The following is a 72,089-nucleotide window of genomic DNA, read 5'->3' as shown; positions in this document are numbered from 1 at the left end:
ATGAGCTGAGTATTCCTAAAGACAGTCTATCATTTAAGATCTCTTCAGTTCAGGAAAGGAACAGCTCTAGCCAGTGATTCTGCATGCTTGAAAGTGAAAAAAGCTCTCCATTGTACACTGCACAGCAATCAAATTAATATACGCTTAACGTCGATATGGCACGCCTAAGACTGAGACACAGAAAGTCAAAAGGTGTCTCACTTTTTGATTCCTTACCCATGGTTACGTGGGCTCCCTCATTTGCATATGCTTGCTTTAGACAGGCCAAGAAAAACTGTGACAAGTACCTTTACACAAATTCACCTCTAGATGACATCAGAGAAGCGCTACTTTCCACAGGAAACTTCAAGCTGATGGGTGGCGCACATACTTGAGAATAAAGTAAAATAGAAACTATATTTTCTAGGGGGCATGATGATGAGAAGCAGATGTGAGGTCAGTGTGGGGCAAGACTCACCACCTTGATTCAGTGGCCAACTTTACTCCAGATGATGTAGTTACAGCACTGAAGCAGAATATTTTGAAAGGATGTGTTCACTTTTTTGTGGTCCAGATTTTACTGTGGATGTCCTTGTAGTAGTAACGTGATGGCTCGGCTTTTAGTATTTTGACGTATTTAGATTAATAGCCACTCTAAAATAATAATTTATTCATTGTTTTCCGCCCATGATGGTAAAAAAAAACCAAAGGAAGCAAGAACCAAATGGGTTCACCATTCTTTCAATAATTTAATAGTTCAATATGACTGGATATTGGTAAATGTATTATCACTTTACAAACAGAGTCCATTACCCAGTGCAGACCAGTACACCTTAGGTCAGTAGTTTTAAAACAAATGGAAATTTAAACAAAATCTGAACTAAGATGTGATTGTGCAAGTCAACTCAATTGCTGACAAACTGAAGTTTAGGAGAGGAATCAAATTCACGCTGGTGCTAAAGCTGTATTCACAGCTGATGGACGATAAGCGAGTCCCGCAGGAAACCAATACATGTTTCAACAACGGTGATTAAACTATTGAGACAACAAGTCTCAATATAATAAACTGTCTTATCATTTTATGATATCTAAACATGGAAAGCTGAGATAAAGTAATAAAAAATACAAACAATTAATTGTACAAATCACCATTTACACAGTGCTAGAAGCCTTTAGAAAGAAAAAGGCAGCTCTCCATATGTAATATAGTTATATATAATAATAAAAATAATACATCATATATTATAATTATGTATATTATAATTATGATAAGTTAATAATATAACAATAATAATAGTAATATAATATAGTTAATAAAAATAATGTTTAATAAAATTATTTTATTGCGTACTATTCCATCTTCTCAACATATGAAAATATTCTAATACTTCTAAAGTGTCTCCATTCAGGAGACACTAATTATTTGGTAGCCATATATATATCCCTTCTTTCTTCTCTTCTAAAGAGCTCAGCATGTTAGCAGGGTATAGGTGTACCACTGTGTTCTACAGATATAAAAGTGACATTTAAGGACACAGCTCTTAGCCACTTATGTAATTACACTTAAAAAAAAAAAAAAAAAAAAAAAGGTATTCTGTTTAGAATATTGGGAGTTATGGAGAAGAAGAGGCCACACTGTGAGTAAGTGGAAAATAAAATACTTTCTAAAAGAAAAAAGTTTACTGGGGCATCTGATTTTGGGACGCAAATCCTCGGCTCTTTGCTCACTTGAAATGCAACACACAATGAGGTCTGATGTATGCTGAGGAGTTGAGGGAATGTCTCAATATAAATTGACTATTATTGGCTCTGTAAGATGTTTGACAAATAAACCTTAAAATTTTAAGTAAAGGTTTGTTTCCATAAAAAGATTTATTGTCATATGACAATAAAGCATTCCCTAAAGAAAATCTGAATGCTGAATAATTGTACATTATTAGAGTTGGGCTTCTGGGAAGGGTCTGTGGATCGAACTGAACTATGAATGATGTGACTGATGTATTTAGTTAGTAAAGTGGTAAAGTGAACAGAGTACGTGGAACATCATCTTTGTTCTGCAATCAAAATGCCCCAAATCATGTAATTCCCAGTATTTTCTTCTTTTTTTTTTTCTTTCAAATACATTGGCACATTTCCTTACTTCAAAACACTGAGTTGGTCTGTGTTATGTTCTGTCCTTGAGCCATCTCACATCTCAATCAACATACTTCTTATGACAGATTTGCACAGTATCATAATAAGCACATACTGGAATGCCCAAATTAAATATATAAAAATAAAAGACCACTGCTTAAGTTGAAAAGTTTTTTTTTCTATGCGGTCGATAGAGAAACACCAAGGAGAAGAACGCTTTTTACAACCTGGTAACTTATAACCTGTCCTGTAGCTTTCCCGGTATGTTAAAAGTTTTGGAATTAAAGGTACGATGTGCATTAGAAAATGGGTTGGATGTGGTGCTACCCACAGTGGCGTCGGCAGGGGGGGGGCCAGAGGGGGCCATGGCCCCCCCTACATCATGCTGTGCCCCCCGGTGTGCCCCCCCAATTGAAACGCCGTCTTTTTTTTTTTTTTTTTTAATAGACCCGGAGGAGAGAGTGAGAGGCGCCGAGCGGTTGCTGAGGAATAAGTTCTCAGCAACCGTTCGGCGCCTCTCACTCTTCTCCGCGACCGCGAGGCCTCTTCCTGGTTCGCAGTGCCGGCATTTCAAGCCGAGCGCCGGTATATGTCGTCATATCCGGCGCCCAGCAGTGAAGCCGGCAGAACCAGGGATACAGAGACCTCGCGATCTCACCGCTGGACAAGCCCAAGGTAAGTGAACTTCAAAGGGGGGGTTAGAAAGTTAGGAGGGGGTTAGAGAGTCAGAAGAGGTAGATAGGAAGTGAGAAGGGGTAGATAAGGATAGATTGGGAGGGAGAGGGGGTAGATAGGATAGATTGGGAGGGAGAGGGGGTAGATAGGATAGATTGGGAGGGAGAGGTCTTTATGGGACAAAAACGGCGTACGTTCAGCTGTTTGGGGACAAAGTTGACATAATGTGTAACTTAGGTGCTGGTCAGGTTCTATGTGGGCAGTGTGGACACCAGGGTTGGCTTTGGGGTGTGTGACCAGTGATCTATGCCTGTAATTTAGGGGGTTTTATCTATACCTTTAATGCAGAGTTTATATGTAATTTCCAATTGATTTATATCTGCAAAGCTGGGTTTTGTGTCATTCTGTTCATCTGTATCGGCTATATTTCCATACATTATTAATGTTTACCTGCAAATATAGGATTTGCATGTCTTATTCAGTTGATCAATACCTGGAGTGCTGTTGCCATGTGTTGATTATTTGATCTAAACCTTCAGTGCTGAGTGTACATGTGATTTCCAGTTGATATATACCTGCAATGCTGGGTTTGTGTGTTCTGTTGGTTTATACCTGCAATGCTATGTTTCCATACATTATTTATGTATACCTGCAAATACAAGTTTTTTTTTAATCTCATTCAGTTGCATGTGCTGTTTCCATGTGTTGTTTATTTGATCTATACCTGAACTACAGGGTGTAAGTAAAAGAGCGCTATGGTTTAGTGAATGAGGGGACAAAGGGACTCTGGGGATGATTACAGGGGAGAGGACCTCTCAATGTCACGGTGCAGTCAGAAGGAGGGAACACTGCACTGACTCTCACTGTCTTCCCCTGATCTGCAGTCAGTGTGGCAAATATATTGGCAGCAGGGTCTAATATTAATATATATTGGCTGCAGGGGCTAATATTAATATATATCGGAAGCTGGGACTAATGTTTATATATATCGGCAGCAGGGGCTAATATTAATATATATTGGCTGCAGGGCCTATTATCAATAAATATTGGCTGCAGGGGCTAATATTTATATATATTGGCTGCAGGGACTAATACTATATATCGGCAGTAGGGGCTAATATTAATATATGTTGGCAGCAGGGTATAATTTCTATGTATATCGGCAGCAGGGTATAATATAAGTATGTATCCGCAGCAGGGGCTAATATTAATATATATCCGCAGCAGGGGTTAATATTAATATATATCGGAAGCAGGGTGTAATATTTCTATATATCTGCAGCAGGGTCTAATATTTATATATATTGTCAGCAGGGGCTAATATTAAAGAATGAAAAATAACTGTCACTTTAGCTGTTATTTTGAAATCATATTTTAATCACAGTCTTTACGTCAAAGAGATAAGTGCATATTATGTAGTTAAAAATGCACGTCTAACGTGTGTGTGTGTGTATATATATATATATATATATATAGATATATAGTGTATATGTACCGTTTTATAATTGGCCCCCCTACTTTGGTCCCTGGCCCCCCATGTGCCCCCCCTAAATATGAAACCTGGAGACGCCACTGGCTACCCACTGATTCTTTGAATTACTGTTCTAATATTACAACCGTTCAAAATGGTAACAAGTTAATAATTATTTTCAAGCAATGAAAATTAATTTATTTCTTCCTCCTCTGGTTAATCTCTGTTGCTTGTACAAACCTATTCTTTATTGTTATAGTGCTACCATAGAGATCATATTATGTCACAATGTTAATTATAGAAGAATGTAGTCTTCTGCTATTAAAATGTAATAAATGGTGTGTTATATGGTTTTCTGTTAATTAAAAAAAATAGTAATTATCCATTGTAATAATTTTTTTGAAGGTTACCTCCTACAGATAATGAAAATGAATAATTTTGAGTGGAATGGCCATACAGCTGGAAATTTCCATTCACTGCGCTACACTTGGAAGGCTGGGTAAAATATATTTATTTTGTTCTGTGTTTTTAGTAGCATTGCCTTTTGTGAGTATGGAATATACAAAAGTTACTGGTATAATAATAACCAAAATGGGATTGAAAATCAAACTTTAAGGCAAAAGTCACAAATATGTTATCTGCTACACTTAATATTGGCTGCGAACAATGTACAGAATGTAAATCAGCCTCTGCTAAGCTTACTGTCACACACTCCAACTCCCATCAGTCTGTAACTGCTGCTACTGACAAGTTGAAATGGCGTCAGCTCGTTTACCTCATTTACCTCATCAACGAGCGCCAAAACGTCTTGTAATGGATGAGTCATGACAAATTATCGGAACTTCTGTTGTTTGTATTTGTCAGTTTTGTGGGAGATGGCCATTGTTTTCATTTACTTGTATGAAACAGGCAATTTTCGTTAAGTATAAAGTTTGCATGAAAACAAATGCACAAGTTTAATAGTGATGGCAGTTATGCTGTACCACTGTCAATGTCTGGCTCAGTATATAGTGACAGCAGTTTTGTCATATTAAATATATTTACTTTTATGTTTTTCTGATTGATTTTCTGTATTTATATGTTTATGATTAGAATTACTTGGAAGAGGCATCACCACAAGGGGCCCATGACTTTTTGTTGCTTGGGGCCCTGGCGGTCTCAGTTTACCCCTGCTTGTTTGTGTGCTTTGGCTCATTGTCCTGCTGCATAACCCAACTGCATTTAAGGTTTAGGTCAAGGATTTTCTAGTAGAGAGCAGAATTCATGGTTTCATCAATTATGGCAAGTTGCCCTGGTCATGAGGCAGCAAATTAGCCCCAGACCAACACACTACTAGCACCACCATGTTTTACTGTTGTATGATGTTCTTATTATGGAATGCTGTACTAACTTTACTTCAGATGTAACTGGACCAATGTCTTCTGAAAAGTTCCACAATAATACACAGAATATTATCCCAAAAGTCTAGGGGGTCATCAAGTTGGGTTTTTTTTTGCATAATAAAAGTTTCATAAAACTTAAAACAGAGCATAAATGTGGAAAACACATGAACAAATAGACTACCTCAAAAATGCTGTTCAATCATTTACATAAAAAAATGCACACACACAGTGTCAAATGGAAAATTCTGTCATGGCAAAGATAAAATACATTAAATGCAGCTATTATGCATTAATGTACTCAAGTGTATTGTGTTCACAAGCAAATGGATTGGGGTTATCTACGCAAACAAATTAGAACTGTGTAGTCAAGGTAAAGTACAAGAGATTAGAATGGTGATGAACCCGTGGCTGATGAGTCCTTATGGGAGGCATTTATTTGAAAATTATCTCTAATGACAATGAAAGATAGCACATAATTATCGTGTCAGAACCTAATTAGGGTTTGGCAGGTTTATCAGCCCAGACACCAAGCTTACATAAACCTTGTCTCCCATGTGTGAGGAGACGTAATATGATGGCAACCTCTCATGCAAAAATGAAGAGCAGACTATATATATATAATATACACACATATATTCCCCCTTAAAGCTACACAATTAAATGCTGTATAGAGTAATTGGAGTAATTGGAACCTGCTATGACTTTGTGTGCAAACTATTCGATATTATTGATTAAACTCGGTAGTTGATGTCGTTATCAGTTGTGTTAGAACCATAAAAGCATGATTTCATTTTCATTGTAGGGTATGATAGACAGACAGACAGACAAATCTACCGTCTCTCCTCAACAGATGCAGGAAGCCTTTTTTTCTCGCCGCTTTCCCATGCCTGGCATGTTATGATGGGGAAAGGGATGCCATGTAAACAGCACACCCACTAACGTCAGCTGTAACGCCTGCGACGTTAGTGAGACCTCCGACCAATGTCAACGGGAATGCACACCAACATCAGTGGGACTTCTTGTTGCAGGTAGCAGGAGCCATAAAGTTCCCATGTATGATCTCCCAGTGCGTCAGACTCATTTTGGTCACTGTTTAGTTGCCTGTTAGAACTATTTTATTTTGTATAAGATGAGTACAGATTATATTGGAGTTGAATATCAGTGACTTGCTACATAGAACCTTGGGTAGGGAGTCTTATTACATATAAGGCTAGGGAGCTATTTATATGAAATACATTTATTTCATCTTTATTTAGATCTACCTTTCCCTATGTAGTTGGTATTTTCAGTGTATATTTATCTGGGGAGATAATCTTGGATTTTATTTATTTATATGGTCATTTAAGTATTTTTGATTAAAAGTTTTATAGAGATCACACATATTCAGCCTTTAAACATTTATCTTTTTGGGTTATATCCTGAAAAAAATATATAATTTTGATAAAACATTTTGTTTTCTTATTACATCTATAGTAAACGTTTAATAAAGTTCAGATTTGTTTCATCATTTATAACTTAGAAAAAAGGATAAACATTAAAATGGCTATTATAAACTGTCAAGCAATAGCTGGTAGCAAGTGAGAAAAGTGCATGTACAATATTTTATTCTTTATTTCCCTCGATCAGCCCAATTACAATAATTCACATACACACCTATAGCCTCCCTATCTAATCACAACCACATAAGGCCACTGATAATGAGTCATCTGCCACGTAATCATATTACTAGTTTAATCATCATCTGGAAATACGGAAAAGATAAGAAAACATTAAAACTTATGTGAGCTGCATCTGTATATACTGTATTGATCATTCACCATTGTTACATATAATACAGCTACACAAAACCATAATTACTATTTGAAACAACACATATGATTTTAGATTAGAATGCTTTAATTAACCAACAACAAAAGATAAAGAAACTTTTACTGCAGCTCTAAATTTTTACATGGCAATTTCTGTAATCCTATCAATCTTTTTTCACCCATATACAACCGGAGAGCCTTTAAAAAAATGAGGGAGAATGAGAGACTAAAGCTTGTTTGAGTTTAAAACCAACTCATTCATTATCATCTACAGAGTGAGGTATCAACTGGAGCAATGGCGAAACTACAGGGGTCTCAGCAGACTGGGCCCCTGCCTCTACCGATTCAAAATTTAGAAAGGGCCCTTCTGACCTGGATCATTCCTTGCAGCAATGTGATTCACTAGGGGACCCCTAGTCCGTGAGTGTGCCCATACATTTAGAAGGCATATTGATCCTGAAGCTGGGGGGTGCAAATTTAGTGGAGGGGGAAGGAATAATCTAGGCCAGGGGCGTCCAACATGCAGCCAGGATCACAAGAGCCCTGCTGCTTACTTGTGGGAGGGTCTATTGTACTGCACAGATGAAGCGGGAGGCCACGCCCCCTGCTGAAGTCTGAGCAGCATCGAGAGCTCTAGTGCAGGTAAGGGGGTGGGGGAGGGTGTTTGAATGAGTATGCGTGATTGAGGGAATGAATCTGAATGAATGAATTTGTGTGTGTGATAGCATGGATGTGTAAGTGCTGGAAACTAGGCATGATGGGACTGTGATTGCTGTTAGCAATCACACTCCTATCATGCCACGTCAGTCAGTACATGCTGAAACCTGGCTAGCTGCCCCCTTGTGTATTGATGCTGCCAGCAGTATGGGGTCTGCACTTACAGCCACCCTGTACCAGCATGTACTGGCTGACTTGGGATGATAGGAGTGTGATTGCTAACAGCTAACAGCAATCTGCTAACAGCAATCACAGTCCCATCATGTCACGGACTGGGTCCAAACAGATGACCAAAACACCCAGCGCGCCCGAAGATTGTATGCAGGAGTCACAGTGCAGTAGTGGAGATGGACAGGGCCTGGTTGCAGGGCGACCACACTCACCCAGGTGTTGAGCACCCAGGGTTGTGCAGCCAAACACCAGCACCCTGATATGGCAGCGGATGAAGTCCAGAATGAAGTAAAGCGATATCCTGCAGGCACCCTGGAGCAGGCATGAAGCATATCACTAGAATCACGTGCAGGATGCTGCAGGCAGGGAGTATGGAAGCTAAGCAAAGGATATAGCAGAAACATAACAAGCAAGGGACAGGGAGACCAGGCACGAAACATAACCAGACAAGACATACATATTACAGGGCACTACAGTGAACCAGACAAGGAATAAACATTACTAGACAAGATATACATGATACAGGGCACAACAAAGGACAGGGAAGAAGGCAAGGAACACAGGGGAAGGAGTGAGGAGCCGGAATCCTCGGACGCTTCTCCTTTAAGCAAGGATAGGCCATATTAACTAGGACAAAGGGAGAGGAGAGAGGAACCAGAATCCTCAGATGATACAAGGAAGAAGGGCAAAAGTACATAAGAGACAGACAAACATGAATACAGAAACTAGCCTAAGACTGTTTGATAACAATTGGAGATTCCGTCACATCATATGGCCATAGTACGCTTAGCCCACCACTACGCCAAAGTACTCCAATGACGGTGGGTCCTAACGCTAATCCCTGCTGACAGTGGTACGAAACAAACCAAACATGTAAACCAAACATGTAAACCAAACACATAGCACTGAGACATACCTTTGACTGCAGACTGAGACAAACAGAACACACAGGTGGGGCGCACCTTATAAAGGAAACTGAGCTGAAGCAAAGAGCTGAAGCAGACGCAAGGAATGGAAGATCAGAACAGAGCAAAAGGAAATCCAGGAATGGATCGAAGCAAAACAGGGAAACTGAAATAAGACAGATATGCAGCTCCGCAGCCTGGGCAGAACGTGACACATCATGCCTAGGTTCCAGCATTTACTGGTTGTCTGGGTATAAAAAGAGTGTGTTTGCTGTTAGCAATCACACGCCTATCATGCCAAGTCAGCCAGTACATGCTGAAACCTGGCTAGCTGCCCCCCTTGTGTATTGATGCTGCCAGCAGTATGGGGTCTGCACTTACAGCCACCCTGTACCAGCATGTATTGGCTGACTTGGGATGATAGGAGTGTGATTGCTAACAGCAATCTGCTAACAGCAGTCCCAGTCCCATCATGCCTAGGTTCCAGCATTTACTGGTTGCCTGGGTATAAAAAGTGTGTTTGCTGTTAGCAATCCCACTCCTATCATGCCAAGTTATATTGTTGATTTTTTTTGTCCAATTGTGGTGTGTTAACGCACTAAAATTGGACAAAAAATACAATAACTATTAATTTATATATGATTGTTGACAGCAATCACACTCCTATTATGCCCAGCCAACCAGTACATGCTGGAATCTGAGCATGCCTGAGATTGCTGTTAACATTCATAATATATAATTTGTTTGTACAATTTTGGTGTGTAACTTACTTTTATTAAAAGTGTGGGATTTTTTTATTATTTTTAAAGGTGAGGGGGGGGGTCATTTGCGGTGAACCCTGAATTTTCGGTTTTGGTCCAGAATTTTCATTTTAGTGCATCCCTAAAATAAATAGAACTATTTAATTTTTACTTATCCAGAATCCTGAATTTGTAGTCACAAAACTTTCTAGGCCCAGAAATCAGTGAGAGGAAAAGTAAAGGTTTTGTGTCATTTACTTTATTTTAATCTGCATATCTTATTAAAGGCCATATTTTCTCACAGTGAAAAATGAGTGCGGCCCTCGCACGTATACAATTCTGATGAAGTGGCCCACTGCAGAAAAAACTTGTTTACCCCTGATCTAGGAACTGCCCCCCCCCCGGTTTTTTTTTTCTTTTTACTAAAGCCATATGCACAGGAATCCAGTAAACAGCAGCTCCAGGTTTATCCCACATCTCATTGATCTTCATTATCATCATCAATGACTGCTAAACGACTAACAATAAGCTCCTTAAGCTGCTTACTTATTTAAGAACTAACAAACAAGTACCCAGAGTGCTTATCAGAACATCACATCTGTCTCTTGAGGGTAGCATAAACCTAACCCATCTCAAGTAAATAAGCAATGAAAAGCAAAAAATGCTATATCACAACTACTAAGCTGTTTTTTTTAGAAGCTTGTCAATCGCTTTGTTTCGATTTTCCTGTGAACCTCTCCAAAATGTTTTCTGCTATATCCATGATCCATAACGCTGGAGTTCTATGCTGCCAACCATGTTAACCTGCAAATCAATGGAACTAGAAGGAGCAATTACCTATGCAGAGTGTAAATTATAAGATGGTAAGGCTGAGGGAACTTTCTCTCACCATATCCTGCCTTCTACATTACAAAACTGAGCAGTTCTTCGAATGTTTCTTTTTTTACAGACTTTGCTGGATCCATAGGGTCAATGGGAAGAAAGAACGTCTTTGGTCAAGTGTGAAATACTAACAGTAATAAGAAAAACTTTTGAAAATTAAGAGATATGATAAATAAGTAAAAACAAATAATACAAGGGACAAAACACTATTTTTTTTTAAATAACTGTTACCTTCTTTGTAAATGTTGAGATGACATGAGTTAATAAAAAAGAAAAGCAAGCATCTCAGTTGCTTCTCTCTCTTTATGTAATCCCAGACAGACTCGATAATGTTGAGATCAAGGATCACTTCCAGGATTCCTTATTCTTCATTATGGTGGAGATAGTTGTTAATGGCCTTGGCTGTATGTTGGGGGTTATTGTCATGGCAGCAGGTGTTCTGGTCTATATAGTATACATACATAATATACATACATATAAATAAAAAGAAAAGAATGAGAGACCCTTTTTAAACAAGGGAACAAACCTCTCCTCTTCACCAACCCCTTGTTGGAAAGGGATAATAAAATAAACACAGTTAAAATATTAAGATCCCTTCAACCCCCAATCCAGTACATGGGAGTTGGGCATATAAATTGTATATACAGTGTGCTTCACTAATGTTGGCACCCTTGGTAAATATGAGCAAATAAGGCTGTGAATAATTGTACACAAAAATACTATGCTCACATTGATATCAAAAATTGCAAACACAAGACAGGTTTATCCAAAAAAATAAAATTGATAAATATATCTGTGCCACAATTATTGGCACCCCCTTGGATTAGCAAACACAATGTGCCACTGGAAGGCAGAAGTGATAAAGGCCTCTGAACGCTTGTGAAGATATTCCATTAAAAATCATCCAATTCCAGCTACAATAGCTGTTTATTAACAACCTCCGCGCTGTATTTCATTTGATGTTATTTTAATGGACAGAATGTGTTTTTTGTTTAAAAAACACAAAAGACATTTTTAAGTGACTGCAAACTTTTTAATGTTAGTGTATATATAGAATCACATTCTATACAAATATGTATATTATATAACATGATTCTAGAGCAAAAGGTAATCTTATCACCATACCAGTCAATGGCCTAATCAGCAAGAATGGTCCATTAGTTGCCATGGTGACCAGAGCATTTTTGTTTTAAACATTGTACTAGAATCACTTTTTACAAATAACCCTTAATGTTCTTTGGTTGCCAACGGATAAGCCGGTTTTGTTCTTCGTGTAAACACTTTGCATATTTAAAAAAGGTAAGGCTGAGGGTTTAGGAAGTAGTCAAGAATATGATTGGAAAGAAAGACCATTACGAATAACAGTAGTTTGGGAGCTGCTTCTTGTGAGATTATAAATAGAAGTTGGAACTATTCAATAATATGGAAACAGCATTGACACAGAACAGAAATGCATTAGCCATCAGATTAAACTATAGATATATAAACAAAGGTTGATTCGAAAAGGTTACAAGACATACTGTGTAAATTATAAATCAAACACATCCTTTAGGAACATCTTCATTACAAATACCAGATAAACACCTTGGAAGAAAACTATCGCTCAAACAGAGTTTGGGTGCCATACCGGTCCACTTTATGGCTAAAGTTATAGTGCTACTCGGAGCCTACCCTTGTGGGACGTGGCCAGGACTGCCAGCTGATGTCAATGAGTAGTCCTGCTGATGTTGGTAGGCGTTCCCGCTGATGTCAGTAGGTGTTCCCGCTGATGTCAGTGGGCGTTCCAGCCAACGTTACGGGAAACACCCCCATTTAAAGGGGAAATGGAAGGGGAGTGGGGTGTGTCAAGACCCCACTTCCACAAGCTGGAGGATTTGAGTGTCGACTCGGAGTGTTCCCAGGTATGCACACAGGCCAATCAAGCAAGTCATGAGAGATTCAGGAAAATTACTGGCTTAGGTTATCCAAAACACCTGCCTATTATAGTCATCAGGGCTGCCCCGACAATGGAGCCGAGTGAGGCAACTGCTCCAGGCGGCACTTTTGAAGGGGCGGCACTTTGCCGCCCCAAGCCCTTTTTTTTTTTAAAGTGGAAGAGAGAGAGAGGGGCGCTGAGTGGTTTTCACTTACCGAGTTGTCAGTACCTGCTCGGCGCCCCTCTCTCCTCTGCAAGCCCTCTAGCTCGGTCTCGGTGCCGGCTTGTAATGCTGAGCGCCGGAAGATGATGCCATTTCCGGCGCTCAGCATTACAAGCCGGCACCGAGACCAAGCAGGGAGACTCGCCGCAGGACTGCTGAAAGGTAAGTATAGAGGGGGGTAGGGTAGATAATGGGGGGGGGGCATTTTAAAGTTCGCCCCAGGCGGCATTTTGTCTTGGGCCGGCCCTGATAGTCATAAATGGTTTTCTCATTGCAATGCTTTAATCGTTTATTTTCTGTAGCTATGTGCACCTCTCTTTAGCCATACACTTAATATTAGCCCCATTTTAGAATGACAAAATTAGGCACATTTATACTTATACGGTACATACTTTGCTTGCTTTCTCCATGGGAGCATTACTTGCATTAAATTAATAATCCTTTGACAGTACATTTCTACAAGTTTAAAAGCACTTATCTGCCAATTACTTCAAGTTGAATGTTAAACTTTGAAAACCAAATCTAAACAGTTTACTCTGTATAATACGTCAGCGGTTAAACCTGTGTTGATGTGACACAAAATAGACTAACATATCAAAGTTTGAAGGAGTATGCTTAAGGGTGTTGGAATTCTGCAAACTAAATGAAGTATCTTCAGTTCATTTAACATACTGTATTCTACTGTATGTTAGGATATGTTCCGAGCGTCTGGATAAAGACCGTCTTCAGAAGGGTGCTGTGTCTTTCTAATGAGATTAACTAAAATATAATCAGATTGTCAAAAGACATTAGAAGCCGTGGTTTTAAAAGTTAGACTGTGCTTGAATCACATTTAAAATAATTCACTAGTAGGAATTGTAGAAAAGTTGTTCAACTCGCCGACTTCATTAAACTTTATGAATGGCCACTCCTGTGTGCCTTATTAATTTGCCCCTTTTGCTCTCCAGTAAAAATAAAGAAATTATTCTGTATGATAGGCAGTAAACATTAAAACACATTCTACGTAAAGCTACAGTTGTTAAATTTCAACTTTTAAATTAATAAGGATGAACAGTCAGTTCTGTCCAATTAAAAAGTTACTAGTATTTTTGTAGACAGTTACACATTTTAATAAGACTCATTTTGAAGTTTATTTGAGTGGGAACAAATGTATTGATTTTAATTACAATTTACCATCAAAGTTCATTTATACTAAGATAAGGGAAATTAGGTATGGATTAATGGATTCATCACGCAACTTGGCTACCTAAAGTGATGGTTTTGAAAGTACCTTGACGTCATGATTTTTTTTTTCATTTTTAAGGGTAATGTTTAAAAGGTAGTTCGATACTAATCCTAGGATAGCAGACTTTTAACTACAAGCGAGTATAAAATATAAACAGTACATTTTCTTCCTCTGTTGAATTTTTATATAGCAATAGAATTCTGCGGATTTCTGCCAAGCTGCTTATTTTGTGTTAACTTAGCTTGATAGTGAGGTACATCACTAAATCTAATACATTTAAGCAAGCCAAGCTTATAGTTTTTATGGTTTGGTACTGTGCCTCCAAAATGGGTCAATGTTTATTTTAACCCCCTCCATCCCACTGCATAGTGAATGGAGGAAGAGGGTATGCATAGATAGGCTCTATGCCTTTGTAGAAGGGTTTCTTGTATTTTAAACCCCCAATGTACTGGGCACAGAAAATTAGAAATGAGGGGAAGGCATGGATGAGCCCCCTGGGGTTTTTAAACTTTATCCTTGCTTCTGTAGCTCTGTTTTTTCCATTTATTTATTTGTATGTTATGTTACCAATAGGTGAGTCTAGAGTCTGAATGCAGAAGAAGCACACATCAGTCCCACCTTATCTTGCAGAGATAAACCTCTCAAGTAGCAGACAGTAGCACAGGGGCAATTCCAAGGCCAGTTACCAGTATGGGATAATGCATTAGCAAAGTCCAAAGACGGTTCAAACATCGTTCAAAGATCAGGGTCAGCAGCAAAGGTTAACAAACTTATAAAGGTTCAATAACCAGCCAAAAAGCAAAAGAAGATATGGCGGGCAGAAAAGAGTAAGGGACCACTACTAGGAAGTGCCAAGTTGCATGTACAAGAACAACTGAGCAACAATTGGTCTCATTTGGTGGACTATATAGGATGTCATGACCCACATGACTGTGGTATTGTCAATTTTATGGGTCCTGATTCCCATAAACCACAACCTTCCACCTAAATAAAACAAATGGGCACAAGCTATTGGGTAATAATTGGCCGCATATTTAAAATGTATGGGAAGCAAATTCACTAACAAAGTGTTAACACAATACAGTTATTGTCAGAATTACCACCAAATACAATAAAGTACATACACCCCCTCATTTTTTTTCCATTTACCCACTGACAATGACACCCCCTCCCCATACATGTAACACTACAATAACCCCATCAACAGAAACAAACGGGAAAGAGCATACCGAGATTAACCTTTCCCACACCAGGTTCTGTTTTGTTTTTGAGATCAAAAGGGGCAAATTAATAAGGCACATACTGTTTAATGAAGTCAGTGAGTTGAACCTACAACTTTTCTGCAATTCCTACTAATTGATTCAAGCACAGAAGGATTCAAGCACAGTATAACCTTTAAAACCACGGCTTTAATAATGTCTATTGATAATCTGATTATATTTTATTTAATCTCATTAGAAAGACATAGTACAGTTCTGAAGACTGTCTTCATCTAGACGCTAGGAACATATCCTAATCCTAACATACAGTAGAATACAGTATATTAAATTAACTGAAAATACTTCATTTATTTTGTAGAATTTTAACACACTTAAGCATACTTCTTCAAACTTTGATGTCTATTTTGCATCACATCATCACAGGGTTGACAGCTGACGTATAATAAAGAGCAAACTGTTTAGATTTGGTTTTCAAAGTTTAACATTCAACTTGAAGTAATTGGCAGATAAGTGCTTTAAAACTTGGAGAAACTGAAAATTGATTTAATGCAAGTAATCTTTGCACAGAGAAAGCAAGCATAGTGTATGTACAGTATATTTCTAAATGTGCCCAATTTTAACACTCTAAAATGGGGCTAATATTTAGTGTATGGCTGAAGAGAGGTGCACATAGCTACAGAAAAGACATGGTTAATGCAATACAAAGAAAATACTGCTTTCAAGTGCCAACCACCACTGACAGTATGCAGGTACCGACAATGACAGTGTTTCTCTGCTCAACATTAATAAACATTTCAATATATCAGGTCAATATACAGCACTTGTTCTAGCTGGTAAATAAAGCGATTTTATGATATTATGTGACTCTTTAACAAAGGGAAGAAAAGAGAAGAAAGCTCATCATAACCTTTTGTAGAACGTAGAACCGCGTACAATCTTGAAATAATGAGAGTACAGCTTCTTGACCCTAATTAAGCATGTGCTGGGCTCTTCTAGATGTAGCGAGACATAACTGAGAAATGTCAGTTAGAAAAACCTCTTTGCCAGAAGGTTCAACATAGGCAAAAGTTCCTCACCGGGGAATTCTCTCTGACATGTCTACACGCTGCCCGGACAGCACACCGGGAGTCAGAAGCACCGGTAAGTTGTTTTTTTTGGGGGGGGGGTGTTAAATGGGGGGCATAAGGCGTTTCTGTAGGAGAGTGCTCTATGAAATGCCTTTTAACCCCCTTAATGCCACTCTGCCAATATATGCCACTCTGCCTCCTGTAATGCCTTATATCTCCCTATATGCCACTCTGCCCCATAATATGCCTTTTAACCCCCTAAATGCCAAAGTGGCATATAGGGGTATAAGGCATTTCTGGAGGCACAGTGGCATTTAGAGGGTTAAAAGGCATATCATGGGGCACAGTGGCATAAAGGGGGTTTAGGGCACTTATAGGGCAGAGTGACAAGCCTAGGGGCAGATGTGCATAACTGCGGGGCAGGTTGGAAAATAAAAGGAATTAAAAACAAAATATTTTTCTCAATCATAGCTTTTATTAAAAAAAAATAGTTTACATGAGTTAACATTTACTGGTTGTCTTATATTCAGGCTTTTTTTTCCTAAATTCATATTCAGATTTTGGGGGGTCGTCTTATAATCGAGCAAATACGGTAATTTTATATATTTTACGGTGAGCTGAGTACAGGAACATCAGCCAGTGGGAGATGTATGCATGTATGAACTTTCATTGCACAGGAGAGAGATGATTTGCCCTTTGTGTCTGGACACAGCCCTCAACTTAATATCTATCAGCGCAATGGGCAAATATATAAAGGTAGCTGCCGCACTTAAGATTTGTTTGGGGGATTTTATATCTTTCCACTGAACTTAAAAAAATTATGATGATAATCATATTAAAAAGTATGTCTCTTGACTTTGACGTTCCATATTACTTCTCATTTATTTTCCTGCCTTGAAGTGATACTCAGGATAGCTGCTCGTTCCCCCATTTGATTTTGCTCCCTAAAACAATGAAGTGGAAACTGACAATTTCTTTTTTTGATATTTCACAAAACAAACCTCAATTTTATTACTCATATTTTACTTCCACACGTAATCCACAATCACTTATTGAACAATCTTTACAATTTTCTCTGTTTATTTCCCTTCCAATTATTCGAATACATTAATAAAATTAGTTAGCGCGGTGATCATGGAATGTTTACAAAAGGGAATATTTACAAAAGTTCTGTGTTACATTAGTCTGAGCTCTGGTTACTGCACTATTTCACTTTGTTTTTATGGTGCATGGTGTTAAATTTGTAGAACTAACACTTAACTCAGTAAATATAAAATATTCCGTGTGATTTACCTTCCGGTAAACGTGTTTATACAAAGCAGGATCTCCTTTACCTGACATAGAATGAGTCAGTACCTTCCTATCAAAATTAGTAGCGGAACAATGATATCGGAGGCTCTCAGCCATAAAAATAAAGTTAATTAGTGCTATTTTTGAACACTAAAAGCTTGGAAGTGTAAGTAAACTATTAACCAAGCTTTTGAGTGGGAACACAGTTTACAGTAAGTTAAATATCTGTAGAAAATAGTATTTCCCTATAGAAACTAAGGTTTAATCACCCCGATAGCCCTAACACGTTATGCTTACAAATGGTATTAGAGAGGTATGACTGTATGTGGGTGGTTTACATAGCAGCTTTTAAATGTCAGGGTTAATTATTTCAAAATAAAGTAGAGATTAAATATTTATTTTAAGCATTTTACAAATTTATTATAATGTATTATTTATATTTTAAGTTTATTATTTTTTAATGCATTGGTTTTTGAGGGTTGGCTGTTCTAGAACATGTATTATGCAGGTCAGTAATATATTTACCTCAGGAATTACCTTAGGCCTGACCCAGGGCAATGCTCCCAACCTCCGACTACGTGCCAACACTATGTAAATTGAAACAGAAGAACCTTTAATCATTTTTATACATAAACTTCATTGAATACATTGTAGTGTGATTCTGTGATTCGTACTGAAACATTTAATCTCACTATGCATTATGCAGGGCAGGTAAGGACTCTTTTTGTAGCTCTTCATAGTATATGGTGAAGACAATGAAACAAAAAGTTTCAAATAACTGCAATTCAGCAACAAGTACATATACAATGTATATATATTTATTAAGAATAAAATATAAACAGAGAAAAAAAAACTCATGAAAAAACACATCTCCCAGTATTTTTTTCCACAGGATAGATTCCATACAGGCGTGGACTGGCCATGTGGAGCACCAGGCAAATGCCAGACAGGTTGCTAGCCAACAGCGCGACGCACTCGCCCTGGCTGCAGATTGAGTTCTGCTTCATGGGGCCAGTGGCTGGATATGTCCGCTACACAAGCATAACATTGTGTGTGTGGCTAGCCGTTGGCCACACATGTCATCGGGCGGTGCGGCATTAAAGTGTCAGGGAATCCCCATCATTGCCAATCCAGCCCTGGTTCCACATCTAAAAATGTATGTCTAGCAACATCCCCTAGTAGAGCAATGCCCCACATACATATGATTTTTAAGGTTTATGAGTGTCAAAGCACTCATGGACTGCTGCAAAAAATGATATGAGGTTAGTTGAAAAGTGAAAAGCTGGACCTCCATAGAGTTATATGAAATTTGTATCATATACTTTTTGTATGGAAAGCAGACAAAGAGGAGATTACCTTTGATCGTAATCTAGAGTCTTTATCTGCCTGCCCTCCTTGCATATACAATTCTTTGAGCAAAAAGTCGGAGAGAATAAAATATTTCTTCTAAGGGATCTCAATATGTATAAATTAGATGGAACAAGAGAGAAGGAAGATGTCATAGAAACATTTAAATACTTTAAAATACTTCAAAGGTGGAGAGATGCTAGAACAATTTATTTAGATCATGATCTAAAACTAGAGGATCAGAGGCTCAGGTGTAGTGTCAGGATGTTTTGCTTTACTGAGATGGTAGTAGATAAATGAAACATGCATCCACCAGAAGTGATGGAGGCTAATATAGTCAAGACCCAGGACTGATTAAGATCTAAGTCTTTACATGAGGAAAAAATGGGCAGACTACATGGCTGAATGGGTCTTATTTACCATCAAATTCTATGTTTCTATGTGTATTTCGGCATGTCTACTAACTATACCACAAGCTAGTATTACAGGTAAACTTAAAGAGTATTTACACCTACTGAACATAAACATATGTTGTTTTCTGGATTGTCATAGCTCATTTTTGCTGTGATTGATTTTTCATTGAGCTGCATCAGTTACCACTGGACTTTTACTAATGAGGCAATCTTTTATCTGTATGTGTTGGGTATGACAGATGTCAGGGTAACTGAAGTGTAATCCTTTCATTAATTATCGGTCTGTAAGAATCGTATACTAAATGTATCTACCATAGTACCTTCTTTAATTACACATTCCTTTCCCAAAACAGATCACAGAAGTAATTATTTTGATACAGGTTTTTTCCCCCGTTTAGATGGCATTTTGTCATCCATTTTTTCATCCATAGTTAAAATGTATGGCAGGTGCTTCCGCAATAGGGGAAAAAATGAATCATACATGACAAATTGCCCATCGCTAATTAGAAGTCAGTTAATTAAAGAAATGTAAACATATGTCACATTTCAAAAGACAAACATTTTGCTGTCATATTTGATGTCACACATTAATAAGAGCGGATGTAAAAAAAAATAATGGTTCATTAACTGTTTAGCAGATGGAATAGCTGGCATCCCACAGACCAGAGAAATATACCTGGAAATAATTAAAGTGACTCTAACTATTAATCATTAAATAACTTTACAAGAAAAGTTAACATTTCTATAAATGTATGGATTAGAATAGGTCTTTAATTAGGCTCCAGACCTAAATATGTCAATGATTGTAAATATATACATGAATAACCCACCTTGTGGAAGATTTTAGCTCTGTGGTTCAGTTGAAGAACCTTTAAAAATAAAATATGGCAGCTGTATATTATTATTCTTTGGCTGGAAATATCAATATTGGAAATGACACAATCCACTGGATTCTGGTTTCCTGACACACTACCAGAACTTTATATGAACATGCATCTTAATATCCAATGCATTTCTAATTGTTATACTTCATTGATATAAATGATGTGTTAATGTGTATATTTTTTACCTTATTGGTTATCTACGGTCTGGCCTTTGGTTATCTCTCAACCACTCTGCGTTTTTCACCACGGACCACCAGAATGTGCCAGTCCTCACCTGTATGCCGCCTTTTTCTATTTGTTTTAGACACATATACACATATACCAATCAGCCATAACATAATTAACACCTGCCTAATATTGTGAAGGTCCAGGTAAGCAAAGCACAAGCACTTAGCTATCCACGTGATGTAAAAATCAGACCAGGCCACCACCTTTTTCCATTCCTCAGTGGTCCATTTCTTCTGCTCACATGCACTTTCAGCAGCTTGGGTACCCTGACCGACCTGAGGCTATGCAGCTCCATATGCAACAAACTGTGATGAACACCTTTTTATCACTACCACCATTAACTTTTTCAGCAATTAGAGCTACAGCAGCAGTAGGATTTGACCACACGGGCCAGCCTTTCCCCCACGTGCATCAATGAGCTTGGCCACCCATGACCCTGTTCACTGCTTTCGTTCCTTGGAGATGCTCTGACTCTGTCATGTAACCATCACAATTTGGTCCTTGTGAAAATCTCTCAGATCCTTCCGCTTGCCCATTTTTCTTGCTTCTAACACATCAACTTTGAGGATAAAATGTTCACTTGCTGCCTAATATATCCCACAGGTGCCATGATAACAAAATTGTTCACTTAACCTGTCAGTGGTCATAATGTTGTGGCTGATCGGTATACAGTCATTTTTTGAGAAAGTTTTGGGAATTACAGAAATATTATTTTTCACAAAGTCTGCTGCCTCAGTTTAGATTATGACAATTTGCATATACTCCAGAATGTTATGAAGAGTGATCGGATGAATTGCAATCAATTGCAAAGCCCCTCTTTGCCATAAAAATCCCCAAAAAAAATTTCCACTGCATTTCAGCTCTTATTAAATTCTTGTAATTATACTTTAGTATACCGTAGTAACATCTGACAAAAATATCTAAGAACACTGAAGCAGCGAACTTTGTGAAGACCAATACTTGTGTCATTCTTAAAACTATTGGCCACACCTGTATATTTATTATTTGTGAATGATTTTGTGATTTGCAGGTGTTTTTTTCCAGCGTGGGAACTGGGAGTCAGTCAGCTGGGAGCCTGCTGGCACACTTTTTTTAACTTTTGATGGCATAGTAGCAGATAGCCATGGTAGGCTGCCTCCTCCATGCGTTGATCGTTGCCATTACGCTTACTTGAGGTAGAAGTTGCAGCGCCCCATCTTCTCCGATGATTCTTGCTGGAGCTGACTGGTGATACTTATATCACATTCATTGGGACATGTTCAGCCGAACACATCTCTTGCACGGAAAATAGCCAGGGAGTGTGCAAAGTGACAAATGCATACGAAGGGATTCTGCACAATCCCTTCATGGATTTGTAAGGGGGATGCTATGATAAAATTAAACAGACTACACAAGTATCATGAAAGTGCAAATGACTGCTGGAGTGTCACAACACATAAATCATTCATTGTGAGGTAAGTTCAGTAGGAGCCCAGTATACAAAAAAAGGTTAACTGCTCGTGGTAAGTAGATGGCAGCAGAAGGGTTAAAAGTTCAGAGTCTGGTTGCAGGACACTATGGATGTGCAGCAAGGTATAACAGCGGTCTGTAGATGGAAACGGTAGATACATAGCAGGTGCAGGGTTAACATAGCCAAGGTTGGGGGGCACCAGAGAACAATTCACAAAACTCAAGCCGCTAGGAGACAATACAGCAAGCAGGGAACTCTTTTGAATGTTCCTGGGTAGGGTGACATCACAGGAAGTTCGCTTACTGAACCGCCCCCCTTCACAGCATAAGGGAAGTGGGAGGTAGTGCATGCGCCGGAGGCTCTGTGTTCCTGCTCCATCGGATACTCAGGTGAGGAGCTCCTAACGGGGGTTTGACATTCATGGAATCTGCTTCGTTTTGCACCAGAACTGGTCTTTATTTATAGTGATTCTGATTCACCTTTATTTTATTTTTTGCTTTTCCTCTATTTGGTGGTCATTCTACTTTAATTGTTATACAAATGTTCTTAATTACATAAAAATTTCTTATTCTTCCCAAAATAAAAATGCATGTATCCGGTTGTACATGACAACTTTCCACCAAGTCTATTCATGTTTTGATGTTATTGGACAAATTACACATTGTTGTGCAATCCAAAAAATAAAACAGCTGTATATGAGCCAGTGAAACTACATTCTGCCAGTTATCCAGCTGTTGCTTCAATACGTGCTTGGAACACACGGTCCGTTACCATAAGTTGCACTGATCTTTTAGTTTCTCATAAATAAACGTATACAAATAGGAAATTATACTTCATGTGCATGGTGGTTAGATTATCATTCCTTTCCACACCCAAAGCATCAAATATATTGCCATATGGAAGTAAAAATTCCCAACACTTATGACTTATTTTTCAAAAATTTTTTTGCATTTGGTCTGATTTACTTAGAAAAAAAGAACAGTGTTAGCCTCTGCAATATTCAAGTAAAAATCTATGCATGCATAATAGTGACAGGTTATATAATTAGTTATAAGTAAGCGTGTGTGTGTGTGTTTCTCTTTGTGGCTGCATAGTGTATAGAAAGGATATCTGATTCTCTCCTCCAATAGAAAAGGCATACCTATCCCAAGAATTTACATCATATTCGCTTGCTCCTTATTATTTAAAATTTCCAACTATATTATCATATCATAATCATTTAAACACCATCATTCATAATAAGTCTCTGCATCTCTGAAACATTTAAAATCACCTTTTTCCAGCTGTTATAAAACTGACACACCTGAGAAGGGTGATAAAATAATTCATTATTGTTAAGTTATGCTCTTTTCTATAGACTCTTGGGTCTACACACTAGATTAGACTGTGGTTGTATGACCTTGCATTTTAGCACCTGACACACAACTTGTATTTACACGGATATACTTGTTATTTGTGAGTGCATGCAAATGCCTGCAAGCTGCATGTAGCCCATGGAACCAGTGTAGCTAAGTAAAAGGTGCCTTGACTGGGTGAGGAAGTGGGCTTAGGATAATGGGTGTCGGGGACCTACCTGTATCCCTGCCGTCTCCGAGAATCTTCACCAGACGGGGACACAGCCGGACCATGTGGTCGTGTGTTAGGCCGCATCCCTGGCCTCTAGTGCGACGCGCACTGCGAGTGCTGGAGCGTGGCTGATGGCGCGGGAGGACAGACCAGGGGTAAGGACAAGCGGTGACGGACAGGTCACCACTAACTATGTGCTATTGAAGGAGGAGAGTCTCTGAGATCTGGGGGGAGGAGCCAGGTTTTGGCTGACTTTTTAAGCCCCCAGCACTACTCCATCATTGCTTGATTGTTCAAGTCCCTTCATGTTTTTCCCATATTTGCTGGATATTAATTTTTGGATTATATGGACTTTGACCTTGGCTTGCTTAGGGACTTTGCTGATACCCTCTTACTCCAGACCCCGGATTGCTGTATGGTACTGTTTCTGCCTTTTTGTCTATTACTGCTCAGTGGAATAAACCATTGCTGTTGTACCATTCCCTGGTTTTGCATCTGCTTACTTATCTGGTGTCTCTCTGCACTGTGCTCCAACCCCTACACACCTGACAATGGGGTTAAGTGACATTGGGAGGTCCTGTATAAATAGGTACTTCCATTTGTGACTGTAGCTTTTTTAGTTTTTCTTACCTGTATTTCCCACCCTCCCTCCCTGTTATTAGTAGGAATTTGAGGGTCTTCTCATTAGAGTCACAGTGGCAGGGCTGGTCAGTGTAAGGTGGGGGTGGAATAATGGTTGGTTAATAGGAAATAGTGTGTTTCTGGTTTGATTGGTGGTTTCGAGCTGATCGGTAACTCAGAACCTGGTGTGGGAAAGATGCGTCTCGTTGTTTTTTGGTTTAATGGTGTAGTTATATGTATGGGGGTATCATTTTCGGCGGCAGTTTGGAAAACAATAGGGGAATGTATACACTGTTTTACTTGTCTTGTTAATGCTGACAATTACTTTATTGTGTTAATAATTGATTGTGTTTGTTTCCCATGCATATACAAATGTGGACATTTTTTTTTATCCAAAACAGTTTGCGTCTGTGTATTTATTTGGGGGTTTAGGTGTTGGATATCCAGGGCCCACGAAATCGATGATTCCTCAGTCATGCGAGGGCACACAAGGGTATGCAAGATGAATAAAAACTAGCATGCCCTTACTCGCCAACATTTATTAAAACATTGCTCCTCTGCAACATAAAAGTCCTGTTAACTAGTGGGCTTTACTTCCAGGTCTTGTTGGAACCTATCAACACCCTCGAGGCAGATTTTTGTATCTACTTGTGCCCAAATTTGCTAATGGCCCATTAATAAAAACTCTGTGCTCCATGTCTGAAATTGACCATGTTTTCATATCACAAGGTCTTGGAGGTCATGCTGCCATTGCATTATTACATGAACATTCTTGTGTTAAGGACTCATTGTTATAATTCATGGAAAGTTGGAGATCCTGACAATAAACACTGATACATTGCGGGTTTGGCATTCTTAGTGTGTTATTTAAACAAAGAGAACAAATAACTACCGTATTAAACTGGCAAAATGGTTAGTGTTGAGCAAGAAACAATCCATACTGTGTAGCAAGATGAGCAGTGTGCTTAGGTAATTTGTTTTAAGAATAAACCAATGCCAAATTAGTTGTGTAGCTTTACATCTAAAGTCAGTGTAAATTCAGTGTATTAATTTAACAAAGCAAGGGGTCAGTGCACATGCAACAAATACTATTTAAAATTCCCTATCTGAGGCACTCACTTCAGTATTGGAAATTCCATCACACTGTGTGTCCTACTATTGCTTAGCCGGCCAGTATGTCAAGGTACACCAATTTTGGTGAGTCCTATATAATCCTAAAATGGCTATATTGCTTTGCACAGAACTGAATCTGCCATAGAGGGACTGCACTGCCTTTTAACCCACGGAGATTCTGCTCCAACTCAGAGCCCTCTCTGGATACCGTTAACAATTGTTTTTTCAGTGTTTTCTATTTCTGCTTCCACTGCCTTTTACATAAACTTTTCAATTATGTTTTGATCCCATACTCTGTTTCTACATTTTCTCCTTCTCCACAGCTTTTCCACAGTGTCCTTATTTATTAAATGCATAGTATATGACCGAAAGTGTGTGGCCAGCCCTCCTAATTATTGAGTTTGGGTGTTCTAGCCACCCCCATTACTAAGAGTTATATAATAATGGTGTAAATTTTAGACAATTGAATGCTTCTAACTTGGCAACCTGGCGCCAGTTTGGGAAAGGTCCTTTCCTGTTCCATCATGCCTATGTCCCTGTACCTCAATGAACACTTTGAGGATGAACTGTAATGCCATTCGCAGGTTTGAGCCCCTTAGATCCAGTGAAGTGTAATACTTGAAAATCTTTGGGATTAATTGGTATGCAAATTAAGGGCCAGGCCTTCTCATCCAACATCTGTCCCTGACCTCACAAATGCTCTCTTGGCTGAATGGGCACAAATTCCCACAGACACACTCCAAAACGTCGTGGAAACCCTTCCCAGAAGGTCATAGCCTTTGTAGTCATATCCTGTATACCCTTCTAAATTTCTTCTTTCCTTTGGTTGTTGTCATCACTAGAGCTGAGTAAAAGTCAGCTATGGAAAATCAGGGTGGAAAGTGCTACATTTAACCATTTTACAGAAATGGGTGAAATGTTTTGCCTACGTTTAATGACCAATCTTTCCATACTATGTATACAGTTAAAACTAAGAATGAATGGTTTCTCTTTGATAAACTATTATACCAGAAATGTGGCTTTACTTAGAAAAAGAGTTGTTATGCCAATACATAAGCAATTAAAGGCAGATGTAGAACGTTATGGGCCTTTCTCCACCCCTTAAAGCTCTTCAGTTCTTTTTGGCAACCAGATACAATAGATTATTGTATTTATTGACTGCATATTGACTTACTGGTTGCATGTAGCTTCATCTTAGTAGTAATTTAAACCTGTTGGTTTACTCTTGATCAATACAGACTACATTACAGGTTTTCTCCAATACAAACCACATAATAATTGGTGTTAGTGGCACAGAAAAAATAAACAAGCTAATACTTATCCAGTTCAGTGGAAAAACATAAAACATGACCTGCACGCCCAGGAGTCTTTGGCAACTCTGGCTGCTCTAATTACTAAAATAATATTAATATTAGAAGTTGCAACTGAAAACAGTGTGCTCATCCACGAAAGGTGCAAGACAGAAACAAAACATGGCAAAGATATTTATTACAAATTACAATCGTAACGTTCATATGAATACTTTTTGGTTTAAAAAGGATTCGTTTATATCAGTGGAACCAAGTTCAGTGGCATATGGATGGTAAAACATGCAGAAATAATTAATTTAAAATTGTTTATAATACTTTCTGTTAAAGGGGTTGAAATTGGACTTTGGGCGAATATTCGCCCGTTACTATGTTTGTTTTGGGCAATTATTTCTATTGATTCTTCCTGTTTGTTTTTTCTTCGTTTTCTGCCGGTTGCCATGGAAATGCCGGGAAAGGGTGATAAAATAAATGAACGCCTAGAAGTTGAATGGGGAATTTGAGACCAATTTTACATACTTGCCTAACATTTGCAACTTACCTACAATGGCATACTTACCTACAACCCAAATTCAGGACTGTTGACAGGTATGTGGATGGAAGAAGGTGGGTCAAAAACTCAAAATAAGATTAGGCTTAGAGTTATAGGGTTAATGTAGGGTTAAGGATAGTAGTAGTGCACCGGTTTGGTTAAAAACTATTATTAATTTATTATATAATTTTAAATTATTAAATGCACGATGTCACAAGAGATTGGACAAACCAAGATCAGCTGACTCAATCAATCTCTCTCCCCTTCTTTCAAGAAATGGTTCCGCAATGCGAAAACTAAGACGAACACGAAGAAATGAAGATCCTTTGTGTTGTGCTTCTTTGTGTATGTGTATCCACCACCATATTCAGCTATTCGGTTTGAACAACAGAAACTCAACATTTGTGTTCGCTTTCACGTACTCCCAAATATGAATGTACAAGTCTAGTTGAAACCCTGCCCATTTTGTGAATTTAAGGTGGCTATCCCCAACTGCTATACACATAAGTCAAGTCTGTAACATACATACATGTTTGTCAATATATGAGTTGTAAATGTTAGCACATGAGGGTGAGGGCATGCAAGCTCAATTCTAGTCTAGGCAGTCCAACACAACTGAGCAATTGAATAGGCCCAGAGATTTTAGAGAATGTTAAATTATTTTGTAAAAAGCAACTTTATGTCTATGTGTTACTTATTTTCCTAAATATAATGCTATATTTAAAATTCTAATTCTTACAGGTATAGCTCAATAAAGAAGGATGGTGGGTTTGGCTACCAAAATGTGGGTCAGTCTCAAGATCTGCAGCTGTTTAGGCTGACTGTACATGTGGACAACTGGTATTCTGATGGAACAATAATTTTAAATTGCAAGTAACAATTTAGCAATGTGTATTGACATAATTTAGATTCTATGAGAACAGATGGTGGCAAAGTTAGTTTGGATCAAATCCAGAATTCAGTTATTGGTGCAGTTAACACCAAGAATTTATATAGAATAAAAAGTCCATACCAATTACGATTGGTTATGTGACAAAACCCCTTCAAAAAAAAACAAAAAACCCACAGAAATCAAATTGGAAAAAATGTTGTGTAGAGAAGTTTCTTTGTGTTGTCTTAAAGCATAAATGGACACAGCTGAGCAAATTAGTTTGAAGTATTTTGACCTCAGTTTTCTTTTCATAAATCTACGCATTGAGCAATATGATAAACTGACAATGCAACAAGATAGAAAAAAACTTGTTTACATCATTTTATGTCATTCTGAGCAGACCTGTAGCCCAATTTTACCAAATGTTTCTGATGTAGATATGCATATATATATATATATATATATATATATATATATATATATATATATATATATATATATATATATATAATTATGTAATTGTAGTGATTACTAACACAATTAAGCATTTCTGCTCACTTTATCCATCCCAAACAGGACAGCTATAACTACTTACAAAAGTGTTCACAAAGTATGCTGCCCTGACTCAGCTGAACTCCAACAAAAAAACAAAAGGGGTATCACACAATGTAAACAACCCTTCTAAAGCCCATGAGACAGACACACACCTTGTCACAGTGATCTGCTAACAACCCATGCAAAGGGAAGGTAGAACATGTTTTCCTAAGAAAAGTAGAAGTAGATCGGACCCACAAGATGTGTTTGGCTCCATTGCTTCATTACCGAGGGCCTATTTCATAAGCTAATATCTGTGTTTCTTGTAAATATCTTTTGCTTCTAGAGAATGTGTTTATAAAACTTTGCAATTATCATTTATCCCAGACAGTGGTGATATTTAGATTTTTTGAAATATAAATAAAGATGAGTATTGTATAGGGAAGTTGTTATTGCAGAGCATGTAAGATTAAGAAACTGGATACTCTCACGAGCTTGCAGCAAAGGCTCACAACATCGGTTCACTTAAGACCAGGTGATATAGAGATATTGAAGATTCTGTTTTTGCCATTCCTCTTGTGTATCAATGAGCTACAGTTCCACAATTACACTGGATGTGTTGCTGGTGCACTAAGATATCTTTTGTTGTTGTCAATTATGAACGGATTGGCGAGGTTACAATTACCTGGGCTTCTGTGATTTAGATGCAGTCAAGGGGGTTACTTTTTACAACAAATAAATAGTCTACCTTGACAGCTCATCACAGTCATAAATAATTATTTATCTTACTTTAATTATCCTGGTAACTGCTGATCCTTAACTATTATGTTGTTTCCTCATATTTTATCTGTCTATATTGATCTCTGAATGAACCTGAATACCTCTTCTCTTCTTAACTCCCACTTTGGAACCAGTTCCCTCTCTTTTTTCCCACAGCTTCTGTCATGGTGGTGTGAACACCAAGGAACTATTTAGGGTTGTCCTGGAGGCTTGAAAAATCAGAGCTGATAAGGAGGTCTCTGGGGGCTGACTTTAATCTCTTGGTTAGGGAAATGGCACTTGGGTCCTCCTACTCAAAGCCCATGTCCCATTCATAAGGGTCAAGCCATTCAATGCTATCCCCATCTCCCCAAAGTGAAGTTCCTTCCCTAGCCTCTCACAAGGAGCAGGAAAGCTATAGAGATCTGCCAAGTGTGGTATTGCCACTTCCTTAATAACAAAGCTGCTATCACTCTCTCTCCCTTCCTTCCTCCCTCTCCCTCTCTCTCTTTTTCTATCTCTCATTATCATTGCCCAATGGATGACAAAACCAGCATATCTGATTGCCACTGACATCAGACGGTGGTCCCACTGACCCGGAGGATTCGGGTGTTGACCCGGATAACAGGAGAATCTCAGGTATGCCAGCACTAATCAACAGTCTATTGAGTTCAATTGAACTAATCAATCTGCAACTTAATAATATGGCAGAGATAACTTAAGGAGGAGGAATAAGCAGGCAGATCCTAAGAACAGGAAGTTAAGATGGCTGTTCTTGTGTTGTGTACAAGTTTGGTTTCTGATATATATGCACTTCTTTGTCTAATTTGTAGTGTACAGAATGGTAATATACATGATTTCAAGTGAAAGATCTGCTTTAAGGTGGGTGAGTTATGGGATTTCATCATACTATGGGTTGGGGCAGGCAAAACAACAGCTTCCCTCAATACTGCATCGTGACCTGGTGATAAATAATGTTTTCATTGATTATGTTTGTCTTTTTCTGGACACTTTAAGTAAGACAGACCCAATCTAAATTATCATCAATCACTTATTATGTGATGTTTTTGCACTGTAACAAGCACAATGATTAGTACATTTTGAGTGAATTTACAAATGTTTTCCATATGTTTTATGTTTTAAGTTCACACATTGCCTTGTGACACATTGTGATAAAGTATAATTGCACTCTTTGCCACAGGTTTTTAGATACAACATAAACTGTCAATACACTTTTCAAATTTATGATATTAGCCATTTCCTGTTGTAATATTGAATAAACGACATATTCTCTGCCAATTCTGCGGAATTTCTGTACTAACAAGCATGGAGAAACATGTTGAGACTCCATTCTGTAGATCCAGCTGGGTCTCACACTCTTCTGTTTCACAAATTATGAATCTAGAAAACAAATAAATGACTAATAACCAATTACCTCCCACATAAAATATTGTAGCCAACTGAACTCCACCTTTCTAACGCACATCATTAATATGCATACATTTACAAAAATGTAGAAAAAGAACACGTAGCACCAGTTCTGTTACAGCTCCTTGACGTCATTATATGGAACGAAGGTCCTGCTTATCTGGCCCTTGGTAATGTGTAGTCAAATCAGCAAAATTTCTTCAAAGTCTCCTTCCACATTATCATTATCCAGGTCCTGCTGAGCCCCTCACCTGTCTATGTTGGCCCTTCTTATTGAGTGATAAACTCAGCAAGTTGAAACTACAACTTTCCTGCAAACAGGGGAGGATGGGCTCATTCTGACCCAGGGGTCACGTTGACCCAAGTGGCCACGTCGGCCCTTGCACCCTTCCGGTAACTTCCGGAAAGAGATGTGTTTCTTTCCTGGTGAATAGGTTTATAAAGTGTACCCAGAGTGGACTATTCAAAACAGAATCATGTGCTTTAGAAATTACTGCAAGGATTTATATAACATTTCTCTGATTCTATGTATTAAAAATAAATGCACTTGCTTCATTTTTTCCCAGTATGAACCAAATTATTTACTATTTTACAATGCCTTTATTTGTTAGCTAGAAACCTGTTCTGGAAAATGTTGGCATGAATCACCATTCCAGAATCCACATCTGATGGCAATTCATTTTCGAGTTTTGTGTATTAAGTCTCTGGAAAAACTACAGATGTGCGCATACATTTCAGGGCTAATAAAAAACAAGAACTCTGCACTTCCCAATTCACAAGAAGTGAGGGAGGGGCTGATAACCACTTTTTAATGAAGAGCTTCAAGTTGGAAGCTTCTAGTAGTAAAAGCAGCTCAGCTACAAAGTGGTAGACCATACACACACACGAGTGGGGCTGCTGAGAAGTCTGATTAATGAAGTTGGGTTTGGAAGATTCCAGGAGAATGCTACTTACTGGAATCCATAGTACCTACTATAAAGTTTGGTGGAGGGATAATGGTCTGGAGCTATTTTTCAAGGTTTGAGCACATTAGTTCCAGTGAAGGATAATGCTTGAACATCTTTGGGATTCATTGGTATGCCAATTACGGGTCAGGCCTTCTTGTTCAATATCTGTGCCTGACCTCGCAAATGCTCTTTTGGCTGAATGAGTACACATTTCCACAGAAACCCTCCAAAATCTTGCAGAAAGCCTTCCCAAAAGAGTGGAGGCTGTTACAGCTGCAAGGGGCGGGGGTAACTCCATTACAGTAAGTGTGAAGGTCGGGTCTCCACATACTTTTGTTTGGTTATATAGTGTATATTATGGTTTGACAACTATGGATATATCGTGAAATCCCAGGGCAGAATTCTTTGTTTTCTCATAATCTTTATAATAATACTTGACCTACAAATTCATATTAATGAATCCAGACTGGGATACTCATAGTGAGTTTTTAATTTTGTGGTACTGGGGGGGATCGAGGTGTCTTTTTTTCTAATTATGCATTGTATGTTTAACAATGTCATACTTTGTGTCATGAGCAAATGTGTATGGAAGTGTATAATAAACATGTGTGTATATATATATATATATATATATATATATATATAAAATATGTTTTTTTTTTTAAAAAGTAGATATCCTGGGATAGCTGAATTTTTTTTTATACCTGACATCAATCTTTAAACTTCTGATCTACAAAGGTTGTAAATACACAGGGTGATCATGACAATACTTTGTCTAATTTTTATGAGAATACATGTTTATATATTCACCACACATCTGATCATTATCTGGCAATATCTGGCATATTTTTTGCAATTAATGTTGTATATACACACATACACATACATTGTTTGTATGCATCTGTTATTATGTTGCCCAATATATTGAGACAAACTTATTTCAAGAGAGACAACATGTATTTTCCCAATTCACTCTAGAGAATAAAAAATCCATCTGCTCGTACTTAGCTGCGTGTGAATGTGTATTTCTACAGCCATGCAGACAAATATGACTCATTTGTACTCACTGTAGTTAAAAACCGCAGTGGGGTAGCTTGGTGGTATTAAATGGTGAAATTGAAAATATGTGTTTTTGCTGAAAACCAAATGCCATGGACCCACTTCCAACATAGCCGACCTTTCTATTCACGGAAAAAGCCACCTTATTTTATCTTCTGCCAGCTAAGCTGCTGTTTGGCAAAAAACGTAATAAACTCTCCATGGTGCAAAAGGGATCGAATGCAAGAGTCTTTTTCTATATTTTTTAAAAATATTTTTTCAATGTCCGTTATGTCATAATGCTTGCCATTCTAAAATGCTGGAACAAGGACATCATGAGTTGAGTAATTATTTGTACTCTATAGTTGTTGTTTTTATTTTACTCTCAATAAGTTTAGTTAGCTATAATACCAGTGTCTGGTTTACACCCATGAGACCTAATTCTCAATGATTTCTGTAGCTTCATATTAGTTAAAAAAATATGAAATTCTATGTAGGTGGGGTATGAGTGGGAATTAAATGGAGCACTGTCAAAAGGAGTAGATATTCGCATAAGCTTAAAGTGGCCATAGCTAATTTGAACTGAATTGAGCACTGCAGAATATGATGGCGCTATATAAACAATAAACAATTTAATTTCATATAATAGGAAAGCACCACTGTTTTCTCTGGGGGGGACTAGGCCTAGATAGGCAGTCGTCATGCTCAGCCAAGTAACCCAGAACCCAACAATGTAGAAGCAGGAATCAAACAGGCTGGAACAACAGATGTAGTAGCCAAAACTGGATCAAATGGACAGAACTAACAGCAACTGGACAGAACTAAGCCAAATCAATAGACATGGAGACAGGAACAAGCCGAGTCAATAACCAAAAAGCAGATGAGAATGTACTGGATTCGCTCACCAAGAGATACCAACAAAGGGCAAAAGAAGAAGTGTAGACTTGAAGTTTAAATATAAGAATCCACTAGGAAACATGTTCAAATGAGGTCAAGAGGTCCCTTTAAGACTGCTCATTCGTGTGTGCCCATGTATGCACACATGTTGCATGCATCTGAATGTTCTATATGAGGAAGAAATGGATTTGGGCCTGCATGCATACCAGATGACGTGGGAGAGGGCTGTTGCCAAGCTTGTCCACGATGGAGGTTAGTTCTTCCGGCAGGTTGAGGGTGGAGGCAGTCCCCTACCCCAAAACCAGGGATGCAGCTCACTCTCCTGGGCAATCAGGACCCTCTGGTGTGATGCTATTGAATGGACTGGTTACAAGGCAGGTCTTTGATCTCTCAACTTCCCCATCTACACTAGGGAAAACAGTGCCCAGTCTACATAGGATACATGTCAGGTCAATAGATGACATCATATCCTAGGGTTCTGGGGACACTGTGCTGGGGCAAACCAAGGTAAAAATGCCTCCATCTCCAACTAGTGGACATTTGCTGACTGCGGCTGTTCTGTGCTGCAGTAAAGCTAACAATGTTCTTTAAGCTACTGGTGTATTGACAACTTTGTTCTGGTATCTTCTTATATCATTGTTATGCTCCGTTCTGCAGACAGCTTGTCAGGGTTGAACTTGAACCTGGGATGTAAAATCTACACTATCTTAGTAAAAGCTGGGTGTGCTTTTGAAAAGTGAATGTGATGGGTGAAAGTGATGGATTACTCCATGGGGGTAAGCTGGTGCTCTGTGGACCGAGGGGTGAATTTAAACCCCCACACAACAGAGAGATGAGACAAGTCAGCGACACTCGACAGCTACCCATTCAAAGTCCATAAAGTCCAGAAACTGGGATTAAAAATTCTGGTATCTTATTTATTTATCATTCATAGTAAAATGGGACACAGATCCTGTTAGTGCTTAATGTCTGGCCCTGATTAGCAAAAAGTATGCTTACATTTAAATCATTGGTGAGGAGTCAGACAGCTGAAAAAAGTGTATGCAGGTAAGTAATTGTAAAAATCTGTCTTAAGGTTAATATAATAAAAATAAAATGTATAAATATAGGAAATCATTGTTATGCTTTTATTTTGTTTTACACACTTTAGGCCTGAAAGCAACTTGAGTTCTAGGAACATATGTCATCAATCATGTGATGTAGCTTAGAGGGTCTTCTGTGGAATGCCAGTGTATCCTATGACTGCTCCAATAGGATTCCTTAACTTCATATATTGCCCATCAGGGGCGGGCTGGGCCGGGGGGCAATTGCCCCCCAGGCCGCCCGAAATCTAATCTAAACGGCCGCTGGGTGCGCCGCCGGCCGGCGCTACTTTAATACTTTTTTTTTAAATTTAATATGGCAAGCCGGATCGGCTATTAAATGAAAAAAAAATAGTATTAAAGCAGCGCCGGCCGGCGGCATCAGCACCCAGCGGCCGTATGCGATGGCCGCCAAGTGATGGAAGCAGCGTGAGGGGTGAAAGCTCCGCCCCCTCGCACTCACCTTTCACCCCTCACGCTGCTCCATCACTATGCGGCCATCAGATTGTTGGAAATCGAATCTAAAAGGCCGCTGCATGCTGATGCTGCCGGCCGGAGCTACTTTAATACTTTATTTATTTATTTTTAATATGGCAAGCCGATCCGGCATATTAAATAAATAAAAAAAAGGATTAAAGTAGCTCCGGCCGGTGGCATCAGCACCCAGCAGCCGTTTAGATAAGTTTTCCAGCAGTCTGATGGCCGCATAGTGATGGGAGCAGTGTGAGGGGTGAAAGGTGAGTGCGAGGGGGCGGAGCCACTTCACTTGACTTGCCCCCCAGGCCTTAGGCTGCCAGCCTTCCCCTGTTGCCCATATGTAGTAAGAACTTATACCCTAACTGAAGATAAAGGGGTATAAATACTCATGGTTACAAGGGCAAAGTCTTCAACCCTAGGGCAAGGTTTGAGCATCAGTTAAATCACATTTAGTTATGTTAATCACTTTACACTTTTCTATTGCCACGAAAGTCTCTGGTTCCTGGAACTGGACTCCACTATTCGACTGCAGTAACGTTTCATAATTCAAACTGTAATAGGCACTACTTAGAAAAGTCCCTAATATTTTATTATTATATAGTAAACATTGAAATGTAGAATTTGGCTGCATATTACAGCCATTCAGTCCATCTAGTTTGTCCATTTTCCTGCTGTAAAGACCTTAAGCCTTATTTGAGCCTTGCTCTTGTCTTATAGTTAGTATTAGTATATGGCTATACCTCATATGTGTAAATTCTTTACTTGGGGGCAGAGTCATATGAGCGCATTATACACATTTTCCCCCTCTGCTTTGATGGCACCTAAATTGCAGGCATTGATCACAGTTTGCGTACCCCAAAAGCCAGCTCTGGCACCCAGATTGAACACACATAGGACTGGCCCAGCACCCAGATTTCACACATAGGACTTGCCCCAGCACTGAAGTTGCATCCTTAGAGCTGCCTAGCACCCAGATTGCACACATAGGACTTGCTCCAGCACCCAGATCTCCTCCTATCTTTCTTTATCTCTCCCTTTTCTCCCTCTCTCCTATTTATCTTTATCCCCCCTTCTCTTTGATCCCTTCTCATTATTTCTCTTCCTCTTTCTCTTTATCTCGCCCCTTTTTCTTTAATTTCTCCTCCTCTTTCTCTTTACCTCACACTTACATAGGTACCCAGGCCGACACTAACATACAGAAACACACACTAACACGCTACCATACTTACACACAGGCACACATACATTGCCAGGCAGGTACACACTAAACTACCCAAGGGGAGACACACTAAAATGCCAAGGAGGACACTTGCATGCATACCCAGGCAGACACTAATATATTCAAACTTGCATACTCAGACACACACTAAAATACCCAGGTAGACACTTGTATAACCAGGCAGACACTAACATACATCCCCAAGTAGGCAGACACTGACATGCATACCCAACCAGACACCGACATGCATACCCAGGCAGACACACCCTGACATACATCCCCAGACAGACACTAACATATACACCCAGACAGTGACTAACATACCCAGGCAGACAGACACATACACGAAGCTCACTTACTCAAGGAAGCCTCAGACTGTCTTTGACGCAATGTTGCCTCGCCTCCTCCTGGAAGTAAAGAGCTAAATCCATGTGTCAGGAATCTTTATCCCTACTCCAGGAGAATGTCTCTGTCTATCTCGGGGGAAACAATTTCCATGTTGCAGCCCCCCACCTGATCTACTAATGTGCTGACTGCCGGCAAAGGTCGGCATTGGAAGAATCAAAGGAGCAGGTCCTTCAGCGTATATGGCTGGGGACGCCTCCAATGCCCCCATGTGCAGCCTACCTTATCTACCTTTTCATTATTATACATTACCACCAGACCACAGACAAAAAAATTACATCCATAATCAACTTTGTAAGTAATTTAGGATGGCCTCCTTTTTTGTTGGCTGTTTTACCAGCTGCTTAAAACTAGACTTGCTGGTGGAAAGTTCATGTTCTTTATCATGTTCATTTTCGTGGTAAAAATGTTCTATCTATTCGATGAAATTCGTCCGTCATTGTCTTTATATTCACCTACATTTGCCCAATATTTTTTTTTTTCGGAAATCCCATTCATTCCTCCGGTTGCCATGGAAAAAAAGAAATAAAATAGGTTGAATAGGGAATTTGAGAACAATGAAAGAGGGTGAAAATCAGCTTAGAGTTATAAGCTTGAGGTTAAGGATAACAGTGGACTGGTTAAATGCCCTTAATTAAATTAATTAAATCAATGATCCTAATGAAATCAAAACTTTAGAGAGCCTTAGACACTGTGAGAAATGGCGGTCTGAGGCTCACCAAGCCTCACACAGAAAAATCCCCCTCTGTAAAATGCTCAGATGCAGCACAGCAGTGTCACATAAAGCAGTCAAAGTGAAATAAATGGATCCTCTGCCTGTTCTGCTCTTATATATTTGTCACGTTTCACCATGCGCTAGCTGGACTTGTTCAAACTTTCCATTTTCATTTCACGTTTCCTGCCACTAGTGGCCGCCCTAGCCAATCAGGACATCTCAGACTGATTATCAGGTCCAGCTGCAGTGGCTTACCTGATCAAGTCAGCCTTGATAAACCTGCCCAGGACTACCTGTTTGGTTCCTGCCTTGTTCCTGTACCTGCCTTGTTCCTGTACCTGCCTTGTTCCTGTACCTGCCTTGTTCCTGTACCTGCCTTGTTCCTGTACCTGCCTTGTTCCTGTACCTGCCTTGTTCCTGTACCTGCCTTGTTCCTGTACCTGCCTTGTTCCTGTACCTGCCTTGTTCCTGTACCTGCCTTGTTCCTGTACCTGCCTTGTTTCAGAACCTGCCTTGTTTCAGAACCTGTCAGAACCTGCCTTGTTCCAGAACCTGCCTTGTTCCAGTACTTGCCTTGTTCCAGTACCTGCCGTGTTCCTGAGTTGCGCCCAGCGCCCCACTAAGTGGACTCCCAATAGGAGTGCCCTGCATCGCGACTCCCAGGATGACTGCCCACCAGCGGAGTACCCTGGTTGAGTGCCCTGCAAGTGGGCAACCTGCCGTGTGCCCTGCAAGTGGGCAACCTGCCGAGTGCCCTGGAAGAGGGCTACAAGCCGTGTGCCCCGCAAGTGGGCTTATCTGCCATGTGCCTTGTTCCAGTACCTGCCTTGTTCCATTACCTGCCGTGTTCCTGAGTTGCGGCCTGCGCCCCACTAAGTGGACTCCCAAGAGGAGTGCCCTGCATCGCGACTCCCAGGATGACTGCCCACTAGCGGACGACCCTGGTTGAGTGCCCTGCAAGTGGGCAACCTGCCGTGTGCCCTGCAAGTGGGCAACCTGCCGTGTGCCCCGGAAGAGGGCTTCAAGTCATGTGCCCCGCAAGTGGGCTTATCTGCCGTGTGCCCCGCAAGTGGGCTTATCTGCCGTGTGCCCCGCAAGTGGGCTTATCTGCCGTGTGCCCCGCAAGTGGGCTTATCTGCCGTGTGCCCCGTAAGAGGACTTATCTGCCGTGTGCCCCGCAAGTGGGCTTATCTGCCGTGTGCCCCGCAAGTGGGCTTCCTGCCAAGTCGCGTGACTCTTTATATATATTGTTGTACCACCTCATTCAATACAACTCTTGATCCAGATCTGTTGTCTGTGGTTTATTCCTGCGCCTGTCTGTAACAACCCCAGACCATAAATCATCGTGGGGTACAGACAGAGCCCCTCGTATCCCCTGCACCTGGGCTCCTTATCAACCTGTGTCCTCGGTTCGTGACAATATTTTATATTTTTTATTTTGAATATTGGTACTGTAAAGCAATGGTCTGGCTTATTCTTGGCTAAGTTCCCTAAGTACCACCTGGCCCTGGGGCTCTATCTATTTTAACTTTATTTAGCATATTTATCACTTTGTTCTGTGGCAACCAATCACATGCTTGCTGCAAGCAATTTGTAGCGGTAACTTCCAAACCTGATCTTTGCTAACCAACTTACCAATTCCATCCCAATGTCAGTGGGCTAACAGTTTCCTTCTTTAGCTTTTGAGCATTAATGTATTTAAAACTTTGGGGGTTTGTCTTGTTGTCATCGGTTTTCCTTTTCTCATTATATACTTCAGCCATTCTGATTTCTTTTTTACAGTTTTTGTTAGCATCTTTGTATAAAGGATGATGCTGATGTACTATGATTTATATGCTTTAAATGCCAATAGACTGCTCTATTAAGTCACATTGGTTTTATATTTGTTATACTTATAAGCATTTCCCCTTGGGTATTTCATTAATGTTAGTTTGAATATATTCCACTTATTATCTGTGTTTCTTCCTGCAAACACTTCATCAAAGTCAATTAGCTTCAGAGATGTTCTTTTCCTGTTGAAGTTGGCCTTCCTAAGATTCAATTTTTTGTTTTTTCGTTTTGCGAATTAATCTCCATTTTACAGTCATTTTTCCCCGAATGTCCCCTTTTTAATATGATAAAAAGGTTTTGTACCGTGTTAGCCGTTGAGAAAACAGGAGAAAAGTATAGTTAAAATGATACCATTTATTGGCTAACTGAGAGTTTAATTGCGAGCTTTCGAGACCAAGTTGTTAGGTCTCGCAATTAAACTCTCAGTTAGCCAATAAATGGTATCATTTTAACTATACTTTTCCCCTTTTAATACAAAACCTAAAAAAGTGAATTGTGACTGAACAAACATGCCAAAAGTTATGTTTCTTGAAGGGGTTAAAGTGTGGTTGGAGCAATGCATTTCCTGCCTACCAGAAAAAAAGCCCTTTTCCTTTGTTGTCGCACACCCTCCAAAATTGAGGGTGAAAACTCACTATCGCCCTGTTCCTCTAAATACATTATGCATATTAATAATAAAACATGTTTTAGTGTTTTTAAAATAGCTGTCATCCCAAATAAACATGTGATGCACAGTAATTTTCCATTATTTCACTATGAAACCCAAGGGTTTATGTGGAAATTTGGGAGTTGTGGGTTCTTATTTTATCTTTACATTTCTGAAATAACTAAACAGCTGATGTCATATGTATTGGATTTTAGGAAGGATAACATTCTCATTTTCCAAAAATAGATTTTTTTAAATTTTATTTTTGCTTTTTGAAGATATCAATCTCAATCCCAAGACTCATTTAGGTGATAAGCTTGAATAGAACAAAACATTAATTTAAAATATTCATATACACATATCATGTATTTTCCCTTTCTATCTAAATTTATTTATTTGTGTTTGTGGACGTCAAACAGAAAGAAAAATCAAAACAAAAAAGAATTCTAAGCAATATATTTTACTTTTCTTATTTTTTCTATTTCTGAATATTGTGCTATATTGGCAAAGAACCAAACTCATGAAAGGTAAATGTATTTTGTATCAGAATAACCAAATTTGTTTTCAGATATTTGATTTAATTACAAATAAACATTTACAATTATTTTCAGTGCATTTGCTTGTGATAAAATGATCGCTGGTCTTAAAGGACCCTTTAAAAAATGCAAATGGATTAAAAAATTTCAATAGAGGTTGAATTTGTCATGTTAAGCCTGCTACAAAGCCTTATAAAAGAAAGGTTGGCCACAATGAGTCTTCCATCGTCACAGCTAACACTTGGCTTCGATTTTATATGGGATAATATACACAAAAATATGTATAAAAAATGTATTGATTAACAAGGACACTGGATCAGGGTTGTTGGCTGACATAAAGATGCCACCATAGCTTGAAGTGCTTCTTTCCAATCAAAGTCATCAGGGGCCATGAACAAATAATTTAAAGATTCATTTGGATAATAACCTTGAACGGCACAAAAAGTTTTTATGTTCAGAATTTTCTCTTTGCAATATTTAAATCTATTTAAAAATATACAGTTCTATGAAGTATGCTGATTAGCTTTTTATTTTGTCGGATTTCAGGAGATTTTCATATTTATGAAAAAGCACATGCAAATTGAGCCAGAATAACCGTTTGCTTTCATAAATATTACTGAATTTCACGGTGACACCTAATCTTGGTACAAATTTGGCCTAAAAAAAAACTTACTAGAATATACAATCGGTTGCGATTAAATCTGCCAGACCTTGGACTTCTGCTGTGAAATCACCTGATAATTAACAACCTAGTAGCTGGATGTTTCAGTGATGCAAATCCTACAAGAGTACTTCAGCTTCCCGAATATAATTATATATTTACCAGTACATTTTCCTTTTACATGTCTTTCTAGTCCTTAGTCTTTTATTGTAATTTACATATATAAGCGCAACTTTTAGGTAAATAGAACTTAGAACATGAAAAAACATAAAAGAATAAAGACCATCCACTTACATGAATTGCTTGTACCCACCAAAGGCCTCTCATTATGTTTATGGTATTATTCCCTAGAATACGATTCAGACAATTTTTTTGGTTTATTTTTGGCCCAATCGTTTTTCAGACAACAAATTCCTTTTCCTGACCGTTCGTTTAAGGCTTTTTAAATTCTGACACCCACATTCACACTGACACTCTCTCTCATCTACTCTCTAATGCTCTCTGAATAACTCCCTACCTTCTCTGTTGACCGCTCTGCTTCTTCTATAGCATTCTCTTCATCTTCTTCATTTTCATGTTCTTCACTTCTGTCTTTCATCTTTTCTGTTGACATGAACTTCCACAAAAATGGTGGCGCTCCCAGTGACACCCTCCAAACAGTGAGAGGATTTCACCTGATACTCAGCCATTTTGCTGAAGTTAACATTGTATTCATGCAAAATGGCGGACCTTCCTCTGGGAAGGCTTTCCACAAGATTTTGGAGTGTTCCTGTAGAAATCTTTGTCTAATTATCCAGTAGAGCATTTATTAGATCAAGCACCGATGTTGGACAAGAAGGCCTGGCTCACCATCTTCATTTCAATTCCTCACAGTCCCTCAGGCGTTCGATGGGGTTGAGGCTCTGTGAGTGCCGGTCAAGTTCTTTCACACCAAAGTCATTCATTTTGGACAATGTTTTGCTTTCAAATGCAAAATTAATAATTTTACAATTGCAAGCATACAAATTTTTTTGTATACCCTGATGTATAGACTCATCTCCTGTTGTATGGTTTTACGGGACTTCCTCTTTTTGATGCCCTTCCTCTCTTCCTTTTGCTTTTTGTACCCCTTCTGTAAAATTTACAAATAGAGAAATCAGATCTACCCTAAAATTTTGGTAAATTTGTGATTCGTACGAAACCTCGAAAATGAGGCCAGACCCCTCCCAGGAATCAAACAAAAACAAAGCAAAAAGCTCAGAATTTTCACCTGATATTTGTGGGCCCACATTCACTCACACCCTCTCACACACTCACTCTCTCACATTCTCGTTCACTCTCATGTTCTCTAAATGTTTCCGCTTTTGCCATCCACTTCCGCCTCAGTATCTTCTTCATCTTCTCAATCTTCTATTTTCTATTCTATCTTCAATCTGCTAGCTTCTTTCTTCGCCCACATCTCTGCAGACACACCCTGGCGGGAACTTCTCAGACTCTACAGACCCAGTAGCGTACCTAGCGGGGGGCGGGGGGTGCGGTCCGCACCGGGTGCCGCTCATCAGGGGGTGCCAACTTGCCAGCACCCCTCAAGAGAAGGACAGTAATGCGATCCGCGCGGCAACTGCTGCTGTGTGCCGGGGTTTGTTGTCAGATCCCGGCGCAAAACACTGAAGCCGCGCCCACCGCCGTCTGTGCCCTCTGAACCGGAAGAAGACAGAAGAAGAGGAGCGAAGAGCAGGAAAATGAGCTGAATGCTGTGAGGAGAAAAGAGGAAAGGTAGGAATGCATTCAGTGAGAGTGCATTGGTATGTGTGGATTGGTATGTGTGGATTAGTGTATGTGTGGATTGGTATGTGTGGATTCATATATGTGTGGATTAGTGCATGTGTGGATTAGTATATTTGTGGATTGGTATGTGTGTGGATTGGTATGTGTGGATTGGTAAATGTGTGAGAGTGATGGGTGTTATGCTGTACCATTTCCAATGTATTTTTCATTATATAATTATGCTCTAAAAGTACATCATAACTCCCATCACTCTATACTGTTCCATACAGTGGCAGAGCTTGGAGACAGAGGCCTTGCACTCCCACCGCAGGACTCCTGAAAGGTAAGTGAACTTCAAAGTGGGGAGAGGGTAAATAGTTAGGAGGGGGTAGATAAGGAGAAGGGAGTGAGAATGGGTAGATAGGACAGAAGGGGGTTAGAAGGGGGTAGATAGGGCAGAAGGGGGTAGATAGGGCAGAAAGGAGTTAGAATGGGTAGACCGAGAGAAGGGAGGAAGGAGGGTAGCAAGAATATTGAAATAAAGAGTCAGAATGAGAGAGAGAAAATGAATGGATTAATGTGTGGATGAATTGTGTGAATGAGTTAGAGAATTAATGAATTTGTGAGAATGCATCAATGAATGTGTGAAAGAATAAATGATTGTGTGAATGAATTGTGTGAATGAAAGTGAATTAGTGAGTGACTGTTAAAGTGTTTGTGATAATCATAGGTGTATAATTGATTTGTCAAAAAGGCAAAGATGGTATAAACAGGGTGTTTATGAGACAAAAATGGCACAGGCAGGGTGTTTATAGGACAAAGATGGCACAGGTAGCTTGTTTATGGGACAAAGATGGCGTACACTCGGCTGTTTGGGAACAATGCTGACTCATGCTGGGCTGTTTGGGGGAAAAGATGGCACTGTGTGTGTAATTTGGGTGCTGGTCGGGTTCTATGTGGGCAATGTGGACGCTGGCTTTGGGGTGTGAAATCTGATATATGCCTGTAATTTAGGGGTTTTTATCTATACCTTTATTGCTGAGTTTTTATGTGATTTCTAGTTGATCTATACCTGCAATGCTATGTTTCCGTACATTATTATTGTATACCTGCAAATACGGGATTTGTATGTCTGATTCTATGCCTCCAGTGCTGAGTTCACATGTGAACAATAATAATAACAATATTAATATATATATATATATATGATTGCTAACAGCAGTCACACTCCTATCATACCAGTACATGCTAGAACCTGGATATGCCTGGGCGTGATAGCTGTTGACAATCATATATATATATATATATATTAATATTGCTATTTTATTTTTTTGTCCAATTTTGATGTGTTACTTACTTTTTTGGCCAAGTAAATAATGAATTTTTGGTTTCGGTCCAGAATTTTCATTTTGGTGCATCCCTACTAAGCCAGACACTGAAGTGGTAGGCCTATACCACATCAATGTTTGGCTTAGTATATAGTGATAGGGGTTATGCTGCACTATTGTCAATGTCTGGCTCAGTGTATAGTGATAGGGATTACGCTGTACCACTGTCAATGTCTGCCTCAGTATATAGTGATAGGTGTTATGCTGTACCACTCTTATTGTCTGCCTCAGTATATAGTGATAGGTGTTATGCTCAACCCTGTGAATGTCTGCCTCAGTATATAGTGATAGGTTTAATGCTATACCCGTCAATGTCTGTCTCAGTATATAGTGATAGGTGTTATGCTGTACCCTCGTCAATGTCTGCCTCAGTATATAATGATAGGTGTAATGCTGTACCCCCGTCAATGTCTGCCTCAGTATATAGTTATAGGTGTTATGCTGTACCACCTTCAATGTCTGTGCCAGTATATAACGATAGAAACTATGCAGTTTTAAAGTGTGTGTGTGGGGGGATGGGGGGTGCCACATACAGGATCCGCCCCAGATGCCAAATACTCTAGGTACGCCCCTGTACAGACCTCAGTTAGTATGTTAAATGTTAATTAGAAAAAGACTGAACAAGTATGGTTTGTTTGAAAGGGTTGCCAGGAGAATGCCTATTCTGACTAAAAAAAGAACATTACAGCGCAGGTTTGCAGAGTTGCGTCTGAACAAACCACACGACTGTCCTTTGGACAGAGGCTATGATAATTTGGGATTTTGAACTTCTCCATATACCAAGGTATTCTTGAGTCAAATGTGAGGCCATCTGTCCAACGGCTGAAGTGTGCAGAAAGCAGAAATTGGATCGTGCAACAGGACAATGATCCCAAGCACACCAGCAAATCTACAACAGAATGGCTCAAAAAAGAAAAGAATCAAGGTGTTGCGAAGTCCAGACCTCAACCCAATTGAACTACTGTGGTGGGACCTTAAGAAAGCTGTACATAAACAAATGCCCACAAACCTCAATGAACTGAAGCAATGGGCCACTCTGAGACTAGTCAGTCAGTGAGAGAAAGTGATTTTTTTCAAGCTAATGCTGCTAGGTGTAAAGCAAATTCCTTTTTACACCAGTTGTAAATGCAAGTTGAAAATTTCCCTGTGCCAACTAGACTTGTGCATTCGTCTTCGGGCGAACATGAAAACGAGCACGAAGAGGCCGTTTTTTTGTTCGTTCCGAAGGAACGTAGAACAGAATACAGTGCCGGCAAACCGTAGGCGAAGACTCACAATCACGAAGATTCGAAGATTCTTCGTGATCGTCTTCGTTTTTGCCGCGCAACCGCCAAAATTTCAAACAGGAGTGAGCTGATCCTCGTCTGTCCAATCAGCTCACTCTTGTGACGTAACGCTAAGGGTCTCGTCCAATGCCTGTGCTGCTGTTTTTTTAATTCTGAAGGCGCCTTTATAAGACCAGAGCTTGCCTGAGAGATCCATTCATTTTTCGCTGTGACTGCTTTGGCAACACTGCTGTGCTGCATCCGAGCGTTACAGAGAGAGATTGTTCTGTTCTGTGTGAGACTGGTAAGCCTTAGCCTGCCATTTCTCACTGTGTACTTCATCCTCACTTCAGTGCTACTTTAATATATTTAATAATAATAATTTGATTAATTTAATTTTTTTAAAATTAATTTGTCATCAACTTTAGTGTAAGTGCTGTTGAGTTGACAGTGCACCCAGTGCCTCAGTGGCACTGGGGTGCCCTTGCCCTGGGCTGGCACTAGTGCCTATTGCCTGTCCTGCTTAAATAAATTAAATAGAATTTATAAATTACAATTTAATAGAATCTATAATTTAATAGTTCATTATAATATTATATATATATATATATATTTGTCAGTCATATATATATATATATACTATAGTATACTAGTGTAGAGTGTACTGTAGACATTCATCTACTAGTGTCTAATTTAAAATCAGTAATATTAATTAATATAATTAATAATTGAATTCATTATAAAATTATATATATATTTGTCATAGTTAGTAATAGTATACTAGTGTAGAGTGTACTGTAGACATTCAGAACATCTACTAGTGTCTAATCTAAAATCAGTAATATCAATAATTCTCTAATTCTTTCTTATCTTAATAGTTAATTAAATTAGCTATAAATAAAAGTAATAATATTAATTAATTACTACTAGCGTATAGTTCAGCTAATCTTATTAGTACTGGTGCTGCAGCTCTATAGTTTGTGCTTTGTTTTAGCAACAGTAAGAGACCAAGTCAATTTTTCTTAATTAATCTTTCATTTTATTTCATTTGTTTTGCTCACCTCAGTCCATCAGTGAAGTGAACTTGTTGGGCTAGTGAGTGCAGCCGCATAAGTGCTGTGTTTTTTTTTTGATCAGCAAGCAGTGACGTTAACTGTTTTGCAAAGATTTTCTCATTTATTTTACATTTTATTTCAATTTTATTAAAAGTACCCTTAGTGTTTTGCTCACCTCAGTCCATCAGTGAAGTGAACTTGTTGGGCTAGTGAGTGCAGCAAGCAGTGAAGATAACTGTTTTGCTGTGACATTTTATTTTATTTCTAATTCTTTTCAAGAAAAATTGACTGTGACGAGCTGTACTAAGCAAAGCTTCAAGCTACTAGCTGTAGTACTAAAATAATTCTAATCTTCTTTAATCTTAATCTATAATATATTATAAATAATAATATTCTAATTCATAATCTATAATATAAGTAATTCTAATTCTAAATTCTAATTCATAATCTATATTCTTCTATCTATAATACATAATATATAAGTAAATTAGTTCTAATCTATTAATATTATATAACTTAATATTAATTAATAAATCATATACTGAATCTGATTTAACCTCACTTTAGCTTAGTGGGTTTGAGAGCGTCTGCCTAGAGGTAGACTTATAGTAAGGAAATATAGCTTTAGGCTAGCATAGTGGTAGGCTAAGCTCTTAGGCCCGTGTAAATTCAAATTAAAAATAAAATACTGCTAGTTATTAAATAGTTAATCTTGAGTTAATAATTTCAATAACTTTAGGATTTTGGCAGATTGCACACAGCACAGTGCAGTAGTGCATAGTTTTACTTTTTAAGCAGTAGCACTGAAGAGAACTTCCTCTAATTTTTTTGTCTTTAATTCGTTTTTCCTTTTTTTTATTTTTATTTTTTTATTTTTTTTTTTATAGTTTTTTAAACACTACACTACACTACACTACACTACACTACACACACAACACAAAATTTGAAATGGATCCTCCTTTTGGGACTAAGGAGGGACAAGCTCCATCTACCACCACCACCACCACCACCAGCACCACCACCAGCACCACCACCAGCTCTAAGATGCAGCCTTTGCGTCAGTCTAGTCGGCCAAGTAGGCCAAGCTCTCGCTTATCATTTGGGGAAGCATTGCTTGAAGGATCATCAAGTAAAGGAAAGGCACCAAAAGCAGGCAGTAGTAGTGCGGCTAGGCCCACAAGCTCTATGGTTTTTTACGGAAAGCCTAAAGCACCAGAAGCACGTTCAAAGTTAAAGGGTAGCACAAGTAGTACCAGCCCAGTGACTAAAAAGAAGTGCCTTTTGCCCCAAGCAGCATCTTCCCCATCCACCAGCAGCATGCAAGGTACCAAGCAGAGCCAAATTAGCAGCAAGACTCAGAGGGGTCCCAAACCAAAGCGATCTCATTCCTTTGTAGGGAAAACCACCACCACCACCACCCCCGCCTCTACCACCACTAGTGCTGCGCCTACTGTTCCCACTGGTACCGCCACGCCATGTCCTCCTAGTACCTCTAGCAAGCCACCAAGTCCTTACAAAATTTTTGTAAAGACAGTTAGAGAGAGGGCTACACATAGTGGAACTCCACCTAGCGAGGTAGCAGAGGAGCCTGAGACTGAGAGGCCAAGTGCAGAGTCTATTCTTCCTGCTCGCACTACTACTAGTCACGAGTCTCACGACGATATCAGTCTTAGCTCCAGCCTAGCAGGAATTCCATTCGATCTGGCTAATGAAGAGCTAGACTATGAGCCAGAGGAAGTAGAGGAGATGAGTGGTCAGGAATCAGATTCCTCAGGGAGCAGTGTCCAAATGACTAGTGCACAGGCCCAGGTAATCCCAGTGTTCTCCCATCTAGGCAGCAAGATGGATGTGTTCCTTGGAAACCGTGAGGCTGTTCAAGGTGGCACTCTACATCCTGACGTAGCAGCCATAGTCAGGAAGCTGAAGGATCTGCTAAAAGTACACCTTCGCAAGCGAATGGAAGAGAGTCCCGAAATGATGCTAGCGTGCCTTTGTGATCCAAGAATTAAGGGAAAGCTAGCTTTGAAATTCAATGTTCTCAGTAGCTACCGGGAGCAATTGGTCAACAAGGTGCGTGACTGGCAGCGTAAAATGGGAATGCTGTCCGAGGAGGGTGAGGTGCAGGAGGAGGAAGAGATGATGTGGTCTGCTACCCCTAGCAGCAGCATCAGCAGCAGTGCCACAAGCAGCACAACACAGCTGAGTGGAGCAGCTGCGTTTTGGGAAGAGGCACTTGGCAGTATAGTTGGACCATCTGACAGAGCTAGCAGCAGAAAGGAGAGTAGTGCTGCTGAAATGGTCAAACTTTACCTCTGTGAAGTTCCTTCTGCTCCTAATGTTGATCCTCTTAGCTACTGGGATGAAAAGAAGAGTGTGTGGCCTGCACTCTCATGGGTTGCGCAGCAGCTTCTATCATGTCCGCCAACCACTGTTCAAAGTGAGCGCGTGTTTTCTATGACTGGAAACATACTGAGTCCACAGCGCTCACGCATGGCACCTCATCTGATGGAGCAGATTGCCTTTCTTAAATTCAATCTGCCCAAATTGGGTTACCCAGCTCTTAGCTTGGAAAGTTAAATTTTTTCTCTCTAATGTTTAAGGTAGTTTCTCCCCCTGGTTGCACTTGCTGCGGTGTGGCAATGCCTGCTACCTCCGCTGGTGTAGCCAATTTACGCTAGGGCCTAGTGTCTGAGCTCTGTAAGTCCGCTCCCAAACGCCTAGGACTGACAGTCTTTGGATGCTTTGCCCTGGGGTGAAACAGGTGAGTGGGTCGTCAATTGCCCACTCATTCACCTTTTTCCGTTTCCAACGCTGCTGCTGGTGGTGGTGCCAGTATCTTTTGCCAGTTCGCTTCCTGGCTGAAATCATGCCTCAGATGTCCCTAATGGAAAGGGTAGTTTCTCCCCCCTGGTTGCACTTGCTGCGGTGTGGCAACGCCTGCTACCTCCGCCGGTGTAGCTAGCTTATGCTAGGGCCTTGTGTCTGAGTTCTGTAGGTCTGCTCCCAAACGCCAAGGACTGACAGTGCTTGGATGCTTTGCCCTGGGGTGAAACAGGTGAGCGGGTCGTCAATTGCCCACTCATTCGCCTTTCCCAATTCTGCTGCTGCTGGTGGTGGTGCCAGTGTCTCTCTTCAATGCCAGTTCGCTTCCTGGCTAGTGTCATGCCTCGAATGTCCCTGATGGTAAGGGTAGTTTCTCCCCCCTGGTTGCACTTGTTGCGGTGTGGCAACGCCTGCTACCTCCGCCGGTGTAGCCAGCTTACGCTAGGGCCTTGTGTCTGAGTTCTGGAAGTCCGCTCCCAAACGCCAAGGACTGACAGTTTTTGGATGCTTTGCCCTGGGGTGAAACAGGTGAGCGGGTCGTCAATTGCCCACTCATTCGCCTTTTCCAATGCTGCTGCTGCTGCTGCTGGTGGTGGTGCCAGTGTCTCTTCTCTGCCAGTTCGCTTCCTGGCTAGTGTCATGCCTCAAATGTCCCTTATGGTAAGGGCAGTTTCTCCCCCCTGGTTGCACTTGCTGCGGTGTGGCAACGCCTGCTACCTCCGCCAATGTAGCCAGCTTACGCTAGGGCCTTGTGTCTGAGCTCTGGAAGTCCGCTCCCAAACGCCAAGGACTGACAGTGTTTGGATGCTTTGCTCTGGGGTGAAACAGGTGAGTGGGTCGCCAATTGCCCACTCATTCGCCTTTCCCAATTCTGCTGCTGCTGCTGCTGGTGGTGGTGCCAGTGTCTCTTCGATGCCAGTTCGCTTCCTGGCTAGTGTCATGAATCAAATGTCCCTAATGGTAAGGGCAGTTTCTCCCCCCTGGCTGCCTCTGTCTGCGGTGTGGCAACGCCTGCTACCTCCGCCGGAGTGGCCAGCTTACGCTAGGGCCTTGTGTCTGAGCTCTGGAAGTCTGCTGCCAAACGTTTAAGACTGACAGTGTTTGGGTGCTTTGCCCTGGGGTGAAACAGGTGAGTGGGTCGCCAATTGCCCACTCATTCGCCTTTTCAATGCTGCTGCTGGTGGTGGTGCCAGCATCTCTTCTCTGCCAGTTCGCTTCCTGGCTAGAGTCATGCCCAAAATGTCCCTAATGGTAAGGGCAGTTTCTCCCCCCTGGCTGCCTCTGTTTGCGGTGTGGCAACGCCTGCTACCTCCGCCGGAGTGGCCAGCTTACGCTAGGGCCTTGTGTCTGAGCTCTGGAAGTCTGCTGCCAAACGTCTAAGACTGACAGTGTTTGGGTGCTTTGCCCTGGGGTGAAACAGGTGAGTGGGTCGCCAATTGCCCACTCATTCGCCTTTTCAATGCTGCTGCTGGTGGTGGTGCCAGCATCTCTTCTCTGCCAGTTCGCTTCCTGGCTAGTGTCATGCCTCAAATGTCCCTAATTGTAAGGGCAGTTTCTCCCCCCTGGCTGCCTCTGTCTGCGGTGTGGCAACGCCTGCTACCTCCGCCGGAGTGGCCAGCTTACGCTAGGGCCTTGTGTCTGAGCTCTGGAAGTCTGCTGCCAAACGTCTAAGACTGACAGTGTTTGGGTGCTTTGCCCTGGGGTGAAACAGGTGAGCGGGTCGCCAATTGCCCTCTCATTCGCCTTTCCAATTTTTCAATGCTGCTGGTGGTGGTGGTGGTGGTGGTGGTGCCAGCATCTCTTCTCTGCCAGTTCGCTTCCTGGCTAGAGTCATGCCCAAAATGTCCCTAATTGTAAGGGCAGTTTCTCCCCCCTGGCTGCCTCTGTCTGCGGTGTGGCAACGCCTGCTACCTCCGCCGGAGTGGCCAGCTTACGCTAGGGCCTTGTGTCTGAGCTCTGGAAGTCTGCTGCCAAACGTCTAAGACTGACAGTGTTTGGGTGCTTTGCCCTGGGGTGAAACAGGTGAGTGGGTCGCCAATTGCCCACTCATTCGCCTTTTCAATGCTGCTGCTGGTGGTGGTGCCAGCATCTCTTCTCTGCCAGTTCGCTTCCTGGCTAGAGTCATGCCCAAAATGTCCCTAATGGTAAGGGCAGTTTCTCCCCCCTGGCTGCCTCTGTTTGCGGTGTGGCAACGCCTGCTACCTCCGCCGGAGTGGCCAGCTTACGCTAGGGCCTTGTGTCTGAGCTCTGGAAGTCTGCTGCCAAACGTCTAAGACTGACAGTGTTTGGGTGCTTTGCCCTGGGGTGAAACAGGTGAGCGGGTCGCCAATTGCCCACTCATTTGCCTTTCCCATTTCCTTTTCCATTTCATTATTTTCCTTCTGATACACAACCAACCAAACATAACACACACAATAACACATATAACACATATAACACACAGTGACATCACACATAACACACATACACACACACTTACAATGCACAAAACACAAGGACCTTTTCCTTGTTATTTGCCCTGGCCTTCACTCACTAATAGCATTACATTAACACTATAACTCACACTTCACCCTATAACATTTTTCCATCCACATACCTGCCAACAGACCCAACTTTTTCAGGGACAGTCCTGCTTTTTTCCAGTCCTGTCCCATCTAATTTAGCTAAACTAGGTATGCAAAATGCAAATACACATAGGTAGTTATAGCTCGGTAGGTAACGCTACTATAAACATTTAATAAATATAATCAAGTACTAAATAATAAATCTAACTTTAAAATACATTTAAATAAACCCCTATTTTTTTTTAAAAAAAAACATTAAAATTAAATTATTATTATTTAGACATAATCCATCTTTAACCAAACCAGTGCACTGCTACTAATCTTAAACATAACCGTACATTAACCCTAAGCTATTTTTTAGTTCTTGTCCAACATTTTTCCATCAGCATACCTGCCAACACACCCAAGATTTTGGTGGACAGTCCTGCTATTTTCCAGTCCTGTCCAATAAGTAAGTTGGGTTGTTGCAAAGTATGCCATTGTAAATAGGTAGCAAATGTTAGGCATGTAAAGTGGTCCAAAATCAATTAAAAAATGTAAAATATTCCCTATTCTTTTATTAAACATCTATGGACAGTACACCTCGGTATGTGTGTGCAACTCTATTGGTCGTTTCGGCAGGGGGCTCGCCTGCCATCAACGAATGAAGTGCATTCTGCAGTTCTGCAATTCACTCGTTGATGCCAGACCAGCCCCCTGCCGAAACGACCAATAGAGCTGCACACACGTACCTTCACGGCAGCTGCTGCTGCTGTGATGTGTTATTAACCCCGTATTAACCCCTGCTAGGCAACCAGGAGGAAAACGAAGATTAAACGAGCACGAAGAATGTCCGCGAATATTCGCCCGAAGAGAAGACAGGAACGGGCGAATATTCGCGGAATACGAAGATTTTTTTTTCCCCGAAGACGAGCACGAAGACGAACACGAAGAGCCCCCTGGTGCCCAAGTCTAGTGCCAACCACTTAAAATAAAATAAAGAATGGGCCCCTAGACTTCAATGGGGTCCATACATTTTAATGGTAGGCTGGAAGGGCGATGAAATGGAAGGACAACCAGCTACATGGTGGCCTCAGGAAAACATAAAGAAGAAAGGCAAAAAGAAGAGAGAATTGCCCAGGGTCCCAGTAACAAAGTTGGTCCTGGTTGTTTAGTATATTTAAAAACATGATAATACATCTACATTGTATTAACGTATTGTTAGACGAAATGTCTATTTCATAGGAACATCAGTGGAATTGTATGCACAGTACATTTTATTAAGACCATGTTAAAAGGCCCCTCATGATATATTTTAATGTACATTGACAGGAGGAGATATTACCAGAAACTCTGAAAAGTCACTTACGTGGAAATAAATTGTTTGTGTTTTTCTTGCCATGAAGGAAAAGCTTACACATTTTCAGGTATTCCGTATAAATATTCACTTATGTAGTGTGCTAACTTTTATCTCTTTGTTCTAGGATCCTCAATAAGTTAACATACTAAATCTGGAATCCTTAGGAAGTTAACTCGCAGATGTGTATGTATATGTGCGTTCGCTGGAGACGTAATGGCCACAAATAAATCATGTATTCCACGTTTGAAAAGAAATAAAAATGTCTTTTTGGGTTTGGGATCTCAATACACCTATAAACGAGTTTATAGAGCCATTTGTTTCTCATAAGACCTCTGGTATTCTATGCTGTGACACCTGGCCCTGCCTATTCCATTAAGTAATCATGTATTATTGTCTACAAAAGATATTTTGTACAATAATCACTAAGTTAAAAAATAACCTTACAAAGAGAGGAGTGGAGTGTTAACTGAAGTAGGCTATATGGCTATATGGTTATTTGCACATAGCAAAGGTACATAAAGGTACAATCCAGCCTTGATATGCGCTATAATGCATTTAAATGCGAAGTGTTAACTTATAATTGTTATTTTTATAATTCAAAATACTCAGCATCCTCTCCATACATTTGACATAATCCTCTACCCACTAGCTCCTAGGTGCTGTTTTATGGCATGATAATCCTACCTGACCAAATTGAGTCCTAGTTTAGAGAAATTCAGCCCTAACTTTGACCTCATGTGGTATTAATTAACAATGGCAGATAAATGTGCTTTGGCTAAAATACAGTTTAAAACTTCATATTTCTATTTCATGTTTAAAACTTTATATTTTCTATACGGACATATGTCGTTTTAAGACTTGGGATAGAACAGATGCAATTTTCTTCTTAGTTTGTTAAACGTGATACATTGCATGTCAAAGTGGTACTTGTATCCCACTTGTATTGGCACTAAATTCCAGTCCTTTTTCTTTTAGATTAATCGAAAGAAAAAGGGGCTGCCCCCCCTTAGAAAATTGCGTTGGTTAAATGGGAAGAAGTTCCCAGCAATAACATTGCATTTTTTTTTTAACACAGAGGCATTATGCAATGATCTACAATAAGATATTATACATATTTCTGATATAAACAGAGACAATCCTATTTCACAGATGAACCCAGTAACCGGTGTTCCATTTATAGTATTTCATTGACCATTTCTGCTGTCCAAATTCGATGCAATATATTTATAAGCTAGTTTAAAAAAAATTAACTAATCCCGAGCCCACACACAGTTCCCGGTTTCATTTGTTTCCCTTAGATAAAAGGGAAAAGTGACTCATGTCTGCTGCTATTACACTAAATGGTGTAAATGGGTTTCCCAATGTTTGGTCACTGGATCAGAGCAAAGATATATGGCTTTTGCTGAACTGGGTTATTAAGGTCTTATTTCTTATTAAAGGCCTGCAGTAAAATTCGTAATCAGGAGCAGCAATCGGTGCTCTGTTTGGAAGATATATTTTCCACACAAACATAGACACGCTCCATTTAAGATTCACATTGTTTAACATTTACAATGCTTTTAGAGTATACTTGTACTTACCAAGAAAGAATGCTCAACAGAAACACGTAAGCTGGAATTTCGTGAGTTTTTTTGTTAGCATTTAAATAAATTGTTTGCCTCCGAAACAATGTATTTATCATATCAGAAGAAATTAGTTGTAGCTGCCGCTGATCGGTCACCGACTATAGACAGTGAATTATAATAAAAAAGACCACCAATGTGCTTGCTTGCTGCCATTGTAAAAACAGGGTTTATTCACTAAAAGAAGAGTTGGCAGGAAAGTTATGTTTTCATCACTTTAGTATTCGCTATGAAGGGTCATCACTATCAAGCTTCTCCAGCAGGAAGGGTTGATCTATCTGGCCTTGTATAATGCATAATTCAATGTATGAGTAAATCTTCAATAAAGTGAGACCTCAACTCTTGGAGAAAACTATATTTTATATGATGCACAGTTTCCCCTATGATAGGTGTCAAAACATACCTTAACTTAAAAATAGGTTTCCTTAAGTAACATGTACGCTGCTTCTAAGGTTGTCACCTACACGTAGTTATAACAAAAATGTGAAATTTGGCCTGCCATTGGGTAAAATGTTCCCCTACGCCAGCAAGGACTGTTCTGATGAAATGTAGATGAAAGCTGCCAATGTAGAAGAAACTGGTCAGGAGATGACCCATATGGTTATTTTTCTCTACCAATGGCATGCAGGGCAACGGCACTCCCAGCTATTATTTGCTTATATAATGTTTACTATTCGCACAGTATTTGCAAACTCAAGTTCACATTGATTTACTGATACATAAAAGATCCATTTTTATTGCGTGTTATAGGTAGATAGGGAAGGAACGCCAGTTGGTGCTAGATATGTTTAAATCTGGAATTCTCCCTCTCTAGAAAATGGAGTTTAGAAGTAAAAAAGAAGGTCTTGCAAAAAAATCTGTTAATAAGATTAAAATCTAAAATAACACATGTAAAGAAAGGAAGCTGCTAAAATAAAAGCACACCACAGATATTTAGAGCATACATGTAAAAACTGAGAAAATATAGCAATTATAGTGAAGGTTTCATCAAAATAGATATATGCAGTAAATAAAAAACTGTACATTTTATTATGGGGCAAATATTTTTTGGGAATTCTTTTGTTACTTATTTTGAAGGAATTTACCAGAAGCGGGGAGGGTGCGGGACACGCATTGTAAAAGTAAAATGTAACATTTATGTATTTGGAATTAAAATAATTACTTGATTTTATAGAAAAAGCTAACAATTTTTCCAGTGTAAAAACGTAAACCACAGTACTGCTCAGGATCCCTACCTACCATTTAAAGACATTATTGCAAATTGTAATTTGACCAGGCTTACCTACTTGTGCAGGCCCTTAACTACTAGTCACAATAAACCAGTGACTGGACCCTGCTAACTGATATCTCAATACTTAGTTAAAATAACAAATATACTGTGCCCAGTACCTGACTGGTGATGATGAGGTGGCTCTTTAAGGCTGGTGGTTGCCTAATGATGTAAATGTGGCTGACCCCTGAATATGCATGGTGGCACATTACATTTTTATACTCTTGTATCGCGCAGTCAGGCATATCCAGCTAGCGGCTGTATTCTGCATGCTGGAGCAGTAGATCGGGTGAATATTGGGCGCTGTGGGCCATTGGCCCACCAAGCATTTAGCCAGTCTGCCAGATGGCCAGTCCAGGCCTGACTGAGCTCTATTGTATAATACATGTTTTACATTGCTGACTAATGGCTTTTTCATGGCCAAAAAAATATTATTATGATTAATATTCAGGTCAACACAGCAATCATTTTCGTTGAAATCTTCTGTAAGTTACAGCAGAAGACGCAGATTCTTTGCTGGCTTTCTCCGGTAATGACTCTTCAACATGTTGCCACGAAGAACTGACGTGAAAAAAGCCTTCACATTTTTTATGATTTCTTTGCTAAGGTGATGTATGGCTTGAGAGCCAGATCCGGCTTGGTTTCTCACACTAGTGGTTAAACATTTGACTCCACTAGAGAACAAACACAATGAACTACACATATTCAGTCACTGAGTCATTAAATGAACATTTTTAGTGATAAATATAACCTTGGTTGCTTTGCTACATCTGAATGCTTGTTACAATACTTACCTACTAAGGTATGCTTCAACAAGTTCCATTAATCACATTAATACACCTAGTGGGTTATTTACCAACAGAAAAATGGTATTTATAAGGCATTTTAATAAATGTAAAATAGTGATGTTTCTTGCATAAAACAAATATATTCTTCCACTATTATTTATATGGAAGGGGGACCTTGAATCTGTTAAAATTAGAAATCTTTGATTAGCAGTTCTACAAAATTCAGTGATATTCATATTTTTTCTTAACTTTTATCTTCTTTGGTGGTTATAAAAGCATTACTCTACTTCCCAGCATCTTCTTTCATCTTTTTTTTTTCCCTCAATGAAATGTTTAGTGGTTTGCCACTAAGATGCTATCTCCGTTTTATTCCCCCATAGAACATATGCTCCACAGCAGCTGGGTGATTCAGGAAAAGTTCCTAACATCTGATCAAAGAAGGCGCATTGGAAAACCCAAGTTTGCTACATACATAAAAAGTGTCATCACAACGGACTGGATCCTGTTACCATCGTTAAACTGATCCTCAGACATTTATCCAATATATAGACATTAAATCATTACTATACAACGTCAATAAAAGGGTATTAAGATGCCACGGAGGGATATTTCACTGTTAAGGTGATGTGGCCTGGTTGAGATAATAGGTAATATGTTTTTGGCATACTTTCTATAAGGTGCTAGATTTTGGTCCATATGAGCATGATAGCATCACGCAGTTGCTGTGGATTTGTCGGCTGCGCATCTACGATGGGAATCTCTCGTTCCACCAAATCCCAAAGGTCCTCTATTGGATTGGTGACTGTGGAGGCCATTGGAGTTCAGTGAACTCATTGTCATGATCAAAAAAACAGTTTGAGATGATGTGAGCTTTGAGACATGGTGCATTATCCTGCTGGAAGTAGCCTTTATAAGATGGGTACACTGTGGTCATAAATTGATGGACATGGACAGTTAGGCTGTTATGTTTAAACAATGCTCAATTGGTACTAAGGGGCTCAAAGTGTGCCAAGAAAATGTCCCCCACACCATTACACCACTGCCACTAGCCAGAACCATTGATACAAGGCACGATGGATCAATGTTTTCATGTTGGTTACGCCAAAGTCTGACCCTGCCATCTGAATGTTGCAACTGGAATCGAGACTCATCAGACCAGGCAATGTTCTTCCAGTCTTCCATTGTCCAATTTTGGTGAGCCTGTGTGAATTGTAGCATCGGTTTCCTGTGCTTAGCTGACAGAGGTGGCCAGGGCCGGACTGGGACTGAAAAGCAGCCCTGGAAAAATTTGGAGAGCAGCCCCATATAGTTTATCTCGCTGTCAAGCTCTTATACCCACACGCACCCCTTATACATACCCGAGTCACACTATTTGCCATACAAATAACTATAAAACATTCTTTGTATCTCATTTTTTGCATTAAAATGCCAGAAAGCAAAAGTGTTAAAAGGCCCTAATAAATTAAATACATTACACATAATGGGATCAAAACATTTGCCACTGCAAACATTTTTATTCAGTGGAATAAAACACTGATCACATTATTCTTCACGATATCCTGGTAAGAAACTTTTATTTCATATTTAATAAAAGCTATGATTGAGACATGTTTGGTTTTTATTACCTTTTATTTGCCAACCTACCCCCGAGTTATGCACATCTGCCCCCAGGCTTGCCACTCTGCCCCCTGATATGCCTTCTAACCCCCTATATGCCACACTGCTCCAGAAATGCCTTATACCCCCTATATGCCACTCCGCCATATAGGGGGTTAAAAGGCATATCATGGGACAGAGTGGCATATAGGGGGTATAAGGCATTTCTGGAGGCAGAGTGGCATAAAGGAGTTAAAAGGCATATCATGGGGGACTCCAGAAAAGCCTTATGCCACCCTATATATGCTTTATACCCTCCTATATGCCCCTCTGCCCCATGATATGCCTTTTAATCCCCTATATGCCACTTTGCCTCCAGAAATGCCTTTTACTTCCTATATGTCACTCTGCCTCCAGAAATGCCTTATACCCCCCTATATGCCACTCTGCCTCCCTGATATGCCTTAACCCTCCTATATGCCCCTCTGCCCCGTGATATGCCTTTTAACCCCCTTTATGCCACTCTGCCTCCAGAAATGCCTTTTGACCCCCTATATGTCACTCTGAATCCAGAAATGCCTGGATCGGCTTGCCATATAAAGTAAAAAAAAAAGTATTAAAGCAGAGCCGGCCGGCGGCATCAGTACGCATCGGCCATTTAGATTAAATTTCCAGCAATCTGATGGCCGCATAGTGATGGGAGCAGCATGAGGGGTGAAAGCTCCGTGCGAGGGGGAAGCTTTCACCCCTCACGCTGCTCCCATCACTAGGCGGCCATCGCACACGGCCGCTGGGTGCTGATGTCGCCGGCCGACGCTACTTTAATACTTTTTTTTTAAATTTAATATGGGAAGCCGGACCAGCTTGCCATATTAAATTAAAAAAACAAGTATCATAGTAGCGCCGGCCGGCGGCATCACCACGCAGCGACCGTTTAGATTAGATTACGGGAGGCCTGGGGGGCAATTGCCCCCCTGCTCAGCCCGTCCCTTGCGCTGGGGGAGGCCTCCAATGCTGTTTGCAGCCGCTCAGCGGCTGTTTTCAGTATTAGTCTGTTGGCTGCCCATCCCACGGACCTGCCGGCCCACCGGGAAATTTCCCGGTATCCCGATGGGCCAGTCCGGCCCTGGAGGTGGCACCCAGTCTGGTTTTCTGCTGCTGTAGCCCATCTGCTTCAAGGTTTGACATGTGCATTCTGAGATGGTATTCTGCAGACCTTGGTTGTAACGAGTGATTATTTGAGTAACTGTTGACTTTCTGTCCTCTCGAACCAGTCTGCCCATTCTCCTCTGACATCAACAAGGCATTTTCGTCCACAGAACTGATGCTCACTCCATATTTTCTCTTTTTCGGACACTTGTCTGTAAACCCTAGAGATGGTTGTGCGTGAAAATCCCAGTAGATCAGTTTCTGAAATACTCAGATCAGCCTGTCTGGCACCAACATTCATGCCACGTTCAAAGTCACTGAAATCCCCTTTCTTCCCCGTTCTGATGCTCGGTTTGAACTTCAGCAAGTTGCCTTGACCGCGTCTACATACCTAAATGCATTGAGTTGCTTCCATGTGGTTGCTGATTAGCTATTTGTGTTAATTGAACAGGTGTACCTAATAAAGTGGCCAGTGAGTGTATATTATTCAATTATATTAATGTTTAATACTGCTCTTAAACATATATGATTCAATTATAAGGTCTATACAAAAGGGACTAAGTCCTAAATTAAAAATACATGATTATTAATTATTCAGTAACTCTTTTTTAAATACAAATCATAAAAGTATTGATTTTCTCTGTAGAATGTGCTATTCATATACTATTTAATTTCCTCATGATATTTTAGAAGCCAGATCTGATGAGCAACACATACGCCATGCAACAATTAGAATGCAATGTACAAACTCGATCTTCTTACACTTTCCCCACCTTTTAATGGAACACTTAAGTTACAGTTTAACCAAACGAAGCCTCCCACTCCAAGGTGTCTGCAATAGCCAGAAAGATATGGCACATTGTGTTACATTTGTTTGCATTTTTTTCTGAGTGGCTTCATCAGTCATGTATTACCGTCTACGTAGTGCAAACTGAATCATGTATCTAGGCAGATGTGAAACTTAACTGTATGGCATGTTTTGCATAAACAATAGAAATATGAGCTTTTTACTATGGCATTGTGTCTTAATATTCAAAACTCAAGAATTCCAAAAGAGACAGATGTTACTCATCTTTGGTCTGAATGAGGAAAAACCGACTGACCTAGAACAGAGCTGTCTGCCAACCATGTATGAGATCGACCTACCATGACCGAGTTCAGCCTCATATCACCAGCGCAGATTTTGAGCAGGATCATACGTAATTATCAAAATTCTAACAAGCTAAAGACACTTGTATACAAATGTAAGACGTAAGATATAATCCTTTGAGTGCTGGGGTTGGGACAAATATTTCCTCTTTGGACACCGGGACAATTTTTCTAATTTTGCTACAGCAAGGTTTAGTCAACAACCATACAATCACTTTACACTTATCCCAGGAAATCTATATATATATATTGGTTTTATTCAGGGCAAGCCAATCCATGTAGCCGATCACATTAAACAAACAGAACAACTTCTAAAAAGTCCTCACCCTGGTAAATTGATCATTTACATGTAGTGCTGCATACATGCAGATTGGTGCTTCCGCTATGCTACACAGATGTTTTGTCTGCATGTGCTATGTGATACATGGTTGGCTTCTGGGGTCCACTTTGGCAACCACTTATCCTAGTAGAACTTGTGTAGAAAGATAAGCTCATCACTTATAGTTACTATGTTCTACAATAACAGATAATAGATAGATCCATGCTTCCTGTAAGTCCTACTACTACTGTATAATTATAGTAGTTATAGTAGTCAAGAAAACTGTTATCTTTATACATCATCTGTACAGTAGTCAAGAAAGCATTCAATTCTTCTAACCATGTATTTTAAACAGGAAAAACTACCAAGTTTATTTTTTGTTGACTTACTCATTAGACAGAGCACTTCAGAAATGATGTATGAAAGACACAATGTTTTCTGGTAACCATGTCAATTAGATATTTAGGGCTCATTTATATTATACCAGCAGTTATTGGATGCTGTGGCTGTTAAATGGGTGAATAACAAAAGATAATTTCTTATTATATATTAATATTACTGCCTTTTATCTCATTAAAGTGTATCTAGGTGACTAAGTGAAGGACACAAAAAGTTTAAATGGTTTAAAGATGTTTCATTTATTTTGTTGAGTGCAAATCATAGATAGTCTTACATTAAGAAAATCACCAATGTTATGTTTGCATGGCTACAACTACAGGGTCTGTTCACCCAAAAAATTAGATTGTGCTAAAGTTAACCTTAACTTGTAAAAAATTGCAAAGAAGAATAGATAGTGAGGTGTGTATGTGTGTGGTGGTGGGGGATCTAAGGGGAAAGTAAGGTGACCTTCTAAACTTTTCAGTGAATAACCTAACCTACATTTTTCTGGGCTGCGTTACTTTCAAACAGTAGTTAAGCAACTCAAAAAGAGGGTACTGAAAGGCTGAAAGGCTTTGTTGCCTATCTTGGCATGTTAAAGGAAAAAAAAGGACAGCTGCTACTAAATTGAGGACAATGACAGAGCCAAAGGTCATCCTTGACAATAAGAGCATCCGAAGCACAATAATGAATGTATGATGTAATAATAGAAATGTGCATTTGACTATAGCAATTGATTTATGAATATGAAATTAGACACTTCTAGATAAATTGCTTTTGACCTGTATGATCTTGAGAAAGTAGATACACCTGATATACTAGAGGGATTTTCTTACTAGAGAAAGCCTGTCGTTAATTATTTGTAACAAGATGATTTTTTATCTTGGAAGAATGTACAAGAATATGAAGGTGTATTGTTGACTTTGTTTTAATGAAACATGACAGTTTTAAGAAACTAAAGAATACATTCTTTTATAAATACATTTTCTTTAAGATTTGCATAAATAACAGACATTATAAGGTGGAACAGAGGAGGCTGGCAACCTTCACCCTAGAGGATAACACCGAAATTAAACAGCCCAGTAATATAACATACTACTATATAACTCACGGAAGGGGAGAACACTGGGGTCACAATATGACCATGATGTAGGCTTCGGCTATTGAGGTTATGGGTGTGATGATAGAATGATTATGTTGTGTGTGTATGAGTGTGCTTTTTTGAGAATGTATGTTACGTAAGTATGTGGGTATGCATTAGTGTGAGCATGTAAGTATGTGTGTATATTAGTGTGAGTGTGCATTAGCGTAAGTTTGTATGCAAAATTGTGTAAGATTGTGAGTGTGCTGGAATGAGGGTGAAAGTGTGTGAGTGTGCTAATATGAATGTTCTTCAATTTGTGCCCTCTCCCCGCTTGCTGGTCCAACACAATCTGCCCCTCCACAGCAACGAGGCATTGCATTGGGCAACATTGCTCTAGAATGTGTGTGCTTATAGTGATAATGTAAGTAATACGCACAAAGAGGGTAACTTGTTTGCCTACCTTCCCATGCGATGGAGTTATACATCAGGAATTAAATAAAACAGATGTCTCCAAGTTCAATCAACACATGAGTTACAGTCAAACAAAGTCTGTAGCAAACTCAGGGGTTTATATTTCACTCCCTGACTTTACTATACAATATATAGTGCCGAACCCAGTGACCTTCTCCTTTAGGAAGGGCTGAGGTGTTTGTGCATAAGCATGAATGAAACATGGACATGTGCAGACCACTAAACAACAGAATTATTAACAACCCTAAGTTTCTCCCATAAAATCTAAATATAGGAACATTGAAACATAGAATTTGATGAGAGATAAGAGTCATTCGGCCCATCTATTCTGCCTTTTTTCCTGCCGTTAAAACCTCATACTTTATTTGGTCATTGCTCTTGTTTTATACATGCCGGATAGCCTCATATCTAAGCCATACATCAGAGCCAGAACGGTGCTGGCACTTCAAGGTCAGCAACCGTGTGATGACATCAGGAGCTAGAGGTCAAGTGAGTATGTGGCGCTGTTGGCAGTGGTCCCTCTCTCTATTACCCAAAACAATGGATCCATAACTTAACTCATACAGACATAAAACTGCAAATAATTCAGATACCGGCTGTTGCACCTGTGGACTGCTGGCTTTGCTTACAATGCTAAAAAAAATGCGAAAAAATCTAATTTATGTAACTATACATTTGTTGGTTTTAGAGGTGCATATACTGTATGCCCAGGGTTCACTTTGTTTTAGGTGTGTTCACTTTCTTTAAAATATAAAAATGGTAAAGTCACATAAAAAAAAAACAAATAAAAAAGCAGCGCCATGTAGTTTTTTTCCACATTTTCCAACACATTGTTTAACAAATGGTAATATTGATGTTTCATGTGACAGATACGGGTTTTCTTTTAAGATAAGTTTTTTCCGTTCAATATTTAGTCTTCTATACGTCACACAAGTGTAAATTGAGCATTTAAAAAACAGAATGTCCAAAACAAAAAAACCCCAAAACTGTTCATTTTTTGTAGAGCCTTATACGTAGAAAAAAAGCAGTTGACGGCAGATAAGAACTATTCGGCCCATTTAGTCTCAGATCTTAATAGTGTTTGGTCTAGTTTTACATTCGGGATAGTTTTATGCCTATCTCACGCATGTTTAAATCCCCTCACTGTATTTGCCTCTACCACTTCTGATGGGAGGCTGTTCCATGTATCTACCAGCCTCACAGTAAACCAAAACCTCTGTACATTATGCATTATAAAGTGTATACAGTAAACAGAAATAGTATTCTGTAGCATACTATTAAACGTATGTCATGCTTTGAAGCTCATTTTTAAAGTGAACTGGTAACTTTCTCCAAATCCTATATTTTTTAATTCTATACGTTAAAATATATGTAATAGCGCATAAATATTGAAAAACGCACTCTTAGGTGCTTATCATGGGGAGTGGCAAAACAGCTTCCTTATTTTTAAGATCTACATGATTATTCCTATGTATTGAGTTATCTCTCAGTTGCTGATTTATGTTGATTGGTTCAGTAAGCCTTTTAAGAGTGGAGCGAGGAACAGGAGATAACTTCAGAAGTCACTGTCCTTATACTACATTTACTAACAATACCAAGATATTTTATCCCTGCAGAACTTTCTTTTTATACTACGGCTGTCATGCAGAGAGAGCGACTTTTATTTATGTGAACTTTTAATTAGTATACTTTGGCAAATGGATTTAGACACAGATGAGAGTCTAAATAAAACAAAGTTGGGTCTGTGATTGAAAAGCATTATAATTATTGTTAAAAACAACAAGAACTGAAATGAAATCACTCAACAATAAAATACCAAGTGAAGTATATGTGCGCTCACAGCTTTAAACGACTAAATTAGAAAGTAATAATAATATTGTAAGGATTACTAAATGGGGCAGAATTTCACCCAGTTTATTATTTCAAGGAGCAGTGGACTAGTTAGAGCTCAGATGGTTACTGTAAGCGTTAAGGTCGTGTCCGGCATGTATGAAGTGTAGGACAGTTTTAGACATAGTCAGGGCCGTCTTATATATGGTTGTAAAATAAAGTTTAACCCTTTGAGTGAACGGGATATGAACACGCTTTCTCCTTGGGAGGTTTGCACAATTTTCTTAATGTTGCTATAGGTACAGCAACCGCTTAAATTCACCCATAGAAGCATATGTATATATGTATACATATTTTTTCATGATGAGATATATTTATAAGTGCATCTCATCGAATAATATAAAGGTACACATGCATTTCCCCCGTATATCTGTCAAATCATATGGAATATGAAATTAAATACTTAAAACTAAATATTTTTGAAGAGCCATAGCTGTTCTGCAGATCTTAGGAAGCAAATAAAGTTCTATAGGTCATACTAACACAGAGCAAATGTCTACTTGTGGTGCAATCACCATGGAAACCACTGGAATGTTTCTCCATACATCAAAGGTCATTGACAGCGTTTCGAGGAATCTGACCTTCATTTTGTTATTGGAAATTAACAAACCCACAGAAAATGACAGGCACAAAAGAGAGGGTTAGTCAAGTAGCATGGCGCTTGGGTTAGAAAGAGCCAACCGATCTAACTAGGAAACATTTATATCAACATTAAAAAGACAGATAGATTGTAGATACATTGTGTACATAATAATTGCAATATTATGTCCTTAATGAGGATTTATCTGAAAGAACCTACATAAATACCATAAGTCTAATGGAAAATGATCAGAGTAATATAAGCACAAAATTAGATCCTTGCCAACCTGTAATGTATTTTCAATAGCAGAGCTTTCCATCAGTTATAAGACGTGTCATTAAACATAAAACGGGCCATAACCTCCTTGACGTGTTTACTGCGTTAGTATTTCCTTAGTATTTCCAAGTTTTTTGTTAACAATTGCTTTATGTTGTTATATATATATATAGTTTCTATCTATCATTTGGAATAAAAATCTATTTGGGCCCACAGATATCGAGTTCCTCCACGGTACCTATCCATTCAACCACAAATGCTTCTCTGCTTTTATCTGCTTATTCCACAGGGGTCTTATCTCATAATAAAGCATCACTATAGCTGAAATTGAGAATATTAGTAATGGGCTGAATGAAGTTACCAATTCTGTATTTTATTGACAGCAACTGATAATGTAAGAACCAATTGGACCCAATTCACTATTAGTCAAACTCGATTTAAGTATAATACTGCTATTTGAATTTGTAGCAGCAAACTTGAATCGAGTTGGATTAATTGTCTTTCATATTTACTTCTGCACACTCAACAACAATTCAACATTATTCAAATTGATATCAGCTGAAAATGAATAGCAACTCATTAACCCCTGAGTTTCTAGTGAGTTGAAGTTGGTTTGGAAATTTGTGTTGAATCTATGAAATCCTACTCCCAACTGCCTTAATAATAAAAAAAAATAAGTTTATATACATATATATATATATATATATATATTAACTAACGGTGGTTGGTGTATGTCCCTATATTTCAGCCAATCCATGTGTGAGTGAGTTTTAAAATAAAAAGCTGTAAGGGGTTTATGCTCCATTCCTACCCCTTCCACAATTCCATAAACTGCGGAGAGAGGGGGTTATTATGTTTTAAAAGATGGGTAAAAAAAACCCACATTATATTATTAATCCTACATGCTCTGACTTATAAGTAATTCTAAGGAAGCCTTGGGTGCCAGTATGGTGGACAGTGATTTTCTGTGAAATGTACCACCAAAAATAACAATAATAACACGATAATACTTGTTATAATCCCCTGAAATCTTCATTTCAGCCCTTGGGGAAAAAATATGAAAAGAAGTCAAAAGTCAGTTTAAAAGAAAAACCTGGAGCACAAAAACATAGTGATGGCAGCAGGTTAAATAGAAAAAAGCAGTGTAAAGTAACCCAAAAGGTAACTTGGATCGACCTCATGCCCCATTACCTGGGCACCTTGGAGGTATCATAATGCCCCTTCCATCCAACAACTTTCAGAATGAGGGTATAGATGGGGCCACTAATACACCCTTATAGGGTATTTTTTAACCCTTCATATCTCACTGCATATGGGAACCCTTTATATTTGGTTTTTGCCAAGTTAATTTTTTTCTTGCTTGTTGAAGTGTGAATTTGTGAGTTGGTGTTGAGGACATGTGTTTAACTCCACTTTCAACTTGCACAAACTTGAGTGGAACTCGCAAGCACCTACATCAAGTTGAAAGCAACTCAAATATTCATGAACACCTTAGTTACACTTCAAGTTGTAGGATGCTAGTACAAGAAAGTAGTGTCGAATTTGACCTTTTAACACAAATGACAACTAAACTTCTAATGAATATCAACCTCAATATAGGATATTGGAGTACCTGCAATAAATTCATCCTTAAGCTTAGAGACATTATGAGTGGATATGAACAGATGGAGTAACCTGAAAGCACCTGGAGAGTGCGCACAGTTATATGGTAAGGTTTAAACCACGTATGTCGATTGTGTTCAGTTGTTCACCCTCTCCAATACATCCAAAACAACTCCTAAACAGAATCAGTGGTAGATTCTACACTTTACGAACTGGGATACAGAAAAACATGTTCTCTGTTGTTTTTTATGTTTGTTTATTTTGTGTTGGGTTTCATTAAATTAAAGAAAACACATTTTAACACATTTGTTTATTTTCTAAAAATCCATTAAAGAGGAATTCCAGTGTCCTAGGCAACCTCCTCAACAAATAATGCATATTTAAGTATTTTTTATGAACTTTAAGGTGCCTTCTTTAAAGTTATCCAAAAAAGTAAATCTCCAGAGCTGCAGCAGAATGTCTCATGCTTCAAGCAAATGCCTATGGGGGGGATTCTGCAGAATCTCTCCATGTATTTACAAAGGGCAACCACCCAAATATTTAAAGGGACAACTCAACTATCAAATGCATTTAAGTACTTACGATGCCTGGGGTGTCCCTTTTATTATTATTCCTTTTGCTGTTACAATTTTTAATGATGATTGAGGATCAAACATGCAATAAATGCCTAAAAAAAACATACAAATAAATACCGAAAACGACAAGTAGCAAAAATAACTTAATTGCATGAAATTCCCGGTATTCAACTTGGTCTGCTACAGATAATGAGGAAGAAGGAATAGCTCTACATAACAGGAAATGAATTGTTTTCTTAAGCCACAGAACGCAGGCAGCGTTAGGGAGGCTAATTCCCATTTCAGATTTAAGGTAGTGATTTGCCATAACCTGCCTAAATTTCTTTAATGTGGAAGCAGACATACCACAGTGTTCAAATAGAGCTCACTGTGCCGCGGGGTACGTGGTAGTTAATTTCTTTGAATAAAGGCTTTTCTTGTCTATTTGGTGTGTGTTTTTATTTATAGAGTACATCTGTAATTTAAAAATCTGCAGATGGATATCTCTGGGATGCATATTATACAAATATTTGTTTTACTTGGAATTCCAGACATAAATCCAAGAAAAAGAGAAAAAAATTATACAAAAAAGGTACAGTACTGCAATATGTATAATGCAATATGTAGAATTCTGGTGAATAAATATATTTTTTATCATAATTATAATAACAACATATTTTTTCATTAAAAAAATTGATTAACCCCTAAGTATATAACTTTTACTCCCTTCCCTTGTTTTTTTATTTTGCCACTGCAATACAAAAAATCATTATGGATGTTATGTAAGCAGATTAAATTTTTTTCCCTGTTATGGAGTGTCATAGTATGGTACAAGATTGTTAGTTTATTGACAGGTGGTCATCATTCTCCTTTCTCAATTTTAATGGATTTGTTGCCGTTGCATAGACTGTAAAAAATATACGCGCAGTAGGCATGATATTTTCAAGGAACTCTTGTATTGGTGTTTGATCCTGAAGCCAGGCTGAAACTTCCATGGGGCAAGAGGAGCAGCTGCCCCAGGTGCTATAAGGTGAGGAGCACATATAAGTGTGATGCCAGCAATTATTCTGCGCCTCCTAGATGATGTAGATGTGATGTCACATGGCGACTCCTGACCCAGCTCCAGGCTCAAGAGCCTTACTTACAGTTCTGTTGTGAAAATAAGATTTGATTAGGCGGAGACATAAAAAGGTAAAAACAGAGAATCCGATTACACGTTTTTGACCTTCCAACTAAATATCTCACTTTTTATTTATATAAAATATCATATTCTGCCTCCATGTACGATGGGTAGACTGAACATAGCCGTGCATCACATAATTTGTGCCCTGCTCAAAGCAATTTTATGTTTATATCATATTTATAATGCTTCTGTCTATTGTACTGCTTGAAATTTGGCATTTAAACCAGCAAAGGTGAAGCCTGGGGCACTAGGTGCTCTAAATTTCAAGAAATATTTCACGCTTTATATTTAATCTATAAACACATTTTTTGCTTTCTCTATACACATTGTTGTAGAACACTATCATACCCTCATAGCCACCAAATATTCTGAGTGCCTAGAAATCAGGGACTTTCGGGGAGAAAATGGGAACAGAAGGACTTAGGGACCAAATAGGTACTGTTGCTCCTAAGGGGTATAATTCCAAGAACTAGGAATGCATTAGATATGCAGCCGTTCACTGCAACAAATGAAACTCAACTTACTGATATTGCTGGGAGAGATTATATAAAATATTTAGAACCTCTTTAATGTCCATACCAAAAGCTAAAATGCCATCTCCTTCACTAAGCAAAATTAACTTCGTTGTCTATGAATGCATAAATTGTTGGCACTAATTGCTAGAAAAATATTTGGAACAAAACAAAATTGATGACACAGATGCCCTTTTGTGTTCACTCTACAGTTTAAAGGGTAATTTGATAGTAGGATTAATTACAAATATTTATAACATTCCGCATGAGAATAGTTTAATATCAGTAATAGACTTTTTGTTTTATTTTACCCTCAGAGAAGCTACTCTCCCCAGAATGGAGCCTGGCATTAAGTGTGTAGACGTACAGCATCATTCTTTAATACAATTCTCATGCCAGGAGACAGGGAAAGGTGAAAGCAGAACAAATAAAGTCTTTTCTCCACCATTACTGACCTTGTATATGCCACAATTAACAAAAACAAAGCAATTTTCATAAAAAGAGCCCACCTGTCTTATTAGGTGTATCCAATGGATGTCATTGTCCATTCATATAGGCTGCACCAAATAATATATGGTAGGCACATATAAGAAAGCGGTTATAAAGTAAGTAAGCATGGTACTCTCTTTGCACCTCTGGTGTGCCTACTTTTGAAGGCTACAACTCCCACCTCATCATCATTAGAGTTTATGGTAGTACGCAAAAGCTCATCAGCCCTTTGTTAAAATCACGACAACAATCCCACAACAACTTAAATTTTAGACCTTCTAGTATGTTAAGTGATTTTTGTCATCCTAAAACACCACATTTTTTATATGACTATTTTACATATTTTATTAGAAATTAGCTTTCCTATTTTGAAACTCAAAGCTCATAAATGAAGCACATAAATAAAACGGTGACCTGCTCTTTGATATTGTTCCTAGTTCCTTCCAATGTCATTCTCATCTGTTAGAATTTTTAAAAAAGGTTAAAAGCTGAGCACAAAATTGACTTCATTTGCTGCAATGGTACAAGTTGGTCTCTTCAAAAATCGTATTAAAGTAATTATTTGTTTGCTAATGAGAATTTACTGTACACTTGCAATATTCATTTTCATTATTTCTAATGTAAAAGATATTTTCTAGGAAGGATATTCAATTTTCTGACTTGGCAATCTTCTTTTCTTCATTTAACTAGGGGAACTGAGCTCATATTTATGGATTGTACGTTCTTTTGCAGAATGAGGTACATTAAGCTATCACATATTTCAGAAGAACTCCCTGTTTCTTTTATGCTCTACTAACAAGATGTCTTTAAAAGAACAGAATAATTTTGGCAGTTCTCATTTACAACATCGTTTTTATATACCAGTACTTTATATTATGCGTCAGGATTTGGGATAAAATGTTAATTTAACGTTTATGCGGAACATTCTCTATTTCATAGCTGTTTATCATCCTTGGTTTTACAACATAACGCATGAAGTTATGACCAATTATTAATGGAAGGGCTAGGCCAGTGACTGCATGTTAACCGCGACCACCACCATATTCTGCTGACATCGTGTTTCTAGTGCCAATGGTACAGAGGTGGGGCAGAGATTTAGAGGCTCTTGTTAAGGGAGCCATGAGGAAGAGCTTTTGCAAGACAATTTAAATTATGACTGAACAGGGCATTCATATCAAGAATAAAGCATGTCATTTACACAATGTAATTTATAGAAAAAAACTTTTACATAATGTCTAAAAAAGAGAGACTTCGGGGGGGTTGGGATTCAGGTCAAAAAGAGAGATACCAAAGTGGTAATCAATTATGTCATACTTTGGTGCTGTCTGGTAGTAAAGAAAGAGATCCACAAGAAACTGGAGAACTGTGCCGTTTAAGACATAAGGCTTTGTCATACCTGGGAATTATTTGGGTTTGGCCTGGAGTCTCTTGGCAAAGTGTGGTTAGTTTTTTTCTCCAGGAAGGGGAGCTGTCTTTGACCTTGCCTACTCCCTGCATACTTCTTACTTACTCCCACCCATGTCCTTCCCACCCCCCATCCACTAAAGGCTATTTGGGGCTAGCCCCATCCATCCAACCAGCTAACTATGCCCCTAGACATGGATCCCTTTGTAAAGCTGCTCCTCCAGAAACCAAAAAGCTCCGCATAGTCTAGTTTGGGAGATTCCTAATTTGTCATCAACAGTTCC

Source organism: Sceloporus occidentalis, unplaced genomic scaffold, assembly GCF_023333645.1.
Source record: "Sceloporus occidentalis isolate IW3139 unplaced genomic scaffold, rSceOcc1.0.p SCAF_101, whole genome shotgun sequence".
In the NCBI taxonomy this organism is placed as follows: Eukaryota; Metazoa; Chordata; class Lepidosauria; order Squamata; family Phrynosomatidae; genus Sceloporus; species Sceloporus occidentalis.
This window is presented reverse-complemented; position numbering follows the sequence as displayed.